Genomic DNA, 72,089 nt, shown 5'->3' on the forward strand with positions numbered 1-72,089 from the left:
AAATTAACTGAAGTATTCAAACCTCGGGTCGTCTCTCAAGGAATTGTAGTTTATTATTGGTTATGAGATTGTATCTTTTTGGGTTTTGAGTTTAACAAGAAAGGAATGTAAATAACAAGAAAATAAACCAACAACTAAGAAAAGTTCTAGCAAGGGTTGAGAATCGGAATTCCTATCCTCATTATCATTGTCAATTAAGATGGTAATTACAAATTGCTCTCACTTAGTTAACCTCTAACAATTGAAAGAAAGTCAAGTAAGTAAATCAACTTGAGTTCACAAGTCCTCATCAAAGACTAGAGTTAGTGAAGCTCAATCCAACTAGCAACTTTCAATCACCAACCAACAAGAGTCTTTAACAATTCTAGAGTCTCCAAATTACAGAATCTAAGCTAAGAATACAAAAATCTAATTTAAAATCCACCCAAACATTTTATCAAATACTTGGAAGGCATAAAATAAGAACATAGAAAATTAACAAGGAATATTAAATCCAAACAACCAATTGTAAGTATCAATGACTAACAATTAAAGAGAGTAATAATAAACATGGCAAACATAAATTGCATTAAAAGAAATCAAACATAACAAGAGCTCATAAACATAAAAATGGAAAAAAAGGAAAATTAACAAGAGAAGAAGATGAACTAAAGTGCTTAAACAAATAACAGTAAGAGAAAACTACATTAAAGGAAGATTGAACCTGAACCTAAGGAGAATTGAAAGAAGAAACCCTAAACCTAGAGAGAGGAGAGAGCCTCTCTCTCTAGAAACCTACATCTAAACCTCAAATTGTGTGAATGATTCCCCCCTTCCAGCTTCACTCTGCAGCCTTTAATCAGTATTTACAGGCCTGAAACTGGGTCAAAAGCAGCCTAGAAATCGCCCCCAATATTTTCTGTAATTGCAGCATATGATGCTCTATCACGCATACGCGTCGGCCATGCGTACGCGTCGCTTGAACTCGGCACTGGCCATGTGTAGGCATCGGCCACCCGTGCGCGTCATATCTCTACTGCACCAGTCCCGCGTACGCGTCGCTGCCAGCTTCTCAAAACTTCAATTTCTTGTTTCCTTCCACTCTGTCATGCTTTCTTTCCATCCTCTAAGCCATTCCTGTCCTAGAAACCTGGAATCACTTAACACACATATCACGGCATCGAATGGTAATAAGAGAGGATTAAAATTAGCAAATTTAAGGCCAAAGAAGCATGTTTTCAATCATAACACAAAATTCGGAAGAAAACTTAAAAACATGCAATTTACATGAATAAATGTGAGGATAGTTGACAAAATCCACTCAATTCAGAACAAAATAAACCATAAAAGAGTGGCTTATCACATGGCTGAAAGGATGAAACTTAAATATGACAAGTACTGGGATAACATAAAAATATCAACATGATGATTTGTATTATTGTGGTTCTTGATCTTAGATACAAGTTGAAGTTTGTGAACTTAGCTTTATGATAAAGAAGATGCTGATTTTTTGAGTGCAAAAGAGAAAGAGACCTTCTCTAACATGTTTGACTGCTATATAAATGTAAATAATGGGGGTAGATCTTTTGGTTCAGTAATAACGGATAGTGCGTTAGATGTGGGAGTGCTTGAAGGTGACATGGCTGGTGATTTGTTTAAGGAGGTGCATTTTCATTAGATCATTAACAAGAATGAAGTAGATTTGTATTTGATTGATGGTTTAGAGAAGTCTCATGATTAAAATATTTTTAACATCTTGATTTGGTGGAAAGTGAATTCCAACAAGTATCATATCTTATCCCAAATAGCTAGGGATGTCTTAGCAATGCTAGTCTGAACTGTTGCTTCAGAATCAACTTTAAACACTGGTCGAAGAGTGCTTAACAATTATAGGAGTTCTTTAACTCCAAAGACAATAGAGGTATTGATTTTCACACAAAATTGGCTCCGTATTTTTCTAATGACAACTGATTTTGAGAGCTTATTGAAGAATTTTAGAAACTGAAATTAGGTATGCACAAAAAATTGAAACTTCTTTCATAAATTATGCACATTGCTTTATAGTTTATAATTTATATTTATTTTTTTATTTTGTTTTGTAGAAATAGCACCAACTGAAAAAGATGCTAATGAATCTGGTGTAGATTCAGATTAATCATGGTGGCTGGCTTTGATTTTATTGATTTTTAAAGTGTGTTTGTTGGTTTGTAGTTTGGGTTTAAGATGGTATTTGTTAGACATTTCTAAGTGTGTTTGTTTTATGTTTAGTTATTGAGATGACTTGAAATTGTATTAAATTTAAATGTGATGTACTCTTATTTCAATTTATTAACTATTTTGAACTTTATTTTACTGTGTTTAGTGGCCTGTTTAATTATGTCATGATCCAAACCAAGCCATGACTGGCGCTCAAGGGACAAGTCCCTCAGCAAGCTAATCAACCAAGTCTTTAGAAAAATGGACAGAGTCTCCTCTATTCCTAGAACCTTACCAACATCAATATTATCTTTCTGCATCAATAATAAACATCCATTCCAGAGACAACCACAATAACACATTCCAATAGTGTTTGCAAACCGAACATATCAAAAAGCATATCATATATAGTAAGTTGATAACTAAAGTATATAGTTAAATCCATAAGTCTTACATAACTAAATCATAATTATTATCTAAACAGTTCGAGATTAAAAATAACATAACCCATACGTGGACCCTGCCTGTGACATATGGAGCATTGACATAATATAGATTTTGAGCAAATGTTCCATTACATAATTACTTAGTCATTGGAAAGAAGAAGAGCTCACCGAAATGACTAAGATCTACTGAGGGGTAGGTGGAATGGAACCTGGAATGACACCTGTATTTGAAAAACATGGGAATATAATAGGGTGAGTTTTGCAACTCAGTAAACAAACATTATATTTATAACCCACACAAGACAATATAAGTTTTACCATGAAAATTATATTTCTTTTCAAAGATGAGGAATTCATATTAATTAATTATGCAAATAAATAGATAAATAATTAAGCAGAATGAACTGAAACAGGAGTTCTCATTTCAGAAGTCAAATCAAATCGAATATTACACACTTAGAGCGGCTCCACCTCTAAGGGTAGCCCTTTCCTCTAGTGTGCCCATACGGTATAACAGATCCAACGTGTGGCCTACACGTTAGGCTAGCAACGCGCCTGTTAACTGAGGTCTGAGTCAGATGCATCTATGTTAACGTCATATGTAATACCCCAATTAGCCTAAACTTTACCTCGCGTCGTAAAGCAAAGGTTAATCAAGGATTACGACAGTTCTAAGCTCATACATATAATATGTAGAAGAAATGATATTATCTAGAAGCCTGATGGAAGGTATAACTCAAAAATAGGATTTAACGAGCGCATAACGTACTAGCGAATCTACTAACTTAAAACACAAGAAACAGATACCATATAACAAAAGATAATAGTATAATATCATGAAAATCTAGCCACGGCTCGCGGAATTTAATCCGGCTAGCCATATATACAGACAACCAGAAATCATAGTTTAAAAGGGCTTATTCAAGTTTTTCTCTCTCAATACAAGCCTCTATGCCAAAACAAAATACAAAAGTGAGAGATGTATAATCACTATAAACAAAATAAACAAAAGACTCAAAAAGGTATCATGATCCCCCGCTTCTGTCACCATCCAAGCAACTCACCGAGGTGGGTTACGACCTGCATCTGAAAAATACAACATAAATATGGTATGAGAACCGGAAGTTCTCAGTATGGTAACAGTGCCTAGTGATGTAGGATATAAGATCCCGGGACGCTAAAGGCAATCCTAGACTCCAAATCCATCACAAGAATTCAAACTTAAAGCATTCTAAAATGAATAAACATAATTATATAAAACCTTAACATAACTAAACAGGGTACTATATCTTAGGAGATTTTCTAATCTAATCAAACACCGCTGTCCCACAGCCTTCACCAACCGATCCTCCATGCGATCACATCGCCATCGCCTTCCGAACCTCCTCAATCCCAGTAGAAAGTACAAGTATATATAATGCAAGTAAAACACAAGTAAAATGCACATGATGAATGCGTGTCCTACTGGCTGTGATATCACATTGTCGGTTCAACTGCCCACCCGACACATCTTCCGGAGATGTTGCCTTTCGGAAATCAGAATGGGAACCACCGAGATATCGTGCTCGGATCACCGACCCGGATATAGTTCCGGCACACTATAGTGATTCTGAAAGGATGCGAGCAGGATACTATTGCCACGGACCTCACATCTCAACGCAAGCAGGACGAACCACAGCCCTTACGCCGCCACTGCTACCTCGACAGGCGGGATCCAACCGCCGTCCCTGCCGGGCGCATAACATCTTAAAATCTCAATATACAAATGATACATTAGTGATTTTCTGAAAACATGTTCAATATCACATGGATCCATCATCTCATTCAAAGTCATCGACTCATTTCAACCACTGTCAATTCAACATTTTCCTTCCTCCTTCCCACTCTATGGAACACATCCTCAGTACACCAGAAACCTAATCCGTTCGCTAATTTATCATAATAAACATCAACTAAAACCCTTAGCCCGTTTCCCATATTCCCATAATAAAAATTTAGCCCAAAAGCCTTAAAATGGTGTTATAGAAGCTTACAACCTTGTTGGGAAGGTAAAACAGTTGAAAACAAAGTTTAAATTTGTGAAACAGGGCGTGTGCGTAAGCACAGGGGTGTGCGCGCGCACGCCCAAGAAGATTTTTAAAAGTGTGCGTACGCATAGGGGTGTGCATATGCACATGTACCAGATTTTATAAGGTCTGTGCACTCGCACAAGGTGTGCTAGCACCCCCAACAGACTGGCCTTCCCAACATGTGCGTACGCATAGGACTGTGCGTATGCACAGGTTGCAATTCTTCGTTGGTGGTGCACGCACAAGCTGTGCTAACACTGCGAGCAGGGAGCCTTTCTCTACGTGTGTGTGCGCACAGGTTTGTGCGTCTGCACAGATTAAAATTTTCCAGGGTTGTGCGTGCGCACATACCAGAAATCATAAAATTCTGCAACCTTGCAGAATTTCATATTTTTGACACCAACTTTGAATGATCATAACTTCCTCTACAAATTTTCAAATTTTACAAACTTTATATCAAATTAAAGAATTTTAATAAGCTTTAATTTCCAACAAATCCCAATCAATTTTGAAAACCGAGGCAAAAGTTATGATTTAACAAAGTTCATCAAAATTCCTTTTTTACCCAAATTTCACCTATACTCAAATTTACCAATTTCTCAAGCCACATCCAACTAGATCAATACCAAACCCCCATTTATAACACAAATTACCTTCTAGGGTTACCAATCACCATTCGCAATCATCAAACCTCAAATATGTGACTCTAAAATTAGTCCTCCACCAATACATTCACCAATCATTTTCTCATCTCTATCGATTCACATCACCAACTTCATTCATGCTTTAAATCCATATCCGACAATTACAATCATTCAAAATCATCAAACATCATATCTCAACATCATTAATTCTCATTATAGCAATATTATTTCAACATACAACATCAACCAACCATCATCAACAACCACATAAATCCAACCCTATCCTATGGGTCACTAGCCCATAAATATTATATACTATATAGAAGAAACCGAAACCATACATTGGCCGATCCCCAATATGCACCAAAACCCCAAATTGAATGAAATTTGAACTTCCAACCACAATCTAAGTCACCAACGAACTCCAACAAGCCTCAACAATCACTCCAAAAGCTCCAAATCAAATGCCAACTATCACAATCTCAATCTATATACACATAATTTACAATAATTCAACCTAGGGTTTATCAAATTCACATAACCACAAGAGATTTTAGTTGCTCACCTTACCCAAAGATGATTGGGGCAAAACCCAATAGGAATCAAAATCTAGAACGTACCTAAACACCCAAAATCACAAAGATCACTTAAAACCCAAACCCAAAAAATTCGAATTTCTTAGAGAAGAAAACTGGGCAGAAATTTTCAAGATTCATACCTCTTTGGTTAGATGAAACTAACGGGCTTGGTGAAAGCTTCGCGTAACAATTAACAACACGTAAATCGGAGCTCCGTAGCTCAAGTTATAAGAGAAAGAAGATGAATGTGAATAGTGCTTCTTATAACCCTCACCTCTCTTCTCTCACTCAACGTTGTTGCTGCTTGTTGTGTATGAAAGTGGCTGAAATGACCACTTAATACACTTATATATTGTTGGGCTTGGGCCCCACTTGAACCCGGTCCAACCCGTTAGTGTTTTTAGTCCGTTTGACCCAACTTCGGGTCAAACCTTTAAAATTAACGCCCGATTTTCGACTTTAAATATTTTTCTAAGGTTTTCTATTATTTTTAATTTTTCTCGCGCAGTATCGGGCAGACTTGAACTGGTTCAATCGGTTCAACTATCGGTTCGCGATTTTCACGATTTTTCGCAGAAAACACATTTTCTGACTCAGAAAAACCTACTGAGTCCAAAAATCATATTTAAATCCTCAAATTATCACTCTAATTTTTCAGAACCTAATGTGGGCAATATTAATAACTTAATTAGGTGGTTAATTAGTTGCAGTTCTTACATTATAACCGTCAGTAACTACCGTTTTTTAGTCAGAGTCTCCCAAACCAATCCAAAATAAATCACATATAACAATTTCTAATACTTGTGACATATTACTAAATTTCATAAAAATAGGGTATATATAAGAATGCATATTAAAATTTTAATTAAAGTTTAACAAATACAAATAATAAAAACAAGTATACTTTATAAAATATATAAATATTGTCTCGCGTGTGTCTTTATAAAATTATGAGTTTTTCAGAAATTGATATCCATTCCAATTATTCTAAAAATTACAACAATCAAATATTTTTAAATGTTAAAAATAATGATTCAATTTAAATATTGATAATAGTATACTGAAAAAAATTATAAACATAATATCCACTCACAACTTGATTTTAAAGAACTTGAAGCAACTCTGAGTATGCCACCGAACTACCAAATAGTGTCCAATAACTCTACAACTCTAGAAATATGACCATAATAATATTTGTAAGCTAATAATGTTATCAATTAACAAAATCTTACTCAATTTGACAGAACCCCCAAATTTTCTAACCTAATAACCCTAATTTCGAATTTTGCTATATCCACAAGTATAAGGATGACAAAAATTAGAGATATAACTAATTATTGAGTCAAAGAATTACCTTAAAGCATCAATAATAACAGGAACTCAAAAGTTGAATGCTTCCTTTACTTATTAAGTTGAAATTCCATGATTTAGGGGTTTTGAGAAAATGAAATTTTTAAATAAATAGAGATAGAGTGAAAAAAGAAAAAGAAGTAAGATGATGAAGGTGAATTTGATAATAGTGTGTAATTGCAAGAAGAAGATATGAGAAGATGGAAGAGATGAATAAGAGAGAAAGAAAAAAAAAGAGAATTTAAATTTTGTGTTGAAAAAAATGAAAAATAAAAGACATAAGAAGAAATTGACGGAATCGAAAGAAGGGAGAAGATAAGAAGAAATTGACGGAATCGAAAGAAGGGAGAAGAGAGAAAAAAAAGATTTAAGTATGAGTATGTATTCCCACATGCTCTTTTTTTCTTTTTCTAAATTAGAATTTAAAAATTAAAAAATTCGACTAAACCAAATTATTTTTGGTTCGATTGGTGCGAAAACAACAAATTGATCAATTGCTATTGGAGAGAACCGATCATATCGATTTGGTTGGTTTTTTTGTCCAAAACTAAATCAAATATAACTGATAACATCCCTATTGTATGTTGAAGCACGTATTCTTCGTATTGGCTCAACACACTACCTGCATATTGGGATTATTCTTTCTACATCGTTCATTTATCTACGATTACACCTGATTAACCTATTTTCAACAAAAATACACCAAAAATTTTCATATTTGAAAATTGATGAGCTTGACAAAAGTGCCCATACAATATTTAAAGAATAATTCTTAAGAGAATCCGTAGAAGTGTTGCAGATGAGAAATAGGAATGTATAAAAGTTATAAACAACATTAGCCGTTACATATTCTTTGCTTTCTCTGTCATAAATATTATTCGCTAGTTTTACTAATATTATTTATATGATAATTCGGATATCGAGATTTGACTTATATGATTGGCCTTTAGCATATACTTTGTGTTTGTATACTTTATCATAATTAACTTGGTTGTCAATTTTTTTAGTTCTTTAATTTATTCCCAATATTATTCTCATAAGTCATAAGTCATAAATTGACATGAGATTAAATGGGACTTGTTTAAGCAATTGTCTACTCAAAAGACAGCCTAACTAATAGTACTTGATACCAATATATTTTGCTTAGTGGTTTCAGTTTAAGTTTTTGCTAACTAAAAAACACAACCTTCACTTGAGAAAAAAACAACCTAAAAGATTCCCTTTCATGTTAACAGCTATTTCCTTTGGTTTAGAATTTTTTATTTTACATCTTTTGAAAAAAATAATTAATATACTACTGTTCCTATCTGGATAATAAGCTCCTTTCAAAATATAACTCGTCTAGTGTGATATTGGAATGCACTTTCTTTCTTCCGAAGAAGATATAACTCAAATAATAAAGATCACAAAATATAGATATTTATATGTGTGTATTTTCTTTCTATGTGTGTATTTTCTTATTTCTTTCTTTAAATAAAACGTGTATATATATAATTTTGAAAGCTCTTTTATATATGAAAAGAATTCGTTATTCCTCTCTGCATAGTCGAAAATGAAATACACAGACCAAGAAAATTGAGAAGTCTTAGAAATGATGAAAAATTACGTGATTAAACAGAGCTTTTCTCGTATCAAATGACACGTTTGAATTAATATAATTAATATTACACTAGTTATCTTAAAAATTAAATCATCATTAAAAATAAATTTGGAAATTGGAAACATTAATTAATATTACTTAAATATTTTAAATAAGATAAATATTTTCAAACATTAAACCATACAAATAGAACTGATATTATGGAAACAAAATGGAGTATTAAGCTCAATTAATAGTGAATAAAACATTTATACGATGCTGATTAGTTATTAACTAAGGACATTTTAATAAATAAGTTTAGGATCAATTCTTTATATCAACCTTTTCTTTAAAAATTTATGTAGAAACAAACAACCAAAATGACAAATCTTATAAAGTGAATCAAATAAAATTTATCTAAATATTTTTTTTACTAATACAATTCATATCAAATACATAAAAAATGCTAAGCAGGAGCAACGTCAACATAGCTGGCTGGTGGGGTACAACAACCCCACAAGGAACAAGCAACAACTTTGAATCTCTCTCTCTCTGGCATACCCTATTCATATTCTTTCTTATTATTTTTTGCCCGCTCATCAAGTGCTCATCAATTTAACTAATATTCATCATATTTATGCAAATAAATACTTAATTAGATACACATATAATAACCACACTTTTATTTTTAATATTAGAGAAAAAAATGTGTTTTATTGTATCATAGAAACAAGGAGTGTAATATAAAATTGTAGAAGAGAAGTAAAAGAAATTAGAGAACTAAATTTAAAATAAAAAAATCTGAGAATCATATTTGTATTTAAATATTTTTTATTTTTTTAAATAATAAATTTGAGAATTGAATTTGTATTTATAATTTTTTTTAGATCATAAATCTGAATATTAGATTTGTATATTCGTAAATTTTCATTATAAAATCTAACCTTAAATTTTTTATTTTCGCATTAAAAAAAATACTCAATTTATTCACACCAATGAATAACACATTATATTTGTCTATTTCAAAAAAATTTAGTAACTTGAATTTGTCGAGTAGTCAGTTTTTTAGTAGTCAATTCACTCGTTTATTAGTAGTCAAATTCACACCAATAAATTTGAATTTCACTTTATATATACAACAATCTATTGACTAACGATAAATTTTTAAATAGAATTCAGATTCACAAAAAATTAATTTAGTTTCTCATACTAAAAGATACATTGAGATAAAAAAAAAAATACAAGCATATCGTCACATAACATAAGATATGTGTATGATATTTACTACCCATGCAATGTAGTAAATAATGGAGTAATGCATGTTATGTAGCTCGTACATTTGTACTAGAATACTGCCCCTCATAGACATAGGCACCATGCATAGCTCTCCTTTTCTCTCTGTTGGTTGTTGTCTTGGTACGAATCTATTACAGCCAAGATGCCCTGTACATTACACAAAATAAAATAAAATAAAAAACACTAACGAATTATGAACATTAACGCACCCTCCTATTTTCAACTTGCGTCTTGCGGTACCAGACAACAATTATGCTACTTTACAGCCCACAAAATAATATCAAAAAACATTATTATTTATAGGGTTTAATTATGTTATAAATGTTCAATTTCTTTTTTTCAATTTTACGTCCGACCCAAATTAGTTTCTACATTTCGGTTGAATCAGAGGTGTATCTAATAATCATATTAGACGTACACTAAATGTTAATTATTAAATGGGTATTATGTATAAAACATATATTAATTAAAATATGTACAAAATGTATATTAATAAATTATAAATATATATATTTATACAAAAATATATAATAATTAATTTTTAGTATGTACATATCATTATTTAATATTTGTTATAAATTTGAAATTGATTATTTAATACACGTTTATTAATTTAAAGACCAATTTAATTCTATTAAAATTTGAGAAGCTAAAGACAACAAAAATAAAAAAAAAAATCGAGAAGCTAATTTAAAATTTGAATTGTCAAATTGAATACAAAAATTACAGAAATGTTAGACAATTAATTTTTTTAATCAAATTTAATTAAGTCAAATTTATATATGTGTATTTTTTATATTTTCATTTTTTTCTTCTTTCTCCTTTTCCATCTTTATTATTATTATCACATTTCCTCCTTTTTTTTACCTTGTTTAATTTCTTTTTTTTGTCCTTTTCCTCCTTCTTTTTATTATTATTATTATTATTATTATTATTATTATTATTATTATTATTTTGTTTAATATCACACAATTAATTTAACGATAAAAAAAATGACACAGAAATTTTTTGTTAAAGACACAAATAATCTTTTGAAAATGGCATAATTTTTTTATAAATAACACAAGAAATATTTAGAAAAACAAATTTAAAATCTTAATTCACTCAACTAATAAACTATATTTAAATATGCTTTGTAACAAAAAAAATACATTAATTTATTATAAATAACACAAAAATAACTAAACCTCTTATATATGAGTTCAATACCATTCATTTAGTTCAATGATAAGAAGAATTGGTTAAAAAATTTTCTGTATCATTATTAAAAAATTTTGATGTCAAAATTATGAAACTTATTGTATGATTCAAAAATTTCAGTGCCATTTTTCTAATAAATTTTTTACAATTAAAACTCTCCTCATCATCATCACCATTATCATTACAATTTTTCTTATTTCACCCTCTTAACAAGATCTTATTTCACAGTTAAAAAATTTAGTGTCAAAATTAAAAAATTTATTGTGTCATAGGTTAAAAAGTTGGTGTTATTTTTCTAATAAATTCTACACAATTTAAAATTTTTCCTCCTTCTTCTCTTCTTCTTTATCATCATCATCTTCCTTTTTTTTATTCATCTTCTCCTTCTTGTTTCACCTTTTTATAATTTTTCTTGTTTCATCCTCTTAATAATAATAAAAAAATAAAAAACAAACATAAAAAAAGAAATGAAAAATACTGCAATAACCACCAATAGGAGGAGGAGAATAAATAAAATACAAAAATGCAGTAATAATAGCAGCAATGAAAGAACGATAATGAGGGATCGGATAAGCATTTAAAGATAAAGAAGAAACACAAAGAAGAAAAAATGTGTGATTCACGCACACGTTGTATGAATGATTTTTGTTAGTTTTGACTAATTTGGTTGGATTTGATTGATAAAAACACTTGAATGTGTAGTAAAACCGAAAGAATATTCAAAATATTAGTTTAAGAATTTGATTTTGATTCATTGTTAGGATAAAATAATTTTTTACTTGTACTCAATTGTATAATGTCATATTAGAACTACTCTTATATTAAAAGTATGAATAATCATTGATAAAACAATATAATTGGATGACTGTGTAGAATGTTTAACTTTTATTTTAATTTAAAGTAAATACCAATTCGGTACTCGAAAGATTCAAGCACTAACAAAATGGTACCTAAATCATGTTACCGACAAAATGGTCTTTGAAAAATTTTAAAAATTGACAAGTGTATTCCTAGACTCGCCGAAGCACATCTCCGATGAGAAAGATGCTGAGGTGACCACCATATTTTAATGATATGGCATATTGAGCTATCGAGTTGGCTTTTATAATATTATAACAATTAGAAGGGAGAAAAAACCTAATTCTCTTTTCCTGAACCCTAAAGATGAATGTTCATCTATCCTGAATCCTCTACCACGATCATATCCCCACCTTATTGATCATCATTGTTCTCCTCGTATGCGTCATCCTCTTTGTCCTCTTTTGTTACATCATCAACGTCAAGTTCTACTCTCTCAGAAGCATGTCAAAGATGATGCTCTGTTTATTTGAGTGAGTTTGAAGAAGACAACAACCTCAAATTTATGATACTCTCAAATAAGAAAGAAACTAAAAACAAAAATTGAAGAACAATAAAAATATTTTAGCAGCAACCCTAGGAATATAAATCTGTTTATCAGCATTCAACAATTCCATAAATAAAAATTCAGCACAAACTAGTTTTAATTTTGTCACATTCAAACAATGAAATGCGAAGAGACTAACGACGATGATGAAGAACGATCTTGCTCGAGGCGACGACGGAGACCAAACTGCAATAAAGACGATTCTGCCTCTGAAGATCTTGTTGGATGGTGACGAAGACGATTCTCCTCTGATGCGACGATTTTGCCTCTGGCGATTCTCTTCAGTATGAGTTAAGCACGCAATGATGACGTTCTCCTCGGATGGGTCAGACGCACGACGACGATGTTCTTCTTGGGCTGGGTCTCAGGCCTATGACCACAATTCTAGGGTGATCTTGAAAGTGAGAGAGGAAAGCAATAAGAGGAAAGGAGCTTGGTGGTGAAAACGGAGGAATGAAAAGAGAGGTAGAGGTATATTTTTCAATGAGAGTGAGAGGGAAAGTAGTGATGAAAGAAGAGCTTTGCAGTGAGAGGAGAGGACCTAGGACAATAGAATTAGGGATTTTTTCCTTATAATTGTTAAAAATTAATTATAAAAGGCAACTCAATAATTAGTTAAAGAAATATGTCATATCATTAAAATACAGTGACTACCTCAGCATTCTTTTCGTTAGAGACGTGCTCCTGTGAATTCAAGGATATGGTTGTCAATTTTTAAAGTTTTTTAAAAACTATTTTGTTGATAACACTATTCAAGTACCATTTTGTTAATACCAAAGTCTTTCGGATACCAAATTGATATTTACCTCTTTTAGTTATATGTTATTTAGAATTTGATTATATCATCTTTAAAATTTAATTATAAATAAAACTATGTGTTCATACCTCAATATATTTTGATATATATTTATATACAAATAATTAAACAATGACTAATTTAATTTTAAAATATGTTAGGTGAATAAATTATATTTATAATTAAATTTTTCTCTTCTCATACTTTTTCTTCTACTAAAATTTATTAATTATTAATTTAAATAAATTTAATTTTAAAATGATTTGGTCATCCAGTATTGTTTTCGTTTCTTAACACCGTTGAAAAACAAATTCAACACCAAAAACACAATTATGACCGGCACAAAAACATATTTATCTGTTTTGCTCTTTTTTTTTTTATCCTTAGTCCCTGCCCTCCCTTTCTCTCTCTCTCTCTCTCTCTCTCCAACTGCATATGGTCTTTAGATTGATTCACTCATTGAGTGTCGTTGTTGACTTGTTTTGCTAAAATTAGTTACCACCCTACCATACTATTGCTTGCATTGAATTCCCCTTCAGTAATGGAACCCAGCCATGGCTCAAACTAATATCAGAAAACAAAACCCTTAATAATAATTCTTCTTTTCGTGGGTTTGTTTGTTTCTTGTACATATCTCACAGCACAAATATAAATAACTGAATCATACCCCCACCCCCACCTCTTCCCTTTTATTTATTTATTTTTTTGTTTTGAATTGAAGAGAAATGGGCGTGTTTGGTAGAGAGGCATGGTAATAAAAACCTGATACTAATGTAATGTGTGTGTTGTGTTGTGTCTGATAGTGTGTTGTGTCTGTCGGCGCAAGGTCACTTTCTGTCGGCATTGTCTGTATCCACTATCCAACCATCATGATACTCATACAACACTTCTCATACAAATAGAATGCAAAAAAAGAAAAAAAAAAGAAGAAATTTGTGTGAGATTGTGTGTGTGTGTGTGTGTAATTCTTGATTACAGAGTGGCACTTTCTTTTCTCTTTTCTTTCTTTCCATGCCTTTGGTCTTGGACGACTTGGAAGAGTTCTGATCTAAAGGGTGGGTTTTTGGGGGTTGTGGTTGATTTTGATGCCACCCCAGAAGAACAAAAATACCCAAAACTTTCCAAATTTGCTTCCCTATGTTGCTGTCTCTCTTTTGTTGAAACATGATTTGGTTCTTGTGAGGCTGTGGCTGTGGTTCTGGTTGTGATTGTTCATATGAAGAAGGGAGAAGAGGAGGGATATTGGGTCAATCTTGATTTCCGTGAACTGGCATTGTTCTTGTTATACCCTTTCAAAGTTGTTTGGTGTCATTGGTAAATGAAGCTCTGGCTTTCTCAGAGATCCTGCCTCATTATTATTATTCTTCTTCTTATTATTATTATTATTTATTTATCTCGTGATATTGTCCTCTGTAGATTTTACAAAAAGTAAACCACTTTATTCTATTTTCTTCTTTTTATTTGAAACTATGTGAAAGAATTGATGCAATGTTAATTAATGTGCAAGATCCAATTCTATCACTCTGCATGACTTTCTGAAACTTACATACATTCATTCATTCCATACATGCATTCTTGCTGGGGATCCCAAACATTTGTTTTAGCATTTTGATGTTGCTGTGATTGTCTTTGAAGTACTTTAATTAATTTCTTCTTTCATTAGCACCCGCATTAATTATGTACTCTTCTTTTTGACCTAGTATATTATTATTATAATTATAATTATCATTGTTGTAGTATTCAATGTTATTTTGTTTCTTTCACATGCATGCCTTTTGCAAAGCCATCTCCTTTGCATTCTGTCTCAAAATTCCAAAATTCTCTTCATTATCATATAGCTACTATCTTAGCTTGCTTTTAATGCATAGAGGAAGAGTATTTTCCCTTGTTCTAAGGTACATTATGTTCATATTTGCATAGATTGTGATTCTTTTCTTATTTTGTTGCTTCTCTTTTGTGGTTCCAGGTTCAATGTATAATAATAGTTCACATAAATTTGTACAGAGAAAGTGAAGTGTGTTTTTTTCCAGATGTCAAGTTCTCTTGCAGCATTATTAGGAGGAGCTGCAGGAGCCGTGGCATTGGCAGGGATTGTTATAATACTCATATGGTTTTGTATTTTTCGCAAGAGAAGTGTTTCGAGAACTTCAGAGACAGGATCCTCTGATCCTTCCCAAGGTAAGATGTTCTTACTCGTGCCGAGAAAATAGAAAGATGGCTTAATAGGCACGGTTGTGCTGGTTAATTCGGTAGTTAGATACAAAAGATTTGTTTTTCGAGGTTTCTTGTAGTGATGTGAGGGAATTCAATTGCATGCAGTAGGACGACATGGCACGATTGAGTTGTCGATACGAGATACTAGGCGTTTTGAGATGGAGGAACTATCTGGGGCTACAAAGAGTTTCAGTGACAAGAATTTGATTGGAGAAGGGAAATTCGGGGAGGTTTATAAGGGTTTGCTTCAAGATGGTATGATTGTAGCAATCAAGAAGAGGCGTGGACTCGCGAGTCAGGAGTTTGTTGATGAGGTAATGCTCAGTTTCCTGCTCTATAAGTTTGGTTGAAGTAATGAAATACATTTTCCAAATTCCTTGTTCTGTTAGGAATTGCCAGTTAGTTTCAGGTGGTAGTTATGAAGAAAGTTTTTCTTTTCCCTATTTATTCACTTTACTTTACTACAACCTTTTATATTCATTGAAGTCTTTTTTGTTTTCTAAAATATATGCAAGCATAATTACTAATTAGTTCTATTGAAAAAAGAAAATGTAAGCATAATTAGTCTATGATATTTCCTTATAGCTCTTTCCAAGTGTCAGGATCAGCTATCTTAAAAATTCGAAGCCAGTATAAAACTATTGCATTTTTAGCACAAGTGGATAGCGATTAAACTCGTTTACTATCTAGTTTAGGATGAATGAAGGTATCTACTCGTATGATTCATTCTCTTGTTTTGATCTAACAGGACTGAGTTTTACTTCAGGTACGCTATCTCTCATCGATTCACCATCGGAATCTCGTAACTCTTTTAGGCTACTGCCAGGAAAACAACCTGCAGTTTCTTATATACGAATATGTGCCTAATGGAAGCGTCTCCAGTCACTTGTATGGTAAATTCTTATACAGTCTCTCCATTTGTTTCTCCGAAAGCTTTATTCATAGATTCTTCGTGTATCTTAGAAAACTGTTTGAGAGGTCTAGAATCGTATTTCCCTCCACGGGAGTTGATTCTGTCCATTTTAATCATGTTTAGTTTCTTTCAGAATCACTTTTCCCGAAACTGCCAAACATAAATATTCTACATCAAAATCAATTGCATATAAGATATCTTAATAAAATTGTTGTCTTGATTAAGCTAATTTGAGTACGAGTCCTTTCTTGTGATGTCGAATTTTCCTTTGTAGGCGCCAATCAACAATCGCGAGAGAAGCTAGAATTCAAGCATAGACTTTCAATAGCTCAAGGTGCAGCTAAAGGTGATCCTTTGCAAAATCAGTGAGCATTTGTGGCTTTCCTGGTATCAGTTTTCTTCTCTTTTAGATAAAATACACCCCAAGTATCTTAATGGATCCCACACATTCCTTTTGTAAGCCATCCTAAAACTTGGTATACTATAATACCTTCTATATGCGTATAAAATCTCCAAGGAACTTGTTTCTGATTTTCGAAGCCTCATTCATCTCCTATTCTTGTGCAGGTTTGGCTCATCTTCACTCCTTGAGCCCCCGTTTGGTGCACAAGGATTTCAAAACAGCGAATGTACTTGTCGACGAAAACTTCATTGCTAAGGTTGCCGATGCAGGACTTCGTAATTTTTTGGGGAGAGTTGAGATTGCAGGACCATCCTCTCTAGTAGCCGCAGATGAGATATTTCTTGCACCCGAGTATGGCTCATGTATTACTTGTCTACTCTGCTTATATTGGAATGGATCCTCTCACAACATGAAATGTTCCCGTGTGAATTTTCGCCATTGATATTCTCCTCTAAAATGTTTGTCTAGGCATTATTGGCATAATCAACGCTTAAATATCCCGCATAACTAGGTTTTGTAAAATTTTTTCGCACGAGGTGTTCCATTCCTCTGGTTGCAAGCTTTTCCTTTGTTCTTACTTTCTTGACAAATGCGCACCATTAACTGCAGGGTGAGAGAATTCAGACGATTTTCGGAAAAGAGCGATGTATACAGCTTTGGAGTATTTTTGCTGGAATTGTTGAGTGGGAAGGAAGCAACAGAATCAGCATCTCTGGACTCTAGCTACAATCTAGTTGAATGGGTATGTGAAATTACTTCAAACATCACATATGGCATGTAGGGTTGGGAAGTAAAGTAACATAAACGTGCAATGTGTCTTATCACATGGTTTCGCAAGATATGTTTTCTGTAATCACGATTTCTTGCACGCTAGGGTAACTCACCTCTATCCACCATTAGATGAGTCGTGTGGGATCCACTTGATTCGAGTCTCACACCCCATCTAATGGTGAAGAAGAGTAGAGAAATTGGGTTGATAATTGAGAACTGCTAGGTGATTTGACAAAATTGTCATCCAACTATTCTTAATTATCAACTTCAAACAAAGACAATTGCATACGAGTATCCACTGAGAAATTATTGTACATTTACAAAGTATTTAGTGGATTGTGCTTAGTTTATTGATAGAATGACATTTCATTTGCACTAAACCAAGAATAACATGGTGATAGATTTATGTTCCTTGTTAATCAATATTTGTTATAATAATAAAGGTGCAAAATAATGAAGACCATGGCATGATGTCTAACATAATTGATCAAAGATTGGGAAGCACTTTCACTGCTGAAGGAATGGAAGAATTCATAATGCTGATGACAAGGTGTTTAGAATCTTCAAGTGAGAGAAGACCAGGCATGAGTTATGTGGTGATGGAACTTGATAGAATACTTGAGAAAGAAGTGAACTTGACAACAATCATGGGTGAAGCCACCCCAACAGTTACCCTTGGAAGCCAATTATTCAGACCAACAACAACATAAAAATAAAAAATAAGAAAATAAAAGAAGGTATTTGTTGTCACAAAATTGCATTGTTATTATTATTACTATTATATTTTTGTGAATTATTACATATTTGCTTTCTCATTATTATGATTATTATTATTATTTTTCTCCCACGTGAATAGCTTCAGAAAATAGGACCAGCTGCTTCATAAGTGTATAAAGAACAGCTGTATTCCCTCTCCCCCGTTGTTTTTTTCCTGGGTAAATGAACAGTTGTATTCTTTGTTTTTTCTTTCTCCCCTTATTATTATTATTTTTTTTTTATCTTCATAAATGTATGAGATATCTTGTAAACCATTATTTGTTGTTAATATGACAGTGAAGATTGGGTTGTGTGGTTATTCTTATTTATTTATTTTGTCGTCGTGGATGTGGTTATCAAACTGTATCTTTTTTCTATGGACGAATAAACTCTCTTTAATTCGTTTTTGTTCGGGCCTAGGCCCAAAAGAAGAATTACATCTTCATGTTCTTTCGAGTTTGTGAGCACATGCAAAATCAAGACCAACAATGAAAAGAAAAAAAAAAGGAATTAGTTTTGATTTGATCTTTAAAGTTTGGAGTTTAGAATTGAGGGTTTAATAATTAATACTAAATGGGATGTTGAGGACCATTCCAAATAAAAAAAAAAGTTTGGAAGGATTTTGAACCCAAATCTCATAAACCAAAATAGTATTTATCAAAAAAAAATATGTTGGAGTCGATAATATTATTTTAAAAATAAAAAATCCATGTCCTTATCAGGACAGTTATATACATAAATATTCTGTTAATTAAACTAATGTCAAAATAATCAAGTTCATTTAAAATTATAAAACTCAATAATCAAACTAAAATGTTAAAAATTAAACTATCAAATTAATTATCTATCTAAAAATTCATGAAAAGTCAAGATACTTAGTCATAAGTAAAGACTCAAAAATTAAACTAAGTCTTCAGAGTGATTCTTTTGATTTGCATCACTATTTTAGTTTCATAAATCCAAAATTTATTATATTGGTCTCCAAGATTCAGTTATAATCACCGTATTAGTCTCGGGACTCTTTCTAGTAGTGAGTCATCGAACAAAGTGAGTTAACTGTGACTATTCAAAATTCCATTTGTTAATCTCACGGATAATTTCATTCCTCTCACGAACAATATTTCGACCGTCATTCTGAGCTTGTACACATGCTTCAAGAGCTACTCGATTAGCTACGACACCTGATGTATTTCTCCAAAGATGTCCTAAGGTTTCACTACTGAATCAGAGTACAGAATCATCTCTAAAGATCTTGGTCAGAGTAGGCATATGCCAAATGTGAATACTCCCGAAACAACGAAAAGAACACCTGGTAGAAAAATCCAGTCCTGAGTGAGTGAAATAAATACCACAACTTCGATCTTTTTCAATAAAATTATCATGTAATAAATCAACAAAACCTAAATTAATATCTCTTTTCCCTCCAAGTTTACTTACTATTGTATCGGAATGAATATGATTTTCACCAGACAAATGTAATACTTTAGCTAGTATACGAAAGTGCATACCATTTATTAAGATTGTTTCTTTATGAGCATTGTAATTGAAATAGTCTTATTACTAAGTAATAAAAAACTTATTTATACTTTTTCAAAAAGTAATCCAAGATTTTTCTTGTCCCTATATAATTTTTATGTATGTGAACACGAATTAATCTTTTTTTTTACGTAAAAAATATTCTTTTTTATGATAAAACTCTTTTAGCGTTCTTGTTGAGTGAATCTACTTCTATATAAAAATAGAACATTTTGAAGAAGTCTGTTTAAATATTTTTTGTCTATCCTATCATTCTTCAAGAATCTTTTCATTTATTATGTTAGATATAAACAAAAATCTACTGGTAATAAGTACTAAAAGATCTCGTACATTGAAATCCATAGTTATGGTTATATACCCGAGTTTATTAGCATGGAACATTTTTTTTAAGTAAAATTTTATGGTATATGAAAAAGTGCTTTTGTTATTATGGAATAAGCCTTCATATCTTAATGCACAGTTGTATACATTTAATTTATTCGGAGATATTAAAACAGGATCTATTTTTTGGAGAATACAAGTCGAAGCAAAAATAAGAATATTTCTAATGGAATATCTTTCACAATTCTTAGAGAGATAGTTCACTAAGGCTATGTTTGGAATAGAGACAGAGACTGTGAGATAGAGACTAAAGTAAGTCTCTGTATTGTGTTTGGTGTAAAGTATACAAGATTGAATTATGTCTTAGTATTCTGTTTGCTTTAAAATAAAAGTAGAGACTAAAATATTTAAAATTACTAAAATACCCCTACTATAAAACCCTAACCCCCTCCCAATAATGAGTCTGATCAACCTCCTTTCTCACTTCCCCTTTGCTCGAAGCCTCGATCTGTGCATGCCTCCCAGTCTCCCATTCTGTGCAACCTCCGTTCGACCCACCACTGGCTCTGGCAACATAACTTATGCCTACTAAAATAACCAACCATCATCTCTCTCTCTCTCTCTCTCTCTCTCTCTCTCTCTCTCTCTCTCTCTCTCTCTCTCTCTCTCTCTCTCTCTCTCTCTCTCTCTCTCTCTCTCTCTCTCTCTATGCCCTGCCATGCCGCAGTGTTCAGGTCTACTGTGCCACGCGTTCTCTCTATTGAGTTTCAGTTTCGTGCCGTTCTTGCCGTCGTCCCGTCCTCCCTTCTCTTTTTTTATTTTGATTTTGAATTTTTTTATGTGATGAGATTGTTGAATCAGATTTTGACATATGTTAATGAGATTGTTGTTTTTTTTGTATTATTGTTATTGGTGGTGGTAAAATTTGTTATGACAAGATGTGGTGGTGGGGTGAAAGATAGGAGTGGGTTGGAGTGAGAGGTGAGAGCTTGGTAATGGAGAGATTCGGAATGATAGATTTGGAATATAAAATTTTGAATGAGGACATTTGAGGAAAAAAGTTATTAAAATTTCAGTCTCCATCCCAAAAATTTAGTCTCTTTCTAGTTTTTGGAGGTATTGAAATTTGAAAGGACTGGAATTTTAGAGACGAAAACTGAAATTTTCGTTCCAGTCTTTGACCACCAAACACAATGCTGAATTTCAGCCTCCTAGTCTCAGTCTTAATACCCCTTACCAAATGCTACCTAATAGACCGAGGAATAAATAATTCAACTAATACACATCCAAATCATGAATGTTTAGAATCTAATTTTGATATAATTGACCGATATTTGCGGATATGCAGAAATCTTTTTTATTATTATAATGGATCCTTAACAAAATTTGTATCGAATAAATATATAATTCTACTTTTTGTATTAAAACTTTAGCTCATAAACTCAAGAAGACTTTACGTGCTTTTTTTTTTGAAAAGATTAGATTCAGAAGATTATTAAAAAAATTCTTTACAAAGAAAGAAGAGATTTTTTGTTTGATCTACTATCTTTACTTTGTGGATGTTATATAGAAGTTGAATTTTGTATTTAAATATTCTTTTTAGTAATGATCCAAGCAATATAAATTAATAAATCAAACTCATTCTTATGCTAAAATTTGGGATAAAAAATGTATTTCTTTTTTATTTTAAATAGTATTTTTCATAGGATTCTGAAATTCTCACGTTAGACACATGGTTAAAAGATGTCATTTTATTTTGATGCTTAAATAAGGAAAAAATGAAAAGACCAAGAAGAATTTATATGATATAGAAATCGTTTTATCTTCCCTCATTTTACAAAACGGCCTCATTTTTGTCTTGTTTAAGTGCCAAAACTAAATGACGTCATTTTACCTGTGTATAGCAAAGCAAGTTGGAACTAACTCTAGCATTCAATTTGTTAACTCCATGCCAAAAGAAATTCAAGACCAATAAATCTCGAAACCAATATAGTAAATTAAAAAAAAAATGTTATTCGTATACCAAAATCAATTACTAAAATTAGTTATCAATGTATTTATATATAAATATATGCATTGTTTAATTTATTTTCAATGTGTATTTATATTCTAACATGTATTTTATACTAATGACTAATTTTGGTGGGTGATTTTAGTGTACACGTAATATAGTCAAAATTTTAAATAAGGTAAACTACCAAAAATACACTCGAATAATTTTTTCGTTGACAAAAAATGTACTCAAACTTTTTTATAGACAAAAATATTTTCAAATTATTTAAAAATATGACAAAAATATTCAAAATTAAATATGTATTTTTCAAAAAATACTTTAGAACTTGAATTTTGATGCAATTTTTTGCAAATATGATTAAAAAATTGAGATATTTTTATTTAAAATTTAGTAATTTTTCACTAAATATATATTTTTTTATTTTTTAAAAATATTATTAATTATTAAAAAAAATTAAAAATATATTTAAAAATAAAATATCTCATTTTTTAATTATACTTTTAAAATATTGTATTAAAATTTAATCTTTAAAATATTTTTTAAAAATATATACTTAATATTAAATATTTTTATCGTATTTTTAAATTATTTAAAAATATTTTTTTCGATGGTAAAGTTCAATTGTATTTTTTATAATCTACCCCTTAAATACGAAGGGACTAAAATGGTAAAAGCACTTAGACCGCCTGATACTTCTGTCCTTCAGTGCGCCACATCCCGCGGCCAGAAACTCTTCGTTGACCCTGCGGCGGCAGTGTCGCACGAGAATGCTTCAATGGCTCTCCTCAAAATCTCTTCCGCCACACGCTTCTACTTCAGCTCCCACTCTCCCTCTGTCTCCTGCATCTGCTCCTCCCCATTCCCAAGGTAACAACTAACACCAATTACTACTCCAAAACTCACAAACCCTTGTCTCAAACTTTCTCTTTCTTACTCCCTTCAATTCCACTTCACAGGCAACTCCACCGAAAATTCAAGCACTGCTTCCTCGCCAGGCCCTAACATTGCTCGCGCATACGACGACGCCGTTCAGGCCAACTCCTACAACGAGATTCGTTCCGTGATCCAAGCTCCCCTGCAGGACCACCTACACCTGCACCAACAAATCCATGAGGTTGAGCTCATTGACGAAGAGGACAAAGAAGACTCGCATCACCGCCACGTGCTCGCCCACGCGCTCCGTCCCGATCGACAGAGCATCCGGGAGGCTCTCGCTAACGCCGAATCCCGCCGCGGCGCCGCCACACTCACTAGACTCGCCTCCGATTACTTCGACCATAGCGAGAAAACCTGCGGAATCTACCTCCTCCTTCACCGCAGCGTCCGCCGCGCACGCGACATATACAAGCCTCTCCACGAACTCATCGCCGTTCTCCCCGACGACGCTTCCGGTTCCTTCAACCGCCATCTCTGCGACCGCGCTTTCGATCTCTTCGTCCAATTCGACAGCCAGGAAAACCCGTTCGTCTTCCCGCACAACTTCTCCGACGTCCGTGACAGCTTATCCGGCCTCAAGCTCGAGATTGAACGCCGGCGCTTGCGGTGCTATGCGAGGATTCGCCTCCTCAAACGGTTCCACACGAGTTGTCTGGCCTGTTTAGTTGTAACCGCCGTGGGAGCAGTGATCTCGGCCGTGCTGGTCACTGCGCATGCGGTCGCAGGCTTTGCTGCGGTTGCTGCCTGCGGCGGCTCGTGTCTTCCAAAGAAGAAGGTAAAGAAGGAACTTACAAGGTTGAATCAGCTGAATGCTGCATCAAAGGGTACTCTTGTGATGAATGACATTGACACTGTGAATAGCCTTGTTGATCGGTTGCAAACTGCGGTGGAGGGAGACCGGGTGCTGATTCAGTTCGCGCTGAACCGGGGGAGGGAGAGGCATCCCATTCAGGAGGTTCTGAAGCAGCTCCGCAAGAACCAGCAGAGTTTTGAACCGCTGCTTTCCGAACTTGAGGTACAGATATATCTCTGCTTCAATGCTGTTAATAAGGCTAGAATGTTGCTGCTTCAAGAGATATGTCTTTATCCCAATTTGTAGTTAGTTTCTAACCATTTAGTCCTAACTTTGTTTACAAGTGCAACCTATTTAAGCAATGCACACCCGATCCACACTTGATGGATCTTCCTCAAAAACTTGATGATATGTTCAATCCCTAATGTAATAAGTAATTACCCATATTCAATTCATTAATATAAGAAACTTCACATATAGCAGCACTTTTTGCCAATATTCCAGAAAGAAACTGGCACCAATTTCTCTGACTGACAACTATTAGCATGTAACAATTTTTTATCCTTTATGGTGTGCTGAATAGTACTTAAGGTAAAGTGTACCTTTATCATTTATGGCTCAGTTTATGATGCTAACGATGGATTTACTCTGGTGCTTATATCTTTCAGTGTTATTTTCTTCTCAGTTTAGTCTGTTCAATTAATCTTTTTGGGAATATATTCTACTCAACACTCTATGGTTCTTTATTTAGTTTTCTAGTTTTCTCCTCATTGACATTGACTGCTACAGCCAGAAATAGGCCGCTGAAGAAAAAGGCCTTTGATAAGTTTGGACTTTGGAGTTAGTTAGTATATAAGTTGGAAGGTAGAAAGAGCTAGCCAGTTGATACTTGATAGGCCTCTCAAATACCCTCTCTTTTTGTAGTTTCGGGTCTTTTGCTCACACCAAGAACCATTGTTCACTAAACACTTCTATTTGACTCTCCATGTGGGTTCTCTTTATCGAGAACCAGTTCTAGATACTGGAGCTCCCAATCTCAGGATGATGAGGGGGGTTAGAACAGATCTTGGCAGCATGGAAGATGAATCACATCAGGAGTTTTGGTGCATGAAGTTGACAAATAATGGAGGACAAAAATCTAGTTGATTTGAAGGTTGGGTAAACCGTGAAGAAACATGAAGGGAAGCCATTTCTAAATCAGCATGGGAGTTTCAGAAAGATTGAACTTTTTGAAATCAATGGGCCAATTCCATCTCAGTGTAGAAAATTATGGAATGGAAAGGTTTGGATCATTGTTGAGGTACATGGTTAGGAACTGGATTTGGTTAGCATGTAAATTTGGAGAGAAAGGGATTTAGGCAATTGGACACTCAAGAAAAGAATAGGAGAGTTGAGAAGTCTCCCAATTATCTTGTGTATCTTGTAGTTTCAGATTCTTGAAGCACGCTGACCAAGAACCATCCATGAATAGCACTTCTCCATTTGTCAAGGAGTAGTGTGTGTGCTCGCGCACACGTTTTGTGTTTATTGCAACCCCATGCATTTTTTAAATCAACACCACAACATTTTCATTTGTTTTATGCAAGCCACGATAACTTTTGGATTCAAAGCTACGTGAGTCTTGAAACTATGTAACTTTAACTTCTAATATCACATCACAAATAAAGTGGATACTCTAAAGAATACTATATAATTGTTTTTGTTGTTTTTATGCGAAGATGGTTTTTTTTCCTATGACATAGTAGATTATAGGATTTGATTTTCATATATTATAAAAGTATTATTTTTATCTAAAGTATTAATACTTTTTTAAACTGTTATTTTTTTCATAAATCACGCTTTTAAAGTATGGGTAAATATATATATGTTTAAAAAATATTTTTGACATCTTTATTAAAATAAGTGCGTACAAATATTATATAGATAGCAAACTATTAGTTTCAATAATAATAAATTTGAATGCTAACACAATTTCTTATATGATATTGAAATTAATCTAATATTTATAATAGGTTTGAATATTGGCAAAATTAATCATATCATAGTAAAACTAATTTAATATGTACATTCATAACTTCTAATTAATGTTTATTTAGTTTTGAAAAATATATTTAATTTTGGGTTTACTTATTATGGGCCCTAAGAACATTCGTTAAAATTATAAATTGAAAAAGTTTTTATTGAAAATACAAAAAATTTAAAATTTCAATGCATTTGTTTTATATTTAATATTTATTAAATAAAAAAATTAAAACCTTCTACTAATAGTAAGTTTATGGGTTAAGTACGATTTTAGTTCTAACGTAGAGATCGAAAATTTATTTCGTTTCTAGTCTTTTTTCGCTACCAAATAGTCTCAAAGGTTTCACTTTGTTTTAAAATCGTCTTTCGGACGAAAATACCTTTCCCCATTCTTCTCCAAAATCAACCAAAAGCAAAATCTGAACCAGAAGTTGAAGCAGAACAAAAGCATAACAGAAGCAACACCAATGAAACAACAACACCCAGAAGCAAATAACAACAATGGAATCAAAAGAAAAACAACAACAACAACAATAAAAGTAGCTAGAAGCAGAAGAATAACAACAACAAAAGAACAACAAGAACCCAGAACTCAAACTCAGAAAAAACAATGGATAATGGAATCAGAAGAACAACAACAACAAAAGAACAAAAACCAGAAGAATTGATAATCAGAAGCAGAAACAGCAGAATTAGAAGAAACCAGAAACCCGCAAGGAACAGTGACGATCGGAGGCCGAGCGTGGAGGAGGAACAGAAACGGCGAGCGGTGCGCGACGTCTACCCTCGCGGATCTGCTGGCGGCGACATCGAGCCAAGAAGAGGAGCAGCGGCGAGATCTGATGGTGAGATCCAACGGAGACGACGAAGACCGAACGACGAGAAACAACGGCGACGGCAATGAAGAGCAGCGGTGGTGGCGACGAGGACCCTTCTCCTTCCCTTACCCCTCTTCTTCCCGAACCTCTCTCTTCTCCCTTCGCGTTTTCCCTTCCCCTTTTCCCTTTACACGTTTTCTTTCTTCTTTTTTTTTTTAAATTTTTTTATTAGGGGTAATTTAGTAATAAAAATTAAAAATTTAGTAAAAATGACGATTTTAAAATAAACTGAAACTTTTGGGACCATTTTGTAGCGTAAAAAGGCCAAAAACAAAATAAATTTTCAGCCTCTACATTAGAGACTAAAATCGTACTTAACCCTAAGTTTATCATGTGCCCTTAAGATACTTGTTAGCTAAACTCTTTAATTCTTTTGTAAATGAAAAGATCTTTTAAAATAAAGAGATGGATAAAGTGATAAAGTAAAGAATTAATTATAATCATCATTAAATTTATAATTTTCATCGTATGTGAGTTTTACTATTTTAGTTTAAGAACAACTAGCGACGGAAACAGTTATTTTTATGGTTTGAAATTTGATTTATATATATCTTTTTAATATCATTGAAATTTATATAGGTATATTCTATATAATTTGTACTTAATTTTTTAGTATTTTTTTTATAATATTTTCGTAATAGTATTTATTTTTTGGGTAAAGTATACTTTTTATCCTTAAAGTTTGACAAAAGTTTCAAAAATACTCCTAAATTTTATTTTATTTCAATTTTGTCCTAGAAGTTTTCGATTCGCATGAAATAGACCCCTCACAGCTAATTTTTTAAAAAATTTAAGATCAATTCAAAAATAATTTCATAAGAAAAACCCTCAATACAAGCAAATCAAGCATAATTTTCATGCATTATTGTTAGATTGGTCTTAAATTTTTTGAAAATTTAGCCATCGAGAGTATATTTAATGCAAATCGAAAACTTCTGAGACGAAATTGAAACAAAATAAAATTTAGGGATATTTTTAAAATTTTTACCAAATTTCAGGAACAAAAATATACTTTACCCTTATTTTTTTTATACACAGACACTTTGATTAAACTGCAAGAATCCTTGTAAGTAAATTTTAAGTAAAAATAGAAACTAATTTTCGATAAAAGATATTTGATAAAGTTAAAGATAAACATTAAAAGTTAATTCTTTAAATTTACAAAATGCATTTGAGATATTACATGAGATCATAGTATAGTTGGTAAGTTCCCATAGAAAGTATAATATATAAGACCCACAATTGCATAGTTTAATAATACAAATTAATGCAGAAAAAAATTTTCATTTTTGTTGAGTCTTGCTCCAAATCCTGTAATTATGTAATATAAAAGTTTTTAGCAAGAAGAATTATTATACCTGGCATATTGTTTTTTTAATTTTGATTTGTAAAATAATATAATAAATTTTAAAACAGCTTAAATAACTATAATTTAATTAGAAACAATAAATTTGAAAGAACTTTAGTTGAAAATACCAATATATTTAGTTTGTATAGGTGAATATTCCTGAATACCTTACGATAAACCACATTGTTTGTATCGATGCAGTTGTTTGAGTTATTATCATCACAGATAAAAATCTTGAGTCCATTGTTGTTATTAACTCGAAAAACTGCCACATAAAGTTGACCCTGAGTAAATATAGGTTGTTTGTGAAGCAATTCCACATGATTCTGTGATTGTCCCGGTTGTTGCAAGTGTGAGGAGTGTTGAAATTAGTCCCACATTAAAAAAAAATATAGAAGAGTGAGAAGTTTATAAGATGAGAGACTCATTAACTTGACAACTTAAGGTTTTGAATTGGATGTGGTGTTTTCTCATCTTATAATATTTGTTATTTTTAATCTAGTATGTGCAGTTTTATCAATGCTCTATTTTTTTATAGTTGGAAATGTAGTTTATTCGAAAGGTAATGTTTATTTAGTAAAATTGCCGGCTTTAGTTTTTCTTTGATAAAATATCAATTATGTTTCTTGTTCTATTGTTCAACTATATATTAAATTTAAGGCTAGTGGTTTACCCCTTAGCAAAACTCAAAGAGCTTGCTAGAACCAATGGTATTCTTTAGGAATTAGGCGAAAACTTCAAAACTTAAATAAAATTAGAAAAACGTGATATGTGGCTCATAAAACAAAATAAAAGCTTCTTTTGGGCAAAACAATCTAAAGTAAAAAAGGTCGAGTACCACGTCCTTATAAGGAATTAACAAATAACATTTCACTCACTACTTATATATTCTCTCATTTTGATTCAATACTTCACAAATACCAACAATATACACCTCAATAACTCTCTCGAGACTAAGTTGAGATATTATCATGAAGCCCAGAATCATTTTCTTCATGATTATTGTTTTAGTTTTATTCACTTTTGTCATCAACACCTATGGAGGTATATATATAGAGTTTTCGATTTTTTTTTTTTTTTTTTTAAATGTTGCAGTATCATTACTACTCTATTTCTTGTATGTCATGTACATAACAATCTCTTAAAATTCAAATATGCAAGGAATTTTTCTAACTAATGAAACTAGCATAATAATTTAACCATTTTGTTTCTTTTAAATAATATTACCACACAGAAGAGAAGCCCGGGTGTGAAGATAGATTTATAATGGATGGGCAATGTGGGAAGAATGGAGACATAGATTGCATTGTTGAATGTGTCAAAAGACTTGGACTAAGGCTTATTACAGCAGGAGATTGCTATTGTCGTGATCTTCCTGACAATAAACGCCGATGCATTTGCGCTTATGACTCATGTATGTTATCAAATCTAAATAAACAATTAAACAATAATTATATACATCATTTTACATGCATGTTAAAAAAAAAAAAAAAAACCAATATCTTCCTTTCTTAGAAATTAGGCAGATGCATGTATTAGTATACAGGATGCATTATTATTTAAATCAAAACCAAGAATTGTGAATAAGTAAAACAAATTAAAGTTCAATACATGCATGAGTATTTAATTTGTTATAAAACAAATTTTATAGATGTCTTTATGGAACAAGCTTTTTTTAAATAAAAAAGTTGGTAAAGTGATAAAATGATATTTTAATTATTCTTAAATCAAGATAGTAGTAAAGCTCACAAATGATAACAGTTATAAATTTAAAAATGATTATAGCATTATTTTATTATTTTACCAATTTTCTCATTTTAGCAGATTGAATTTTTTCTTATACCTTTAGAATATCTTTGGAATACAATAGAATTAAGGTTGATTGGATTTCAAAATCAATTTTTTTTTTCCTTTGGAAAGAATAAAAAATATTAATTAAATTGATTTTATAAATTCTATAAATTTACTTTAATACTTTTCTCAAATCTTTTCATTTTTTTAGTAGAGAGAATTGACTTACTGTATTTAAAATGACTATTTTATTAGTGTACCACCTTTTTTAAAATTTCAGTAGTACTAGAGGACCAGCACATTTTATTATTATCAATTAATTATCATTAATATTTTTAATAATGTGAAATTACATCTAATAGTATGGAATTATACATTTTTTTTATAATTAAATTCTGAGACTTTCTCTTAGAATTTATTATCAAAATGTCATCCTTTAAGTGAACTTACTTTTGTCTCAACACTCCAAAATCTGCTTCAAATTACATAACCGACTGAATGCATGTTCCCTAAAAATCCTATAATCTCCTTGGTGTAAATGAATTTGCTAGGAACAATCATGTATATTTTCAATTCTGAACTTATTTTTGCTCAATTCCATGCCAGGTTATTACAAAGGATTATTTGCTTCTCAAAGGCATAGCTAGTGGAGGGAGTATATGCTTTTGACAATTTAATTGTCCCTACACCTATGCATGCACCAAGAAATGTTGCTATCGTTTATGTTCAAATTCTTCTAATTCTGCTGTTACTCTTCTAACTTTGGCCATCCTACCTTAAATATTGTACTCTCTATTTTAAATAAATGCAATATCTCTATTTCTCGTAAATCTCATGATGTGTATATACGTGAATTTTTTGCTCCACGGGAAAATGTATCAATTACCATTTGTTGATCCTAAACTCAATTTTTAATGATCCTTTTGAATTTGTGTTTGTTGATATTTGGGAACATGATATTATGTGACAGGTATCAGCAACTTAGGTGTGGAGAAAATGTGCCTTGTGAGATCTGGAACTTGAAGCAGAGAAGAGGTAGAGAAAGAAAAAGAGTTCTGTTATTTTAATTGAAAGAGAAAAATAGTTGGTTCAATTACATTTAAGAAGCCGCAAGAGATACTTATAGAGAAGGTTTAACTACCTTCTAGAGATAGAAAAGGAAAAGCTAACTAATTGGCTATTCTAGAAAGTTCTTGTAACTAATTTGTAACTAACTATTGGAAGCTGACTAGGATCTTCTAATAGACTTTTACACTAGGCATCAATCACAACCACAATGCTAATACATCTATCATCTCTAGTTTTTTTTTTTTTTTTTCCAACACATAAAACCTGCTTCTATGATGCTGCTGCTGCTACCTCCGGCACCTATCATCATTCCTGGCTTTCTATTCTTCTGTCTTCCTCAACACAGGGAACCTGCTGCTGTGGTGCTGCTGCTACAGCTTCGGTAACCCTTAATTTGGCTCTGAAATGCAGAAATGTCTCGGAGGGAGTTGCCTTTCTGAGAATGTCTGCTATTTGCACCGAGTCTGGAGTATGACTGACTCTTATGTCTTTGCTATTAATATGATCACTTACAAAATGGAGGTCAATCTCAAAATGCTTAGATTTAGAATATAAAATTGGATTTGCGGCATGTAACACAGCACTCTAATTATCACAATACAACAAGGGAGACTCTTGTGGTGGAAATCCAAGCTCACACAGCATGTTCTTCACCTAAATCAGCTTAGCAACTAAATCTGCCATGTTTCTATATTCTGCTTCTGTACTAGATCTTGCTATTGCAGCTTGTTTTCTTGAAGCCCAAGACACCAAGTTTGATTTGAGAAAGACATAATAACCGTTTGGCATCTTTAGTGATTTTAATGTATCTTTTTAAATAATTTTCTTGTGTTTAATTTGAAATTTTTATATTTTTAATAAAATTTTCATAACTAATCATATGTTTGGAGTTGTTTTAGAATTATTATACATTCAAGATTAGATTTTAAAGCAATCTGGATAAAAAAACAAACAAAAAAAACATAGAGAATTCTCAGGAAAAGAAAAAGAAACCGGCGCCTGACTTCAAAGAGTTGAAGTTCAGTGCCAGCACTTTCAACAGCAAAGTCCAGCTCCCAAAATGAACCCCAGCACCTTCGACAAGAAAATGAAGTTTGGCACCCGACTTGGGATGGTGGCGCTTAGTGCCAAGTCATCCAATATGATGGGTGCCTAACTTTGAAGACCGTTCTACTTCCAAGTGGTCCAAAAATGCATTGAAGCCTGGCGTCAAAATCCAAAGTCTAGTGCCAAGCCCAAAATATCTCCCAAGACGTTTTTATTCGGTCCAAGTTCTCTAAAAGATTCAAGATTTGAATGATTAGTTATTGTTAGTTTTTCTAAAAAGATAAAATTTGTTATTAATTTAGATTTGAATTATTATTTTAGTTATCTTATTCTTCCAAAGACAAGATTAGATTTAGTTTTTGAATTTGAATTCTAGGATAGGATTTAGGATATAATTAAGCATCCAACATCTCATTCATTAGCTTTTATTTTTCTGTTTATCACGAATAACTAACTCTCTTTTATCACAGAAATAGTAGTTTGAAAGTTGTGCGACGTTAAATCGAGATTGTGCTTAACATTTTTCTCTTAATTAATTGATCAAGGATTTGGCGATTAGATAAGTTAAAGAGAAATTGAATTACCAATGAATTGGAATTTGATTTTATATGATTTGTCGTTAAAGTATTTTGCATGAATCAAACTAAATAAACATGAGGATTTCCTTTTCTGAATGTTAAATATCTCTGAAGCTTTAACATCTTCATTCACTATTTATTTCTCTATCTTCATAAGCATTCATTCACACCAAACACTCTCCTTTACTATTCTTTATTATTTCAAGACTCACATCCCTCCTCTGGCAAAGTTTTCGCTGATCTAATTAGAAGATTCGATTAGAAGTTGCTTGTTCAATCCTTTAATCCTCGTGGGAATAATGTCCTCTCACTGTGGTATTACTTGAAGCGATTTGGTGCTCTTGTCAAGATTAGCGCTATCAAATTTTTGGCGCATGAATAACCACTGGTGGATTTCCTATCATTAGGATCACAAGCCCAATCTAAGTCACTATAGGCACTTTTCTTTCTTCATATGCAAACCATAATTGGCCGTTCCACTCAAGTATCGAAGCACCCTTTTTACCATTTTCCAGTATCATAGATATATAAAGTTGAGGATCATAAAACTTATCTCCACCAAAGGCTGTTAACTTGACAAGGGAATGTAGCTGGAAGTGCACCCTACCATATTTGCCTTCATCAATTCTTTTTTGCATTTCTCCTGAGTGAGGATTAAATAGTGCAGATTTTCCAGATCTTTGAGAGCGAATCTGCTATCCAACTGCTTAATTACTTGTTTGATTGTATCTTTATATTTACCAGTGAATATTGTATCATCAACATATTCCAACACAAAGATTTTTACCCCATTAATGCTGCTTCGAAACACTAACACACGAGATTTGATGGGTTCAAAACTAATATCTCTCAATCTAGTAGCTAATTTATGGTACCATTCTCTTGGTGCTTGTTTTAGACCATAGAGAGCCTTTGTCAATTTACAAATTAGTGACGAATCTCCCTTTTCATACCTTAAGGCTGCTTCATTCAGTCAAGTCACCATGTACAAAGGTATTGTTCACAACTAGTTGCCATATCTATCACCCATGATTTTGCTAATGCAATGGACAAAATTAATCGAATGGATGTTGGCTTCACTGCAAGACTATATGTTTCTGTAAACATAAAGCCTGGTATTCGTGCATGGCTCTGAGCTACCAACCTTGCCTTGTACTTTTGTAGAGAACCATCTGCATTATACTTTGCTTGAAAAATCCATATGTTGCCTATAGCTTCTCTGTTCAAGGGCAACTATACTAATTTCCATGAATTATTCTTAATCAAAGCATCATATTTTAGAGCCATCGCTACTTTCCATTCTGGCATGTTGAGGACGTATTTCACACTTCTTGGTTCTAAGCTTGCTTGCAAAGCTCTTGGTTTTACTATCTCTGCTTTGTTTCTAGTGACCATATGATGGATGTTTGTAGCTGCCAATGTCTGAGAGGATTCAGAGATTGAAAGCACTATCTCTATACCATTAATGGGTATTGGGATTGGTATAGATGATGTTGCTACTGGTCTTTGAGAATTACTTGTTGGTGGTGTAAGAAGTGTTATACCTTGTTGTATACTCAAGTGCTGAATGTTGTCTCTTGGCAGTTGAGGTAGAATTTTTGCTGAAGGTGAGATTGTTGGAGATGAGAAAAGTAGAATTTGTGGTGTAAGTCTGGTGCTTTGAGAAAGTTGATGAGATGGTGTTTCTTGCTATGTAGCCACTGCTGGTGTTAAGGCTGCTAGTCTTGGAGTCGTTGGCATTGTTGGTGCTGATTGATCAACTGATATTGCTAGAGACTAAATATGCTCTTTTGAATCTTTGAAAGGAAAACTATCTTTAACAAATACTATATCTCAAGTGATGATGACTCTACCATCTTGAGTAAGACATTTGTACCCCTTGTGAGCTGTGCCATATCCAATGAATGTACAAGGTGAAGATTTGAAGTCCATCTTGTGCTTGTTATAAGGTCTCTGATGAGGGAAACAAAGACAACCAAAAACTCTTAGACTCTGATAGGGTGGTTTCTTACCAAACAACTTCTCTATAGGAGACACTCCTTCTAAGACTGGTATTGGTAGTACATTAATCAATTTCACAGCTGTACTGAATACGTCACCCCAAAACTTAGTTGGCATAGAAGAACCATTTTGTTGATGGATGTGAGGACAAGAGAACCTGTGTTGCACACCTTTTTCTTGTAAAATCTTTGACAAGCTAACATACTCAGTAGCATTATCAGTTTGTAACATCTTCATTTAGTATTTAATTGCAATTCAACTATTTGTTGAAAATGATTAAATATTGATTTTAGTTGAGCTCTAGATTTAATAAGGTAAAGCCAAATAAACTTTGAAAAAGCATCAATAAAGTTTACAAAATACTAGTTTTCACTATTATCTGACATAGGTGTTTTTCCCCAAATATCTGAATATACAACATCTAATGGTAATGTATTCACTGTTTGTGAGGGTGAAAAGGTCCATTGATGAGATTTTCCAAGCAACAAGCTCCATAAATTTCTTTATTAAGTGAAATAAAAAGATTACAAGACCTAAGTACTATCGACAAAATATTGTAATTTGCATGACCTAATCTTGTATGCAAATCAGAAAGTTATTCTTATAAGCTAGTGAAGAAACAAAAGCATAGGGTATATGAGCAGTAGTGAGATTTCCAAACTTATACAAGCCTCTATCAACACTTTCTCGAAGCAAAAGTTTTTTTGTTTTTTGTGATTTAATGCAGCACTTATTAGTATAGAACTCAAAGAAGACTCTATTATCACAACATAATTAATACACACTCATCAAATTCTCTGTGATTTTAGGCACTTGAAGCAATTTTCTCAAAATGAGTAATCTAGAGCTCAAATAAGTTTTAAAGCACATTTTACCAACATGTATGCTTCCATCTTTGCAAGATTTTGTGCATCATGAGCATGGTTCAGAAAATCGGATTAGACCGGCCGATCGGCCCGGTTCAACTACAAACTGGATAGTAATACAGTTCGGTTTAGAGTTAGAAACCGGTAAATTCAAAATCACTTGCAAATTGTTGCACCAGTCAGTCAGACCGAACCAGAACTCGGCCGGTTCAACAATGGTCATTTGATGTTAGGAAAAAAAGAGAGCATTTTTCCTCGATCCAGGTTCTTCTACTGTCAACCAATGTTCTAAAAACCAAGTTCTTTTACTCTCAACCAACGTTCTTCCTCAGCTCCGGCCGCCATCCTCGTATTGTTCTCCAGCCGCCGATGTCGCTAGCCTCCATCTATGCTCGTTGTACTCACGTCCTCTCCGTGCTCGCATTGGTCACGTTGCTCACCATGCTCCCGTCGTTCGCCGTTGTCACGTGAAAGAGTGAATAAGAGGAGAACCATTGTCACTGTGTTGGTCATCATTTTATAAACTTTCTCTATTTCAGGTATGGATTAAATGCAATGTGGATGCAGCATTCGATAAAGCACACTCTGTAAGAGCAACTACAACGGTATTCAGAGACCATAACGGGACCCTTCTCTCAGGAATTAACTCCACAATAGTTGCCACTTTGCCATTAACTGCGGAGGCATTAACGGTTAGGGCAGCCTTAATTATGTCACGAAACTTCCAAATGCAGAAAGTTATCATAGAATTAGATAATTAGATGCTTATTCAGGCACTAAAATCACATGCATCAATTGCAAAAATTCAAGTTATACTAGAAGACATATTACATTTAGTAAGAGGCATTCCAAACTGTGGTTTTACCTGGGTGCCTAGAGAAACAAACTCATTAGCGTATGTAGTGGCGAAGCTCACAGGTCAGGGTACTCTCCACCAGAATTGGATCATGTATAAGCCACTATCCATCAAGAACATTCTTTGAAAGGATCATCTTGCCGTCTCAAGATTGGTAAACAGTTCTTAACTGCTGGCAGAAGCTATTTGGGAGCTGAGGAGTACTAATTAGGTTGCTGTGGAGGACAACTCAACGTTCCAGGATACTGCGCAGATACCAAAAGCAGAGCTTGGAAATGAGGCTGAAGGGGCCATGTGGGTTGCTGCATTGATGGAGGAGTCTGCAAAGGTGGCCCATTGACGTTGATCTAGGGTTTTTGGACTGTGATATTGGTAGATTGGCAAGGTTGTCTCTGATGCATGTGCGGTCAGCTACACCAATTGGAACGATCGCAACTGGAAGGATGTGATGAGGCATTGTAGACAAACTGCCAATGCGATTATAGAAATGCTCAGCCAACAAAATGCGGACTACCGTTGCTGGAAGTTGGGGGTTGTCGACTGATGCGGTATTTTATAACCCAGAAACTAACCGGCAAGTGCACCGGGTCATACCAAGTAATACCTTACGTGAGTAAGGGTCGATCCCATGAGAATTGATGGACTAAGCAATAATAGTGTTTGATAGGATTAGTTAGACAAATAGAAAATAGTGTTGGAGGTTCAAAAGCCTTAACAATAAATAAAGACAGGCAGATAAATAAGTTGGGAATAAAGTATAGAGAAAACAGTTAAGGTTTCAGAGTTATCTATTTTTCCGAATTAACTTTTCTTACTAACTAATTTAATCATGCAAGATTTAATTCATGGCAAACTATATGTGACTAGACCATAATTTCTTAGATCTTCCTAGTCTCCTCTAAAATTCATTAACTCTCAATTCCTTGGTCAATTAATTCCAATTAGAGGATGATGATCAATTTCTAGTTTATATGCCAAAAGAATCCTAATTATCCACAAATAAAGGGATTATATGTCACGTATCCCGTTAAATACAAACAATTAGAAATTCAGTATAATATGTTTTCAAGCTGTTGTTCAAATAAAGAGCTTTTCTAAGTTTTACAAGAACTCAATTAGAACATGGGTCATACTTCCGTTCCACCAATATTCATAAAATAAAAAGTGAAAACAATTATTGAAATATAAATCTAAACATGGATTAAATTAGAAAGATCAAATGAATAAATCCATACAAATAGACAGAGCTCCTAACATTAACAATGGAGGTTTAGTTGCTCATGATTGAGAGGGAAAATAAGGATTCAGGTAAAAAAAATGTCCTGTGTCTAAATGTACAGATTTTTTATTTATAACTAATCCTAATAAATTTAAAATCTAATTATCTAAAATAAAAAATAATATCTTTTCCTAAAAGATAAGATTTTAAATTTAAATTCGAATTAATTAACAAGTCTTCAGCTGATGGGTGGGGACCACTTGATTTGTCCATTCTGCTGCTTCTAATATGTGTTTTCTGGGCCTGAAACTGGGTCAAAACGCGGCCCAAAATCTATGCCAGTGATTTCTGTAAATTCTGCAGATCATGCACGTCACGCGTATGCGTCAGTCACGTGTATGCGTCGCTGGTCTTCTTCGCAAGTCACGCGGACGCGTCAGTCACGCGGACGTGTCGCTGAGCAAATCTTCAAATCACGTGTACGCGTCAGTCACGCGTACGCGTCAACATGTATACTTCCAGATCATTCGAACGCATCAGGCACGCGTGCGCATCGCTCCTCGCAGCTATTTCCTTTGATTCTTGTGCTGCAGAAACTCCGTCAAATTCCGCCGAATACTACTTGAAATAGATAAAATTGCTCAAGACTCAAAATAGCACCCATAGTGGATAAAATATAATTAATTCTTAATTAAACTCAGCAATTTAAGTGCAAATTCACTAGGAAAAAATAGACAAGATGCTCACGCATCACAACACCAAACTTAAACTGTTGCTTGTCCTCAAGCAACCAAAGCTAATGTAAGCTAAGGATGTGAATTTGCATGAGAATGAGAGTTCGATTAAGCTGGTGTCTCGTCTTATAGTGGGGTTTACAACTGCAATCCTGAATAGGGTTGGCATCTCACTCTCCTTTGAATCAGAAGAATGTTAATGTCATTCGGAATTAGAATTCGGATAATATTATGAATTCTCTGATCTTTTATATTTCAGTTTAATCCTTGAACACAACAAAATTTACTTTAATTTATTTTTCTTTAGTGCTTTGTACCTTGAGCCTAGCCGTGACTTTAAATTTTTTGTCTCAAGAGTTACTTGACACAGAAACACCACAAGCACTTAACTGGAGAACTCTTTTTGAGTTCTGATTTTTCTTTCAGTTATTCCCAGACAGTGGTGCTCAAAGCCTTTGGCATACTCTGTTAAATGCACTTGGTCTCGACTCTAAGTGTTCTGTCTCAAGAATTACTTGACACAATCACACCACAAGCATGTGACTAGGAAAACAACTCTTTGAGCTTTTAATCAAGATGCTCAGAGCCTTGGACCTTGCTTTTATTATTATTTTTTTATTTGAAATATATATATATATATATATATATATATATATATATATATATATATGCTGTTTCTTTTGCTTCAAGGATTAACTTTTTGTTTATTTCAGAGAAGTCATAATAATTCTCTAAATTCCTGTTCCTTATACGTCAACATCCCTTAATTCAAATTCAAATATGCACTGTTCATATCATGCATTCAAAAATCACAGAAAATACCACCACATTTAAGTAAATAAGACTATTCTTAAAATTAACTCAATTTCTCATGCAATACATCACTTCTTTTTCTTTTCTTTTTAGATTCAAGCTCAGTGAGTGGTACATGAAACATCTTTTCAGCGTTAAAGCAATTAAAAGAAAACTAAACTAGTCCTAGAATTCTAACTAATAAAGGATCATGCAGCAAACAAAGCCAAAATAGCAGAAAGGCGGAACATAACATGGAAAAAGAGGGGGAAATGAAAGGAACTCAACCACCTTAGTTATCCTCGCGGTCGCTTTATTCTTTAGGTTATGCTCCTCAATGAAGATGATTCACCTCCCTTTTGTGCAAAAAAAAACCAATAAGCCCAGCGTCAACACCAAACTTAAAGGTTTGCTTGTCCTCAAGCAAAGAAGAACTGAAAATAGAAGAAACAAATATTATGAGGAGAGAAAAAGAAGAGGATAAAAGAATAAGAGAGAATAAGGATTGGGGGAGAGAGAGAAAGAAAACTGGGCGGTGCAAGCGACGCGTGCGCGTATGGCACGCGATCGCGTACGTCGCGCATTCTTCATAATGACGCGTTAGTGTCAGGCACGCATCCGCGTGCCCTGGATTTTGTGCGATTCGCACGAAGCCAGCCGCGCGCCCGCGTGACTTTCTGTTCGCATGGCTTGGGAGCCAATTTTTCATACGACGCGTTTGCGTCATGCACGCGCTCGCGTGGATGGCCATATGTGCAACTGACGCGAACGCGTCAGTCGCGTGTTCACGTGCCCAAATTTGTGATTTTAGCACACTTCCTGCCCTAAGCCAGCACAACTTTCTGCCCAAACACTCTTTTACGTTGAATTTTCAGGTCACGCATTCGCGTCGGTGACGCACCCGCGTGAATGGTGAAAATCACAAACGACGCGAACGCATGGGGTATGCGGACGCGTGGGATCGTTTCTGCGAAAGGCTCCATTCTGGCACCACTCCTACGCAACTCTCTGTCCAATTTATTTTTCACACACATCCATCTGACGCATACGCGTCGGTGACGCTTGCGCGTCGTGTGCTCTTTTTTTTTTTAGCTTGAGGTGTTCGGTTCCTGGAGTAACATAGCTGCATGATCAGAAAATTAGTAAGAACTAAAATAAAAATAAATAAGAAAACTGTAACTATGAAAAATAAAAATAGCTAAGGACACGAAATTATCGGGTTGCCTCCCGACAAGCGCTTCTTTATCGTCACTAGCTTGACAGTCAGCTCCTCTAAGGAGGAGTATCATAGGGGCTCAGCTCTTCACCCCTTACTTTGAACTTCTTACATGTGTCTCCATAACGTAGCTCAATATGCTCCAGAGAGAGGATTTTGATTACTGTATAAACCCATGCTGGATTGCTGGTCAACACCACCTTCATTTATGGGGAGAAACCTTTAGTGGGGATCTTTTTGTTTCTCCATCCTTTGGGTACTTTCTTCTTTTTGGAACCTCCTCCTTGGTAGATGATGCATTCCCAACACCAAACTTAGGTTTGATGTCAGGAGGAATTTTATTGATTATTGCCAATGGAGGTTTAAGTTGCAGATTCTACTGTGTATCATCAGGGGTTTTTGAAGGGTTGAATCAATAAGCTCAGCCTGCATGCACCTCTCTTCTTCATCTGTTGGATGTATATCTTTAAAGACATGAAAGACCAGTTGCTCATTATGTACTCTAAGCACTAGTTCACCCACTTCTACATCAATCAGAGCTCTTCCAGTGGCTAGAAATGGTCTTCCTAGAATTATAGAGGCATTCTCATCCTCCCCTGTGTCAAGAATCACAAAGTCTACTGGGAGAAAGAACTTACCCATTTTGACCAAGATATTCTCCACTAAGCCGTATGCAAGCTTCATAGATTTGTCTGCCATCTGTAATGCTATCTTTGTGGGTTGTGCCTCTTGGATTTGCAGCTTCTTCATCACAGATAAGGGCATTAAATTTATGCTTGCCCCCAGATCACATAGGGCTTTCTCAAAAGTTGTGCTCCCAATGGTGCATGGAATTTAAAAGCTCCCTGGATCTCACATCTTCCTTGGCAAGTCATTCTGAATGACAGCACTACATTCCTTAGTTAGAACTACTATCTCATCTCCCTTTAAACACTTTTTCTTTGACAACAGCTCATTCATGAACTTGACATAGATAGGCATTTGCTCCAAAACCTCAGCAAAAGGAATATTGATTTGTAACTTTCTGAAGATTTCCAAGAACTTTGAAAACTGCTTGTCCTTGGTCTCCTTTTGAAGTCTCTGAGGATACGGCATCTTAGGCTTGTACTCAGGAGTCTTTGGCAGTGTAGAATAAGTGTCAAGAGAGTCTGGGAATTAGTTGTCTGCACGCTTTGGAGGGGCGTGCTCTACTTCTTCCTTCTTCTCTTTTGGAGCTTCTTTTTCAACTAACTCTTCATTGACCTTGGTCTCAGAGCCAGCTACTTTACCACTTCTCAATTGGATAACCTTGCAATCTTCTCCTGGGTTCACCACTATATCACCTTGAAATGTACTTGCAGACCTTTCAAGTATTTGCTTGCTCAGTTGGCCCACTAGCTCTTCTAAATTTCTAATGGAGGCTCTGGTTTCCTGCATAACTTGTGCATCCGTACTTGCCACTTGTCCACTTATTACGGAGATAGCCTTGCATTCCTCTCTTGGATTTGAAATTGTGTTACTAGGAAGGCTATTAGTGGTCCTCTGATCAATTTCATTAACTCTGGTGGCTATTTGACCCATTTGAATCTCCAGGTTCTTAATGGATGCTTTGGTTTCCTGTCTAAAACCTATCAATATTGCTTCCTGGTGGACGAAATTGTGATCCATATTCTTTTGTACTTGTATGAAATCATTATTATGGCACCAGTTGTATTCACAACTCCGTTCAACTAACCAGCAAGTGTACTGGGTCGTCCAAGTAATAAACCTTACGTGAGTAAGGGTCGATCCCACAGAGATTGTTGGTATGAAGCAAGCTATGGTTACCTTGTAAATCTCAGTTAGGCAGATTAAATTAGTTTATCGGTTTTCGAAAATTAATAATAATTGGAAAATAAAAAGGGATAGAAGTACTTATGTAAATCAATAGTGAGGATTTCAGATAGGTGTATGGAGATGCTGTGCTCCTCTTTGAGACTCTACTTCACTACTCACTCTTCCTTCAATCCTTCTTACTCCTTTCCATGGCAAGCTGTATGTAGGGCATCACCATCATCGGTGGCTACTTTCAATCCTCTCGGGAAAATGATCCTATGCGCTGTCACTGCACGGCTAATCGTCTGGAGGCATCACCCTTGGTTGATGGCTACATCCCGTCCTCTCAGTGAAAACGTTCCTATGCTCTGTCACAGCACGGCTAATCATCTGTCGGTTCTCAATCAGGTTGGAATAGAATCCATTGATTCTTTTGCGTTTGTCACTAATGCCCAGCCTTCAGGAGTTTGAAGCTCGTCACAGTCATTCAATACCGGAATCCTACTCGGAATACCACAGACAAGGTTAGACTTTCCGGATTCCCAGGATCCTACTCGGAATACCACAGACAAGGTTAGACTTTCCGGATCCTCATGAATGCCGCCATCTATCTAGCTTATACCACGAAGATTCTGTTGGGGAATCTAAGAGATATGCGCCCGGCCTAAGGTAGAACGGAAGTGGTTGTCAGTCACGTACGTTCATAGGTGAGAATGATGATGAGTGTCACGGATCATCACATTCATCAAGTTAAGTATAACGCATATCTTGGAATAAGAATAAAAGAGAATTGAATAAAAAGTAATAGTGATTGTATTGAAACTTGAGGTACAGCAGAGCTCCACACCCTTAATCTATGGTGTGCAGAAACTCCACTGTTGAAAATACATAAGTAAAAGGTTCAGGCATGGCCGAATGGCCAGCCCCCTTGAGTGATCAAGAGACCGAATAATCAAAGGCTAAACAGTCAAGAGATTAAACTGTCAAAAGATGTCTAATACAATAGTAAATTATCCTATTTATACTAGACTAGCTACTAGGGTTTACATGAATAAGTATTTGATGCATAAATCCACTTCCGGGGCCCACTTGGTGTATGCTTGGGCTGAGCTTGATCTATCCACGAGCTGAGGCTTTTCTTGGAGTTGAACTCCAAGTTATAACGTGTTTTGGGCGTTCAACTCCGGATCATGACGTTTTTCTAGCGTTTAACTCCAGACAGCAGCATGTACTTGGCGTTCAACGCCAAGTTACGTCGTCAATTTCCGAATAAAGTATGGACTATTATATATTGATGGAAAGCTCTAGATGTCTACTTTCCAACGCCGTTGAGAGCGCGCCATTTGGAGTTTTGTAGCTCCAGAAAATCCATTTTTAGTGCAGGGAGGTCAGATTCCAACAGCATCAGCAGTCCTTTTGTCAGCCTTTTTCAGAGTTTTGCTCAAGTCCCTCAATTTCAGCCAGAAATTACCTGAAATCACAGAAAAACACACAAACTCATAGTAAAGTCCAAAAATGTGAATTTAACATAAAAACTAATGAAAACATCCCTAAAAGTAGCTCAAACTTACTAAAAACTATCTAAAAACAATGCCAAAAAGCGTATAAATTATCCGCTCATCACAACACCAAACTTAAATTGTTGCTTATCCCCAAGCAACTGAAAATCAAATAGGATAAAAAGAAGAGAATATACTATAAATTCCATAATATCAATGAATATTAATTATAATTAGATGAGCGGGACTTGTAGCTTTTTGCTTCTGAACAGTTTTGGCATCTCACTTTTTCCTTTGAAGTTCAGAGTGATTGGCGTCTCTGAGAACTTAGAATTTTTGATAGTGTTATTGACTTTCCTAATTAAGCATGTTGATTCTTGAACACAGCTACTTATGAGTCTTGGCCGTGGCCCTAAGCACTTTGTTTTCCAGTATTACCACCGGATACATAAATGCCACAGACACATAACTGGGTGAACCTTTTCAGATTATGACTCAGCTTTGCTAGAGTCCCCAGTTAGTGGTGTCCAGAGCTCTTAAGCACACTCTTTTTGCTTAGGATCACGACTTTAACCACTCAGTCTCAAGCTTTTTACTTGGACCTTCATGACACAAGCATATGGTTAGGGACAACTTGATTTAGCCGCTTAGGCCTGGATTTTGTTTCCTTGGCCCCTCCTATCCATTGATGCTCAAAGCCTTGGATCCTTTTTACCCTTGCCTTTTGGTTTTAAGGGCTATTGGCTTTTTCTGCTTGCTTTTTCTTTTTCTTTCTATTTTTTTTCGCAAGCTTTCTTTTTCACTGCTTTTTCTTGCTTCAAGAATCAATTCCATGATTTTTTCGGATCCTCAATAACATTTCTCTTTGTTCATCATTCTTTCAAGAGCCAACAATTTTAACACTCATAAACAACAATATCAAAAGACATATGCACTGTTCAATCATTCATTCAGAAAACAAAAAGTATTGTCACCACATCAATATAATTAAATTAAGTTCAAGGATAAATTTGAAATTCATGTACTTCTTGTTCTTTTGAATTAAAACATTTTTCATTTAAGAGAGGTGAAGGATTAATGGATTTTATTCATAGCTTTAAGGCATGGTTACATACTAATGATCATGAAGTAGAGACACAAAACATAGATAAACACAACATTAAAAACCGAAAACAGAAAGAAATAAAGAACAAGGAATGAATCCACCTTTAGTGGCGTCTTCTTCTTGAAGGACCAACAATGTCCTTAAGCTCTTCTATGTCCCTTCCTTGCCTTTGTTGCTCCTCCCTCATTGCTCTTTGGTCTTCTCTTATTTCTTGGAGAATGATGGAGTGCTCATGATGTTCCACCCTTAATTGTTCCACATTGTGGCTCAAATCTTCTAAGGAGGTGTTGAGTTGCTCCCAATAGTTGTTGGGAGGAAAGTGCATCCCTTGAGGCATCTCAGGGATTTCTTGATGATGAGCTTCCTCATGCACCTCTTGAGGACCGTGAATGGTCTCTCTTGCTTGCTCCATCCTCTTCTTGGTGATGGGCTTATCCTCTTCAATGGGGATATCTCCTTCTATGATAACTCCAGCTGAGTAACACAGATGGCAAATAAGGTGAGGAAAAGCTAGCCTTGCCATGGTGGAGGACTTGTCGGCTATTTTGTAGAGTTCATTGGAGATGACCTCATGAACTTCTACTTCCTCTTCAATCATGATGCTATGAATCATGATGGCCCGATCCACAGTAACTTCAGATCGGTTGCTAGTAGGAATGATGGAGCGTTGAATGAACTCCAACCATCCTCTAGCCACAGGCTTGAGGTCCAGTCTTCTTAGTTGAACCGGCTTGCCTTTGGAGTCTATTCTCCATTGAGCTCCTTCCACACATATGTCCATTAGGACTTGGTCCAACCTTTGATTAAAGTTGACCCTTCTAGTGTAGGGGCATTCATCTCCTTGCATCATGGGCAAATGAAACGCCAACTTCACATTTTCCGGACTAAAATCTAAGTATTTCCCCCGAACCATTGTGAGATAATTCTTTGGATTCGGGTTCATACTTTGATCATGGTTCCTAGTGATCCATGCATTGGCATAGAACTCTTGAACCATTAAAATTCTGACTTGTTGCATGGGGTTGGTTAGGACTTCCCAACCTCTTCTTCGGATTTCATGTCGGATCTCCGGATACTCATTCTTTTTGAGCTTGAAAGGGACCTCAGGGATCACCTTCTTCTTTGCCACAACATCATAGAAGTGGTCTTGATGGCTCTTGGAGATGAATCTTTCCATCTCCCATGACTCGGAGGTGGAAGCTTTTGTCTTCTCTTTTCCTTTTCTAGAGGATACTCCGGCCTTAGGTGCCATTGATGGTAATGGAAAAATAAAAAGCTTATGCTTTTACCACACCAAACTTAAAATATTGCTCGTCCTCGAGCAAGAGAAGAAAGAAGAGAAGAAGAAGAAGAAGAAAATATGGTAGAGAGGGAGAGATGTAAGTTCGGCTAAGTGGGAGAAGAGGGGTTTGTGTTGTGTGAAAATGAAGGAGAATGGAAGGGTATTTATAGGGAGAGGGGAGGGTGTATGTTCGGCCATTTTGGGTGGGAATGGGTGGGAAATTGATTTTGAATTTTTGAAGGTAGGTGGGGTTTATGGGGAAGAGTGGATGGATGTGAGTGGTGAAGGTGTTGATTGGGAAGAGGAATTGAGGTGATTGGTGAAGGGTGTTGGGAAGTGTGACATGGGGAATAGGAGAGTGTGATTAGGATTAGGAGGTAAGGTGGGGGTATATTAGGTGGGGATCCTGTGGGGTCCACAGATCCTGAGGTGATCCTGTGGGGTCCACAGATCCTGAGGTGTCAAAGAATTCTATCCCTGCACCAAATAGGCATGTAAAATGCCTTTGCACACCATTCTGGCATTTAAACGCCCATTGGTGCACGTTCTGGGCGTTCAACGCCCATGTAAAGCATGTTTCTGGCGTTGAACGCCAGTTTCATGCTTGTTACTGGCGTTCAGCGCCAGTTTTTCTTCTCTGGGCACATTTCTGGCGTTCAGCGCCAGAATGTTGCTTGTTTCTGGAGTTCAGAGCCAGAATGATGCTCTGTTCTGGCGTTGAACGCCAGCCAGATGCATCTTACTGGCGTTGAACGCCAGTCTGTGCGTCCTCTAGGGTGTGAATTTTTTTCTTCTGCTGTTTTTGATTCTATTTTTAATTTTTATGATTTTTTCGTGACTCCTCATGATCATGTACCTAATAAAACATAAATAACAATAAAATAAAAATTAGATAAATAAAATTGGGTTGCCTCCCAACAAGCGCTTCTTTAATGTCAATAGCTTGACAGTGGCTCTCATGGAGCCACAAGGTGATCAGGTCAATATTGTATAGTTGCCAACACCAAACTTAGAGTTTGGATATGGGGTCTTAACACCAAATTTAGAGTTTGGTTGTGGCCTCCCAACACCAAACTTAGAGTTTGACTGTGGGGGCTCTTCTTGACTCTGAACTAAGAGAAGCTCTTTATGCTTACTCTCTTTTGTCACAGAGGGATGGCCATGTGCCTTAAACACAAGGTAGTCCCCATTCAATTGAAGGACTAATTCACCTCTGTTGACATCTATCACAGCTTCTGCTGTGGCTAGGAAAGGTCTTCCAAGGATGATGCAATCATCCTCTTCCTTCCTAGTGTCTAAGATTATGAAATCAGTAGGGATGTAAAGGCCTTCAACCTTTACTAGCACGTCCTCTACTAATCCATAAGCTTGTCTCAATGACTTGTCTGCCAATTGTAATGAGAACAAGGCAAGTTGTACCTCAATGATCCCCAGCTTCTCCATTACAGAGAGTGGCATAAGATTTATCCCTGACCCTAGATCACATAGAGCCTGTTCAAAGGTCATGGTGCCTATGGTACAAGGTATTAGGAACCTGCCAGGATCTTGTTTCTTTTGAGGTAGAGTTTTCTGAATCCAAGTATCTAGTTCACTAATGAGCAAGGGGGGTTCACTTTCCCAAGTCTCATTACCAAACAACTTGGCATTCAGCTTCATGATAGCTCCTAAGTATTGAGCAATTTGCTCTCCAGTCACATCTTCATCCTCTTCAGAGGATGAATAGTCTGCAGAGCTCATGAATGGCAGAAGGAGATTTAATGGAATCTCTATGGTCTCCATATGAGCCTCAGATTCCTTTGGATCCTTAATAGGAAACTCCTTCTTGCTTGAGGGACGTCCCAGGAGGTCTTCCTCACTAGGATTTTCGTCCTCTTCCTCCCTTGTGCATTCGGCCACATTGATCACATCAATGGCCTTGCATTCTCCTTTTGGATTCTCTTCTGTATTACTTGGGAGAATACTGGGAGGAGTTTCAATGACTTTCTTACTCAGCTGGCCCACTTGTGCCTCCAAATTTCTAATGGAGGATCTTGTTTCATTCATGAAACTGAAAGTGGCCTTTGACAGATCAGAGACTATATTGGCTAAATTAGAAGTGTTTTGTTCAGAATTTTCTGTCTGTTGCTGAGAAGATGATGGATATGGCTTGCTATTGCTCAGCCTATTGCGTCCACCATTGTTAAAGCCTTGTTGAGGCTTTTGTTGATCCTTCCATGAGAAATTTGGGTGATTTCTCTATGATGAGTTATAGGTGTTTCCATAAGGTCCACCCATGTAATTAACCTCTGCCATGGCAGGGTTCTCAAGATCATAAGCTTCTTCAGAAGCTGCCTCTTTAGTACTGTTGGATGCATGTTGCCATCCATTCAGACTTTGAGAGATCATGTTGACCTGCTGAGTCAACACTTTGTTCTGAGTCAATATGGCATTCAGAGCATCAATTTCAAGAACTCCTTTCTTTTGAGGTATCCCATTATTCACGGAATTCCTCTCATAAGTGTACATGAATTGGTTGTTTGCAACCATGTCAATGAGTTCTTGAGCCTCTTCAGGCGTTTTCTTTAGGTGAATAGATCCACCTGCAGAATGATCCAATGACATTTTCAAAAATTCAGAGAGACCATAATAGAATATATCTAATATGGTCCATTCTGAAAACATGTCAGATGGACATCTTTTGGTCAGCTGCTTGTATCTTTCCCAAGCTTCATAGAGGGATTCACCATCTTTTTGTTTGAAGATTTGAACATCCACTCTCAGCTTGCTCAGCTTTTGAGGAGGAAAGAATTTATCCAAGAAGGCTGTGACCAGCTTATCCCAGGAGTCCAGGCTATCCTTAGGTTGCGAATCCAACCATATTCTAGCTCTGTCTCTTACAGCAAAAGGGAAAAGCATGAGTCTGTAGACTTCAGGATCAACTCCATTCGTCTTTACAGTCTCACAGATCTGCAAGAACTCAGTTAAAAACTGATAAGGATCTTCAGATGGAAGTCCATAAAACTTGCAGTTTTGTTGCATTAAGGCAACTAGCTGAGGTTTCAGCTCAAAATTATTGGCTCCAATGGCAGGAATGGAGATGCTTCTTCCATCAAACTTGGACGTTGGCTTTGTGAATCACCAAGCATTCTCCTTGCATTATTATTATTTTCGGCTGCTATCTCCTTCTCTTGTTCTAAAATTTCTGAAAGGTTACCTTTAGAATAATTTAATTTAGCTTCTCTTAATTTCCTCTTCAGCGTCCTTTCAGATTCTGGATCAATTTCAACAAGAGTGCCTTTTTCCCTGTTCCTGCTCATATGAAAGAGAAGAAAACAAGAAAAGGAAGAGGAATTCTCTATGTCACAGTATAGAGATTCCTTTATGTTAGTAGAAAAAGAAGGGGGTAGAAGAATGAAGAATGATGGATTCGGATTTTTGGATGAAGAGAGGTGAAGAGAAGTGTTAGTAAATAAATAATTAAATAGAAGAAGAAAAGAGAGGGGAATTTCGAAAATAATTTGAAAAAAGGGTTAGTATTTTTGAAGATTAAAAGGTATTAAAATTAAAACATGAAACACTTAATTAATTAAAAAGAATTTTTGAAAAGGAGAGAGGTATTTTCGAAAATTAGAGAGGGAAAAGTAGTTAGGTGGTTTTGAAAAAGATAAGAAACAAACAAAAAGTTAGTTAGTTGATTGAAAAAGATATTAAAATCAAAATTTGAAAAAGATAAGAAGATAAGAAGTTAGATAAGATATTTTGAAATCAAATTTTGAAAAAGATAAAATTTTTGAAAAAGATAAGATAAAAGATAAAAATATTTTTAAGAAAAAGATATTTTGAAAAAGATTTAATTTTTAAAATTACTTAACTAACAAGAAACTAAAAGATAAGATTCTAGAACTTAAAGATTGAACCTTTCTTAACAAGAAAGTAACAACTTTAAATTTTTGAACCAATCACATTAATTGTTAGCTAATTTTCGAAAATTAGATGTAAAGATAGGAAAAGGATTTTGAAAATATTTTGAAAAAGATTTTTGGAATTTTCGAAAAATAGAAAAAAAAAATGAAAAAGATATAATTTTTGAAAAAGGATTTTGAAAAGATAAGATTTTTAAAATTGAAAATTTGATTTGACTTGTAAGAAACAACTAATTTTAAATTTTTTTTGACCAAGTCAACCCAAAATTTCGAAAATTTGGAGGGAAATGAGGAAAAGATATTTTTTTGATTTTTGAATTTTAATTATGAGAAAGAAAAACACAATTATGACCCAAAACTTAAAAATTTTGGATCAAAACACATGATGCATGCAAGAACACAATGAATGTCAAGATGAACACCAAGAACACTTTGAAGATCATGATGAACATCAAGAACATATTTTTGAAAAATTTTTAATGCAAAGGAAACATGCTAGACACCAAACTTAGAAATCTTTAATGCATGGACTCTAACAAACGAAAAATGCACATGAAAAACAACAAACAACACAAAACAAGAAATCATCAAGATCAAACAAGAAAACTTACCAAGAACATCTTGAAGATCATGAAGAACACCATGAATGCATGAATTTTTGAAAAATGTCAGAAAATTTTTTAAAGCATGCAATTGACACCAAACTTAAAAATTAACACAAGACTCAAACAAGAAACACAAAATATTTTTTATTTTTATGATTTTCTAATTTTTTTTGTATTTTTATTTTAATTTTTTTCGAAAAACATGGTTAGAAAAACGAAAAAGAAAAGAAAAATTTTGAAAAAGATTTTTGAAAAGAAAATTACCTAATCTGAGCAACAAGATGAACCGTCAGTAGTCCATACTCGAACAATCCCCGGCAACGGCGCCAAAAACTTGGTGGACGAAATTGTGATCCATATTCTTTTGTACTTGTATGAAATCATTATTATGGCACCAGTTGTATTCACAACTCCGTTCAACTAACCAGCAAGTGTACTGGGTCGTCCAAGTAATAAACCTTACGTGAGTAAGGGTCGATCCCACAGAGATTGTTGGTATGAAGCAAGCTATGGTTACCTTGTAAATCTCAGTTAGGCAGATTAAATTGGTTTATGGGTTTTCGAAAATTAATAATAATTGGAAAATAAAAAGGGATAGAAGTACTTATGTAAATCAATAGTGAGGATTTCAGATAGGTGTATGGAGATGTTGTGCTCCTCTTTTGAGACTCTACTTCACTACTCACTCTTCCTTCAATCCTTCTTACTCCTTTCCATGGCAAGCTGTATGTAGGGCATCACCATCATCGGTGGCTACTTTCAATCCTCTCGGGAAAATGATCCTATGCGCTGTCACTGCACGGCTAATCGTCTGGAGGCATCACCCTTGGTTGATGGCTACATCTCGTCCTCTCAGTGAAAACGTTCCTATGCTCTGTCACAGCACGGCTAATCATCTGTCGGTTCTCAATCAGGTTGGAATAGAATCCATTGATTCTTTTGCGTTTGTCACTAACGCCCAGCCTTCAGGAGTTTGAAGCTCGTCACAGTCATTCAATACCGGAATCCTACTCGGAATACCACAGACAAGGTTAGACTTTCCGGATTCCCAGGATCCTACTCGGAATACCACAGACAAGGTTAGACTTTCCGGATCCTCATGAATGTCGCCATCTATCTAGCTTATACCACGAAGATTCTGTTGGGGAATCTAAGAGATATGCGCCCGGCCTAAGGTAGAACGGAAGTGGTTTGTCAGTCACGTACGTTCATAGGTGAGAATGATGATGAGTGTCACGGATCATCACATTCATCAAGTTAAGTATAACGTATATCTTGGAATAAGAATAAAAGAGAATTGAATAAAAAGTAATAGTGATTGTATTGAAACTTGAGGTACAGCAGAGCTCCACACCCTTAATCTATGGTGTGCAGAAACTCCACTGTTGAAAATACATAAGTAAAAGGTTCAGGCATGGCCGAATGGCCAGCCCCCTTGAGTGATCAAGAGACCGAATAATCAAAGGCTAAATAGTCAAGAGATTAAACTGTCAAAAGATGTCTAATACAATAGTAAATTATCCTATTTATACTAGACTAGCTACTAGGGTTTACATGAATAAGTATTTGATGCATAAATCCACTTCCGGGGCCCACTTGGTGTATACTTGGGCTGAGCTTGATCTATCCACGAGCTGAGGCTTTTCTTGGAGTTGAACTCCAAGTTATAACATGTTTTGGGCGTTCAACTCCGGATCATGACGTTTTTCTGGCGTTTAACTCCAGACAACAGCATGTACTTGGCGTTCAACGCCAAGTTACATCGTCAATTTCCGAATAAAGTATGGACTATTATATATTGCTGGAAAGCTCTGGATGTCTACTTTCCAACGCCATTGAGAGCGCGCCATTTGAAGTTCTGTAGCTCCAGAAAATCCATTTCGAGTGCAGGGAGGTCAGATTCCAACAGCATCAGCAGTCCTTTTGTCAGCCTTTTTCAGAGTTTTGCTCAAGTCCCTCAATTTCAGCCAGAAATTACCTGAAATCACAAAAAAACACACAAACTCATAGTAAAGTCCAGAAATGTGAATTTAACATAAAAACTAATGAAAACATCCCTAAAAGTAGCTCAAACTTACTAAAAACTATCTAAAAATAATGCCAAAAAGCGTATAAATTATCCGCTCATCACTTCCAAATTATTGTTCTGTTGGAAACCACCTTGAGAATTATTGTTGAAGTTCTGAGGTCTCTGAGGTTGATCCCTCCATCCAAAATTTGGGTGATTTCTCCATCCCTGGTTGTATGTCTTAGAATATGGGTTGTTGTTGGGATTCCTAGGACCACTCCCCATGTAATTCACCTATTCAAAAGAAGGTTGAGCATAATCATAATTATCATTTTGCACAAAATTACCTGCCATGTCATAGGAGACTTCCTGTGATGGGTTTTGGGTGTTGATAGCTAAGACTTGCATGCCACCCATCTGTTGAGTAAGTAGATTTATTTGCTGAGACATCAGCTTGTTCTGAGCAAGAAGAGCATTAACAGCATCTACTTCTAACACGCCTCTCTTCTAAGGGGTTTCAGAATTCACAGGAGTTCTGTTAGAGGAGTATAAATATTGGTTGCTTGCAACCAATTCAATAAGTCAATAGTCTCATCTGGTTTCTTCTTCTTGTGCAATGAACCTCCTGCAGAATTGTCTAAGCACATCTTGGACATTTCACCCAAGCCTTCATAAAAGATGTCTAGTTGTGTCCATTTGAAGAACATGTCTGGAGGGCATTACCTAATCAGTAGCTTGTATCTCTCCCAAGCTTCATACAGAGTCTCACCATCTTTCTGCCTGAAGGTCTGAACCTCCACCCTAAGCTTAGTCAGCCTCTTTGGTGGAAAAAATTTAGTGAGAAACTCAGTAACCACCTTATTCCAAGTGTCCAAACTTTCCTTGGGTTGGGAATCTAGCCATAGCTTTACTCCATCTCTCAGAGCAAATGGGAAGAGCATGAGTTTGTACACATCTGGGTTCACTCTATTTGTCTTCACAGTATCACAGATTTGTAGGAAGCTAGAAATAAACTAATTTGGGTCTTCGTGGGAAAGACCATAATACTGACAATTTTGATGCACCAGAGTGATCAGTTGAGGCTTCAACTCAAAGTTGTTCGCAGCAATAGGAGGTACCACAATGCTCTTTCCATACAGATCTACTGTAGGAGTGGAGAAAGAACCAAGTACTCTCCTTTGTTATTCATTCCCATTCGGGTTTGCCACATTGGCATTATCAGTATTATTCGGATCCATAGTGGATTCTGCAGGCTTGTAAAGTCTTGCTTCTTGTAAACGCTGCCTGAAAGTCCTTTCAGGTTCAGGATCAAAGTCTAAGAGATGTTCTTCGTCTCTGTTTGTGCACATAAACAACCAGAAAATAAAAAAGAATGAGAATCTCTACGTCAGAGTGCAGAGAATTCCCAGTGAGGTAACCTGTGTAAAGAAATAAAAAAATATACTAAATAAAATAAATAAATAAATAGACAACACCAAACTTAATTTCAGAAATTAAGAAAAATATTGGTGCTATTTATTTATTTAAAAAAATTATTTTTTAAATTTTATTTATTTTTTATTTATTTTTTATTTTTTTAATATAATAAAAGAAAAAAAGAAAAAAATTAAAGAAAACGAAACAGGGGAGAGGGGTGCTAACGCGAAACAAGGAAATTTTTTTTCGAAAAATAATAAAACAATATTTAAATAAAAATTAAAACTAAAACGCATAATCTAAGCAATTAAACAACTAATAGTTGTTAATCACTATCAATCCCCGGCAACGGCGCCAAAAATTTGATGTGGTATTTTATAACCCACAAACTAACTGGCAAGTGCACCGGGTCGTACCAAGTAATACCTTACGTGAGTAAGGATTGATCCCACGAGGATTGATGGACTAAGCAACAATAGTGTTTGATAGGATTAGTTAGACAAATAGAAAATAGTGTCGGAGGTTCAAAAGCATTAACAGTAAATAAAGACAGGCAGATAGATAAGTTGGGAATAAAGTATAGAGAAAACAGTTAAGGTTTTAGAGTTATCTATTTTTTCGGATTAACTTTTTTTACTAACTAATTTAATCATGCAAGATTTAATTCATGGCAAACTATATGTGACTAGACCCTAATTCCTTAGACCTTCCTAATCTCCTCTAAAATTCATTAGCTCCCAATTCCTTGGTCAATTAATTCCAATTAGAGGATGATGATCAATTTCTAATTTATATGCCAAAAGAATCCTAATTATCCACAAATAAAGGGATTATATGTCACATATCCCGTTAAATACAAACAATTAGAAATTCAGTATAATATGTTTTCAAGTTATTGTTCAAGTAAAGAGCTTTTCTAAGTTTTACAAAAACTCAATTAGAACATGGGTCATACTTCCGTTCCACCAATATTCATAAAATAAAAAGCGAAAACAATTATTGAAATATAAATCTAAACATGGATTAAATTAGAAAGATCAAACGAATAAATCCATACAAATAGACAAAGTTCTTAACCTTAACAATGGAGGTTTAGTTGCTCATGGTTGAGAGGGAAAATAAGGATTCAGGTAAAAAAAATGTCCTGTGTCAAAATGTACAGATTTCCTATTTATAACTAATCTTAATAAATTTAAAATCTAATTATCTAAAATAAAAAAAATATCTTTTTCTAAAAGATAAGATTTGAATTTAAATTTGAATTAATTAACAAGTCTTCAGCTGATGGGTGGGGATCACTTGATTTGTCCATTCTGCAGCTTTCAATCTGTGTTTTCTGAGCCAGAAACTGGGTCAAAATGCGGCCCAAAATCCACGCCAGTGATTTCTGTAAATCCTGCAGATCGCGCACGTCATGCGTACGCGTCAGTCACGCGTACGCGTCGCTGGTCTTCTTCGCAAGTCACGCGGATGCGTCGCTGAGCAAATCTTCAAATCACGCGTACGCGTCGCCATGTATACTTCCAGATCACGCACACGCGTCAGGCACGTGTGTGCGTCGCTCCTCGCAACTATCTCCTTTGATTCTTGTGCTGTAGAAACTTCGTCAAATTCCACCGAATGCTACCTGAAATAAATAAAATTGTCCAAGACTCAAAATAGCACTCATAGTGGCTAAAATATAATTAATTCTTAATTAAACTTAGCAATTTAAGTGCAAATTCACTAGGAAAAAATGGACAAGATGCTCACGCATCATCGACAGCGGTAGTGAACATGCACTCTAGCTCGTGCTAAGAGGACGTGATGGCTGCGGGGTTAGACCAGAGTCAAACGACATTCGACGGTGTGCTTCAAGTTTCGCTCATTGCATTTTGATGCAGCAACTACCAACATTTCTCTATCGCGTAAAGGGGGTAGGGAGTCTCGTGGGTTGGGGAGAGTGGGTGGGTTTCGGGTCTGTTGGGGGTTGGAAATGAGATGTGATAGCGTAATTCTTAAGGAAACAAAAGAAAGGGACTGGGTTGGGATATGGGAATGATGTTTGGGTTTGGTCCTACTTTGGGTTGCCTTTTTTGGATCCGGGCTTGGCTGTTGGCCCGGATCCCTGTCTAAGGAAAAAAAAGAGGAAGATGAAGTTTAAATTATTAGGGTTAACCGGTTAAGTGGTTAACATTTGACATTGGGCTAAGTCTCTATTAAGCCCAACAAATAATTTTTTTCTTTTTATATACAATTAATTTAAACAAATATAATACATTTTTTATGTAATGAATTATATTTATTTTAAAATACTAATATAATACATTGAATTTACCAACGAGTTTTAGCTCAAATGATATAATCTCTTCGTACTCATCTAGAAGTTGCGGGTTCGAATCTCCCTATCTTTAGAAAAAAATATAATACATTTAATTTAAACTAAATATTTTTAAAAATGAAAGGATATTAAATATACTTGTTTTTAAATAAAAAATTGGGAATTAATATATAATTAAACTAATAAATACTTTGTATAACAAAATTTTGTATATATATATATATATATATATATATATATATATATATATATATATATATATATATAACATTTTTATAACATATATAATTTATAATATCATAAATTTTTTACATATATAAATTTTGATATTTGTTTATTTCTTTCCACTTTAATTATTGTATTATACTTACATAAGATTATAAAATTTTAGTTGATGTTATATTTTTAATGTGTATTTTATTTTTAAACTTTATATTAAAATATATTTATGTTCTGTGAATTTATTTATAATTTTATATACTATTTATTATAATTCGATTATTTTGGTTGAATCACAGTTAAATCGGTTGAACCTCTAAACCAATAAATCATTAACTAAAACGGTTCGATAACCGGTTCGATTTCAAAACCTTGCTAATGAATGATAAATTATGAAATCAAAGGTTATATTAGATTATTTTTTGTTAATATAGTACTTTATATTTGGAAGATATTCTAAAATTTATATTAGACTATAATTATGTTTTAGAGTATTTATTTATAATTATTATTTTATTATAAAACAATTTTTTCGGTTAGACCACGGTTGAACTGGTTGGACGAGTAAGCCAGTTATTAGAGCGGTTCGATATCGGTCTGATTTTCAGAACCTTAATCATGAGTCATGTGATGTGTAGCTCTAGAATCAGGATATCAATTCGGGTCCTAAACAGTTGAAGGTGTTGCCAAAACACTACTATAGTTTGCCTTTGGTTGAGTGACCTGATTGCTATTGTCATAGTTGTCTTCGTGCTGCTCTTTGCATACCTGTACCAACAAGACTTTGCTATATGTTCCACTCTATCACAGACTTGACATTGTGGCCTTCTATTTGAGTAGCTTCTTTGATCTCCTTACATTACTCTTCCCTTACCATACTGACATCTTCTATATCCTCCATAACTACCTTGGTCTTGCATTATTCTCCCTGAATCTTGACTCATTCTTCCTCCATCGTATGCATTTCTGCCTCCCTTAAACATTCTGCCTCTTCTTTTACAAAAATTGCCTCTAAACTTCCCTCTAGCTGCTGAATAAAATTAACTGTGCTGACTTTATAGATACTGATATTGAGGATGAGATTGATATTGATTCTGCGAGTGTTGACTTACATTAGCTTGTACAAAAGCTTCAGGTCTTTGAAATCTTGCTAACATACTCACATGAGCTAACAACATTGCCTCTAATTCTCCCACTGTTATACTGTGTGATCTTGGTAGGACTGAGGTAATTACATGGCGATACTCTTCAGTCAAACTGTGTAAAATTGCATTAACATGATCACTCTCTTTCATTGACTCACCTACAGAGGCTAATGCATCTATAGTACTTTTTATTGACAGTACATACTTAGTAAATGACGCACCTATCTGAATGTTATACAACTTATTCTTTAACTACATTACTTTAGCTTTGATTTGAGAAGAGAAATGATCTTCTAACATTTTTCAGAACTGATGTGTGAGTGTGCAACCAACCATTCTCATATTGAAGGGATTGGACATCGAAGCTAGCAACCATGACTTTAGAAGAGCATCTTGTCACTTCCACTTTTGGTATTCTAAATTCACTGCTCCAATAGGAAGATAAGTGACGAACGGATTTTTGACGGTTTAGAATTTCTCAAATAAAATCTCGTCGAAGTATAGTTTCTAAACCAAGCAATAATCCTTTCATACAAAAAGTTGTTTGTCACTAAAACAAACCCCTAAATTTATAAACCGAAGTATTCAAACCTCGGGTCGTTCTCCCTAGGAATTGTAATGAAGTGTCTTGTTATTGGTTGTGAATTATATTTGGGGTTTTTAAGCTTTTGGACAAGAAGTATAAATGGCAAAGAAAATAAACTAACAACTAACAAAGCTCTTGGCAAGATATGAGAACTATAAGTCCTATCCTAGTTATCCTCCTCAATTGTGATGACAAATTGTCCATTGCTCCCACTTAGTTAACCTCTAACCATGGAGGAAAGTCAAGTGGATGAATCAATTTGATTCCTCAAATCCTAATCAACTCCTAAAGGAAAGACTAGCTTTAGAGGCATTCAAATCAATTAGCAATCTCTCCAATTATCAATCAACAAAGGAATTAGATAACTCAAGAGTTACTAATTACTCTACCTAGGCCAAGAGGAACAAAATCTACACTAAAACTAAAAGAGACATTTCAACAAACACATAGAGTGCAATAGAAGTAAACATTATTAAATGCAAGAATTAAAGGAATCTATAACTACAAAAATAAGAGATCAACAATGGAAGAGCAAAGAAGACACATTTATTATGAATTACCTCTTATTGAATTGGAAGAATGTAGAAAGAACAATACTAGATCTACAACAAAATGTAAGAACAACATAAAGGAAATTACAACAAAAGAATAGAGGAAGATGAATGTAGCAACAAAGAATTGAAAGGTAGAAGTAGAAGAAAGCAAAGATTAAAACCTAGATCTAAGAACTAATCCTAATCCTAATCCTAATTCTAGAGAGAAGTGAGAGCTTCTCTCTCTAGAAACTACTTCTAAAACTAAACTATGACTAATGGTAACTAACATGTGTTTCCCCCTTCAATCCTTGGCTTAAATAGCATTAGAAATGAGTTGGATTGGGCCCACAAGGCTTGTAAATTCGCTAGCCACGAGTTTGCATGAAGTGATCACGTGCACCAACGGCGCGTGCGCGTACAGGGCGCGTACGCGTTCTTATATGTATAGAAACTATGGCAAATCTTATATCGTTTCGAAGCCCCGGATGTTAGCTTTCCAACCCAACTAGAACCGCATCATTTGGACCTCTGTAGCTCAAGTTATGGTCGTTTAAGTGCGAAGAGGTTGGCTTGACAGCTTTCCGGTTCTTTCATTTCTTCATGAGTTCTCCAACTTTTCATGCTTCTTTCTTCATTCCCTTGATCCAATCTTTGCCTCCTAAACCTTAAATCACTTAACAAACATATCAAGGCATCTAATGGAATCAAGGTGAATTAGATTTATCTATTTTAAGGCCTAAAAAGCATGTTTTCACTCTTAAGCACAATTAAAGGAGAATATACAAAACCATGCTATTTCATTGAATAAATGTGGGTAAAAGGTTATAAAATCCCCTAAAATCAATACAAGATAAACCGTTAAATTGGGTTTTGTCAACCTCCCCACACTTAAACCAAGCATGTCCTCATGCTTAAACCAAGAGAAAGCAAAGGGATCAACATTTATTCAATGAAAACTAACTAAATGCAATCTACCTATATGCAACTATCTACATGAATACAATTGCTTGGTTAAAATAAATTAATTCCCAAGAAGCATATATAAGCACAAGGGCAAAAGGTATTAACAACCATGCCAAACCACAATTGAATTGAGCTATTAAATATTTTTACAAACTTGCATGAAAGGAGATGATCATTGGTGGAAACATGTAATTGAGCATCAAACCCTCACCGGTAGTGTTTGCACTCTATTCGCTCAAGTGTTTAGGGTCGATTCTCTCAATTCTCTCCTAATCATGCTTTCTAAGATTTGTTTTTCTTCTAACAATCAACAAATATTTTATGCATGCATACATATATCATGAGGTCTTTTCTTTGGTTGTAATGGGGCTAGGGTCAAGGTAGGATGCATATTTGGTCAAGTGAGCTTGAAATTTGAATCTTTGATAAGCTTAAACTTCCCACCTAACCTATGACATCCTATACAATTAAGTTCTAATCTAACTATCCATTTTTCACTTTTTCACATACTCATGTATCCCTTTTCGTTTCACAACACTCATGCATTGATTTTATTGAGCTACACTTTGCTTTGGGGCATTTTGTCCCCTTTTTTTATTTCTTTCTTTTTCTTATTTTTTTCTTTCCTTTTCTATATTTTTTTTCTTTTCCATATTGTTTTTTTTTCTTTTTCTTTTCTTTTTCTCATTTTTTTTTACAAGAGCATCAATGCATAAGGTTTTACATTTGATCAATACATGAGTATGTACCCAATTCCCAATTTTTTCACTAATAATACAAAACTACCCTTTTATTCACCCAATGTCCCAAGGTTCCCACACTTGAATGATACTCACACACACTAGCCTAAGCCAATCAAAGATCCAAATTAAGGACATTTATTGTTTTTCGCTTTAAGCCTTGTAATGTGCTAAATTAAAAACAAAGGGTTAAGTGTAGGCTCAAATTGGCTAACAATGGATGATAAAAGGTAAGGCTTTTTGGGTAAGTAAGCTAAATGAAATGATGGCCTCAATCATATAAATACATGAATACACAAAATAATGGACATAAAGAATCAAACAAATCAAAGATTACAACCATAGGAAGAGAATAATGTACACAAGAAGGAAGATAAGTGGTTATAAGATGTAACCACGCAATTAGGCTCAAAACTCACATGCTTGTGTGTTCTTAGCTCAAAAACCATGTTCCAAAATACATTCTTTCGAGCAAGTTCAACAAAAATTTTTCAAATTGGTAGGTTGCCCTAAAATAGTTTCTTGGAAAGGAAATTATCATCTTAACCAAGTAGTCTTAATAAGAAAGAAGTGGTAAAAATATGTACAAATTCTAACTAACATGCAACCTATCATGCCATGCAATAACTAACTAACATTGGTGTTGAAAAAGAAAATTGTTACCCATGGAGATCGGTCGACGACCTCCCCACACTTGAAGATTGCACCGTCCTCGGTGCATGCAAAGAAGAGCAATGTGGACGGGTTGCTACAATTGATGAGCTCCTCAAATGGTGATGCGGATGACTTGTTTGTTGCCCCATTTAGAAACTTTCCTTTTTTCCTTCTTGGTGGCCAACCTAAAAGGAAAGAAAAAGAAAGAAAGTGAAGCCTATAACAAAGATATCAAAGCAAATAGAACATAGGCGGGGGCTAATGCCAAATAAAGGTATGGTTCTCTACTACATGGTAGCTAAGCATGTGAGTGAGAAAACAATGTAAGCTAAGGCATGTCATTAAGCTCGATGCAAGAGTAAAGTTAAAGCATGAAGAGTGTATTGAGCATCAAGTTCCAATGAGAAGAAGTGGGTCATGAAAGACAATATGAGGTCATATCAATGCACAAAGACACAAGCGTCATACAAGATGAAGCATTGATTTAGAAGTTTCATCACCCAGCAATATCAAACAAGTCAAGAAGCACCAAAATAGTGTAAGAAAGTCTCAACAATTGAGTAGGAAAGTTCAACACCATTATTAAAATGGAAAACTGAGAAAATAAAATGAGAACAAGGTAGAAAAAAAACAAAATTAAAATGCAATGAATGAAAATAAGCAAATGCAATAAAAGAAAATGGATGAAAAGAGAAAAAGAAATTTTTTTTGTTTTTTTTTTAGTATTTTATTTATTTATTTATTTATTATTATTATATTATTATTATTACTATTATTATTATTTTTTTTTTAAATTTTCATTTATATTAAAAGAGAAAAGAAAAAATTTCTAAGAGAGGAAGAAGAGAAAAAAAAATTAGAAAGAAAGAAGAGGAGAAGAGGAAAGAAGGAGAAAGGAGGAGAGAGAAAAGCAGGGTGCAAATCCGCGCGCGCGCGCACAGCGCACTTACGCGTGGATGAGGTTGGGACAATCCGCGCGCGCGCGCACAGCGCGCTCACGCGTGGATGCAGCAGGGACGATCCGCGCGCCCGCGCACAGCGCGCTTACGCGTGGATGAGCTTGTGCTCCCAGCACAATGCTGGCACAACGCGCGCACAACTCTCTGGTTTTTGTACCAGAAGTTGCAGAAGTGCCATGTGCGCGCGCGCGCACAGCGTGCTTACGCGCCGATGGCCTTTTTTTTTTTTTGCCCAGAAAGCAGAAAAAAATGCCCAAGAGCTCCCTATAATGTCCAAAACTCTTCTTTATTCAATCACATATCAAACAATTCACATAAATGCAATTTGATTTTAGGATTTATTCATCTACTACTAATGAATACAACATACTAACAACCAATCTTTACCAACAAATCAATATGAAATGAAAATCTACCTACAATGGCAACTCAAATCACTTATTAAACAAAACTAAAAGAGGATGGAAAGAGTTTACCATGGTGGGGTGTCTCCCACCTAGCACTTTTAGTTTAAGTCCTTAAGTTGGACTTATGGGGAGCTCTTCTCAAGGTGGCTTGTGCTTGTACTCATCTTGGAACTTCCACCAATGCTTGAATCTCCAATAAGCTCCGTTCTTCAATTTCAATATCTTCAAGCTTTGATGGAGTTCTCCACAAACCATGAGCTCCCAAATTTGATTTTCATTGTGCGATCTGGGATCCCACACTTTGTTTTGACACCCGTCCTTAAGTTGATCATCATTATTCCATCCGGGTGGGTAGCCTTGGAATTCTCAAAGAGGCTTCCAAATAACTTCCTAGACCCATGCCATTTGGTTCCACACCAACCATTGCTCTTGAATTTTGAGCTTACAACCGTCATGAACTTAGAATGATGTTTCCAACCACTACACAACTCTCTTATACTTTTGACTCCACAAAGAGCTCTAAGTTGACCATCATTTTCAATTAAACCATATTCAAGTGAGAAAGTAAAGCTTATGGATAAGAATTTTACCCACTTGAATGTTGTTTTGGATGGTGACTTGGGAAGGGAGACCTCCCCACACTTAGACAATGCAAGGTCTACTTCTTTAGGCTCTTCTTTAGTTATTTCCACCTCTTCACAAGCTTCTTCAATTTCAACCTCATCCCCTTTGTTACGTGGCTTGGTGTTGTCTTCAAGAGCTTCATCTTGTTTAATGGGAGGTGATTCAACTTTGGATAGGAATTCATTGATGAATGAGTTCATCTCTTGATCAACCTCTTCATATTCTTCAATTTCAATATATACCATGCCATTTTCGTTATCCTTGGGAGGTTGTGCACACTCTTTTATAGTTTCAACTTTGTGTCCAATGGGAGAGGATTCCATGTGTCCAATGGGAGAGGATTCCATTGTAGAGAGGAATTCCTCCATGATTGAATCCATCTCTTGATAAGCTTCTTCCAAGTCTTCAACTATGACATGCCTTGGAGGTTGCGCACCCTCCTCAACATCAATATCAAGCTTCTTGGAAGAGTTCTCCATGATGCTACATTCCCATGGACTTTCAATATCTCCTAAATCTTCAATCACTTCTTCCTTTTCTTCAATGATCATAGGCTCCTCCAATTGTTCTAGCACAAAATTCGACTCCTCCTTCTTCATCGGATATTCCAATTTCTCCTTCATGCTTTGCTCTCCTTTTGACTTTTCACATGTGGTCATGGAAGTACCTTGAGTATTTAAACATTGGTGGGCTAAAGTGTGCACCACCTTGGTCAAATTGGTCACAAACTCAAGTGTATCCCACTTCATGGCTTCTTGTCCTTGGAGTAACAAAGTGAGAGGATCGTCTATTGGGGCTTGGGGTGAATAAGAAGGTTCATTATTTTGGAGAGAGGGTTCATGGTAGGAAGGTGGTTCTTCTTGGTGAAATTGTGGAGGTGGTGTGCATTGAGGTGGTTCTTGGTAGTAATCTTGATAGGATTGTAGTGGTTCTAAGGGTTCTTGCTCATAATGGTTATAGGAGTATGGTATGGGTGTTTGGTCATATGATGGATATGGATCATAGGGCGGTGTTTGGTAATGAAAGGCTTGTGAGAATGATTGAGGTTCATGTTGAGGATGAGATTCATAGGCATATGATGGTGGTTGTTGAGTGTCATAAAAAGAGACATCATAGCCGTTAAATTGGCATGCATTAGGATAGAAATTATACCTATAAGTATCCGGAGGTTGTTGCCAATAGGAGTGATCAATTCCTTGAGGCTCCTCCCATCTTTGTTGGTTCCATCCATAATGAGTGTCATCATTGAGGTGCACATTTCCTACAACCAAATTAGAACCAAACTCATAGCCATAGGGAGAATTCATTATGAAAAGTCAAAATAAAACTAACAAAATCTAGTAAACAAACAAGAGACAAGCTATTTACAATATTCACATATGTACAATAACCAATAACATAACACCATTGCAAATCCCCGGCAACGGCGCCATTTTGACGAACGGATTTTTGACGGTTTAGAATTTCTCAAATAAAATCTCGTCGAAGTATAGTTTCTAAACCAAGCAATAATCCTTTCATACAAAAAGTTGTTTGTCACTAAAACAAACCCCTAAATTTATAAACCGAAGTATTCAAACCTCGGGTCGTTCTCCCTAGGAATTGTAATGAAGTGTCTTGTTATTGGTTGTGAATTATATTTGGGGTTTTTAAGCTTTTGGACAAGAAGTATAAATGGCAAAGAAAATAAACTAACAACTAACAAAGCTCTTGGCAAGATATGAGAACTATAAGTCCTATCCTAGTTATCCTCCTCAATTGTGATGACAAATTGTCCATTGCTCCCACTTAGTTAACCTCTAACCATGGAGGAAAGTCAAGTGGATGAATCAATTTGATTCCTCAAATCCTAATCAACTCCTAAAGGAAAGACTAGCTTTAGAGGCATTCAAATCAATTAGCAATCTCTCCAATTATCAATCAACAAAGGAATTAGATAACTCAAGAGTTACTAATTACTCTACCTAGGCCAAGAGGAACAAAATCTACACTAAAACTAAAAGAGACATTTCAACAAACACATAGAGTGCAATAGAAGTAAACATTATTAAATGCAAGAATTAAAGGAATCTATAACTACAAAAACAAGAGATCAACAATAGAAGAGCAAAGAAGACACATTTATTATGAATTACCTCTTATTGAATTGGAAGAATGTAGAAAGAACAATACTAGATCTACAACAAAATGTAAGAACAACATAAAGGAAATTACAACAAAAGAATAGAGGAAGATGAATGTAGCAACAAAGAATTGAAAGGTAGAAGTAGAAGAAAGCAAAGATTAAAACCTAGATCTAAGAACTAATCCTAATCCTAATCCTAATTCTAGAGAGAAGTGAGAGCTTCTCTCTCTAGAAACTACTTCTAAAACTAAACTATGACTAATGGTAACTAACATGTGTTTCCCCCTTCAATCCTTGGCTTAAATAGCATTAGAAATGAGTTGGATTGGGCCCACAAGGCTTGTAAATTTGCTAGCCACGAGTTTGCATGAAGTGATCACGTGCACCAACGGCGCGTGCGCGTACGCGTCCTTATATGTATAGAAACTATGGCAAATCTTATATCGTTTCGAAGCCCCGGATGTTAGCTTTCCAACCCAACTGGAACCGCATCATTTGGACCTCTGTAGCTCAAGTTATGGTCGTTTAAGTGCGAAGAGGTCGGCTTGACAGCTTTCCGGTTCTTTCATTTCTTCATGAGTTCTCCAACTTTTCATGCTTCTTTCTTCATTCCCTTGATCCAATCTTTGCCTCCTAAACCTTAAATCACTTAACAAACATATCAAGGCATCTAATGGAATCAAGGTGAATTAGATTTATCTATTTTAAGGCCTAAAAAGCATGTTTTCACTCTTAAGCACAATTAAAGGAGAATATACAAAACCATGCTATTTCATTGAATAAATGTGGGTAAAAGGTTATAAAATCCCCTAAAATCAATACAAGATAAACCGTTAAATTGGGGTTTGTCAATAAGTTTGAGAAATTTCATCTTCAATAACATGATCTAGCATGTCGTTACCTTCAACTGTTAATTTAGCTTGATCTCACCATTGAAAATAGTTGTTTTCATCCAATTTCATGAATATAGGAGTTGCAACAAAATTTTATGTCATTATTTTTTAGCTGTCTTCAACTTTGTCCTTGGAAAAATTTGTTGATTCTACTATTCACGGAAGCTGTGGCACCATAAGCTCTGATACCATGACAGGTATTAACAACTTATGTGTGAAGAAAATGTGCCTTGTGAGATCTGAAACTTGAAGTAGAGAAGAAATAGAGAAAGAAAGAGAGTTTTGTTATTTTGATTGCAAGAGAAAAATGACTGGTTCAATTACGTGTAAGGAGCAACAAGAGATACTTATAAAAAAGGTTTAACTACCCTTTAACAACAGAAAAGAGAAAGCTAACTAACTAGCTATTCTTGAAAGTTCTTCTAACAACTTGTAACTAGTTTGTAACTAACTATTGGAAACTGACTCAGACCTTCTAACAGACCTTCACACTAGGCATCAATCACAACCACAATGCTAATACATCTATCATTATGCATGCACTAGATATTATGTTGCCACCAGATATTCATATTTCTTTATACTTAGCTTGCTAACAAGTCAAATGTATTCACTGCTCTTAAACAATTTAACGCTCTCCTTGAAACCCAAACTAGTTTCAAATTAAAATCTCTCACAAATATATCACAATATTTTTGGTGACTGAAAAAAAAAATCAAACAAAACAGGCCACAAAAACAAGCCTAAAACTAAATAGGCAAGTCATTATAGATAACATTAGCAAGAATATCCCATGGCTCTATCCATTCAACATATTCTCTTCTGTTCCTAGCTGCATACCTTGCCATAAAATCTACGGCTTTATTTGCAGAGTGTTAAATTAATCCGACCTCAGCCTTCCATTTCCACCACTAACAATCATGAATCTTCTTGATCAAATCATTATCCTCAGCTTGATTAACATTGGTCTGGTTTTGAACCAAAAGGAATGCTTCATAGCTGTCAGTTTCGTAAATCACATCGCGACAACCTTTCTCCTAAGCAAGAACAAGTCCACACCAGATAGCAAACAATTCTCCACACATAACATTGTTGAACAGTAGAGAACCTGTGTAGTCCCTTAGCCAAATTCCTTTTTTGTCTCTTATGATACATCCAAAGCCAGCTGCATCAATGCTATCCATAATACTAGCATCACAATTAATTTTTACTTGCTCACCATAGGGAGGAATCCAGTCACAACTAGCTTGGTAAGGATCCAGAGAAATTTGTAGACTATTTACTCTTTCTAATTCTCTACAGGAGAACCAGCACAATGATTTAAATTTCTCAATATCCTAGGGATCTTCAGAATTAAAAATGGCGTTGTTCCTATCGCGCCAGATCCACCACAATCTAGTGCAAAAAAGTAAATTTCGATACCTAATGTACTTGAGAAACCAGCTCCAAATATCTAGATATTGAACATTGTCTATGAAGAAAGTATCTAAACGGTCCAAACATAAGTAGACGTAGGACAGTCTTTAATACAGTAAAGAACTGTTTCTGCTGAAAGATTACACCTTGGACAGACATCAGTTGTGAAAAGATTTCTCTTGAAGCAAAACAAGATGGTAGGCAAAGCATCATGAAGGCATAACCACATAAAACATTTAATCTTTTTTGGGATCTTTAAACACCATAACCACAACAAATTTTTATCCACTTGCCAGTTAATCTTTCTTTCAACCAGCCACATGTATCCTTGTCTTGAAGAATACACCTTTAAAGAATGTGGTTCACATCTCCACCTTACTTCTTCACTTGAAAGACATATAGGATTGAACATCTACAACATTTCTTTCATCACTTCTGTACATGGAGAGAAAAGAATACCAAAATTCCAACTATCATTATTCCAAACATCCTCAATAGTGAGATATAAGTTTGAAATATGGACATAAGATACCTTTTCACAAAGCTTTCCAGTGGGCAACCACTGATCAAACCAAAAGGACTTCTTAGTGTCTCCCACACATCACACGAAATCATCCTTCAATTACATCAAAGCTTGTTGGATGCTTCTCCTTGTATGAGATGGCTGCTTATAATTAACATGAACAAGATACTGTATATTAGGCTTGTATTTTGCAACTAATAAATCCACCCAAAGCTTGGCAGATCTGTTGAGCAGCTGCTAAATGAGTTTTTCCAACAGAAAGATGTTAACTTTGTGTGTATCTCTCACACCAAGACCTCCAAATTTTTTGGGAGTAATAACCTTATCCCATCTCACAAGATTGGTCTCATGCCCTTCAGTTTTGCCATTCCAAAGAAACTACCTCTGGATTGCATCAATCTTATTGCAAATTGATTTAGGAAACATAGAAACTTACATATTGTATATAGGTATAGATAAAGTAACAGATTTTATAAGATACAATATGCCCGCTCTATTCATCATTCTACCTTTTTCCCTAGCCAGCTTGTTTCTGATTCTATCCAACACTCCTTGAAAGGATCTTCTACTAACTCTAGCATGGTTTAAATTAACTCCAAGATATTTTTCAAGATTCTGAGTGAAGCGAATACTAGAGATTCCCGTAAATATGTCTTTCCTAATGTTGGACACATTCATGGAACAGAGGGCATTTGATTTAGTCAAATTAACCTTCAATCCCGATGCTTGACAAAACAAATTCAGTACTCCCATCACCATCATAACTTGGAATTTTTTTTGCTTTACAAAAAAGTAGGAGATCATCGGCAAATATGAGGTGCGAGATTCTACGTCCCCTTCTAGAAATAGAAATCGGCTCCCATAATCCCTTCTCCACTTGAGAAGATATTAAACAACTTAGACGTTCCATACACAGCACAAACAAATATGGCAACATAGGGTTACCCTGCCTAATCCCTCTTCTCGGAACAAAACTTTCTAATCTATTCCCATTTCAGAGGATAGAAAGGGAGGAAGAATGAACACAACTCATTATTAGATTCCTAGAAACTATCTGTCCTATAATTTGCTAGTATTCCTTGAAAAAAAATGCTTGGAAACCATCTGGACCAGGAGATTTGAGAGAATTCATTCCTTTGATAACAGCTTCCACTTCTGCCAAAGTGATATGCACAGTTAGCCTACTGCACGCATCAGAACTCAGCTTTGGAACAGGGGTGTCATTCATACACTCAAAATTGATGTCTTGCCGTTGAACAAAATAAAACTTGGTAAAAGGACCTAGCATCCTTTTGGAGTCCCTCTAGGTCAGTCTCCCAAGAGCCACCATTGAGAAATAGCCTATGAATTTTGTTGCTTTTCCTCTCGATGATGGTCTGTAGATGAAAAAATTGGTATTTCTATCTCCAAATTTAACCTAGTTCTCCTTTGACTTCTGATACCACAACAACTCTTCTTAGAGAAGAACTCTATTATAATCGTCAACTAAAGCTTGTTCTTTTTTTTTTCAGAAATTGGCAACCAGAAACCTCAATCTCTCTTTGAATGTGATCAATGTTCTAGTCAAGATTCCTATTATTTATGAAAATATTTCAAAAACTTTGGAGTTAAACTCGATTGACCCTCTCTGAATCTCCCGAATGCTATTCAGGATATTTGGAGCTCCTTTAGCCCAATCTTGACGAACAATATCAGGATAACTTGGGTGGGACGCCCAAGCTTCTAAAAATCTAAAGGGGTGATTACCCTTAGTCTTTTGCCACCCAAAAAATCTAATTAGAAGGGGACAGTGGTCCGAATAGGGTTTAGGCAAAATTTAAGTGTATGTTTTCGGAAACTTCAGCCGCCAATTGATGCGTGAGCATCTTTTCTACCTTTTCCTAGTGAATTTGCATTTAAATTGTTGAGTTTAATCAAGAATTAATTATCTTTTAGCCACTATGGATGCCACTTTGAGTCTCGTGCAATTTTGTTTATTTTTTGTAGCATTTGGCTGGATTTGATGGAGAAGAAGCTTGCACAAATGAAAGGAGTACAAGAATTAAAAGAGATGATCAGCGAGGAGTGACGCGTACGCATACCTGACGCGTGCGCGTGATTTGGAGATTTGTGCAGCGACGCGTGCGCGTACCTAACGCATACGCGTGACACACGAAGAAGATCATTGATGCGTACGCGTGACTGACGCGTACGCGTGACATGCAGAAAATGCTAGGGGCAATTTCTGGGCCCCATTTTGGCACTCAAGTAAGGCGCAGCTCTCTGCCAAGTTAGGCACGGATCCAGTGAAGCCAAGTGGTCCCCACGTTACAACGCGCGGATTATTTACTTGATTCTGATTTAAATTTAAATTTTAAAAATAGAAAAAGATATTATTTTAATTTTAGAAAGTATATTTTAAATTAATTAGGATTAGATATAAAAGATAATAGGATTCTATTCCAATTAACATTCGGGACTTTACCGTTTACCTGAATCCTTATTTTCTCTCTGAACCAGGAGCAACTAAACCTCTACTGTTAAGGTTAGGAGCTCTGTCCATTGTATGGATTGATACTATTATTTTTCTATTTTAATTCATGTTTTGATTTATATTTAAGAATTATTTTCGTTCTTTATCTTATGAATTTGGATGGAACGGAAGTATGACCCTCTTTCTAATTGAGTTCTTGTATAACTTGAAAAAGCTCTTTACTTGAACAACAGCTTGAAAACAGTTTCTCTTAAATTCTAATTATCTGGACTTAACGAGATACGTGAAATATAATCCTCTTATATTTGGATAATTAGAATTTTTGTACCATAATAACTAGAATTAAACTTCACCCCCTAATTGGAATTAATTAACCAAGGAATTGGCAATTGATGAGAGTTAGAGGAGACTAGAAAGGTCTAAGGAATTAGGGTCTAGTCACATATAGTTTGCCATGAATTAAATCTTGCATGATTAAAATAAATTAATAAGAAAAGTCACTCCAGAAAATAGATAACTCTGAAACCTTAACTGCCTTCTTCATATTGTTCTTCCCAACTTATTTTATTACCTGTCTTTTGATATTCTAAATTACTGTTTAATGCTTTTGAACACTCAAACACTATTTTCTGTTTGTCTGACTAAGCCAATCACTCAATCATTGTTGCTTGATCTATCAATCCTTGTGGGATCAACCCTCACTCACCTGAGGTATTACTTGGTACAACCCGGTGCACTTGCCGGTTAGTTTGTGGGTTATAAATTTCGCACCACCATTGATGAGGCATCTATCAAGCTTTTTGGCGATAGCTCTCTTGCTCTGAACTCTTCTGTACCAAGTAAACTTTCTCCCGACAACTCCCCATATCAATTAAACTACATTTTTCAATACACATAAAAAAGTATTATGCTCTATTATAAGAGAAATTCTCCCCTTTAACTTCATTAATGGCTAGAACTTCATTAAAATCACTGATCACCATCCAGGGTGCAGTAACTACAGATGATACATGAATGAGGTGATCCCAGAGATTTACTATTTTGATATATTGAAGAGTTGCATAAACAGCACTACAAACTCAATTGAAGAAATTCCATCTAAAATCTAAAGTTATGCATTGCTCCATAGACTCTATGACATTGCACTACATGTTTTCTTCAGAACAAAGCACCAAAACCCCGCCTTTACGACCAGTTGCCTTAGCAATACTAATAGGCCGATAACCCAAATCATCCTAGAAGCTTTTCATATTATTAAAGGGAATGTGAGTTTCGACAATAATA

General features: G+C 35.0%; 2 protein-coding genes, 2 long non-coding RNA genes and 1 other non-coding gene across 9 annotated transcripts in view; 4 read left to right on the forward strand and 1 right to left on the reverse strand.

Moving 5' to 3' along the window:
• Positions 1-13,917: 13,917 nt before the first annotated feature.
• LOC112697084 (receptor-like protein kinase HERK 1) lies at positions 13,918-18,914 on the forward strand. 4 transcript variants are annotated; one of them, XM_025750084.3, is made up of 8 exons: positions 13,918-14,852; positions 15,569-15,716; positions 15,858-16,066; positions 16,519-16,645; positions 16,940-17,011; positions 17,233-17,419; positions 17,678-17,810; positions 18,283-18,914. In XM_025750084.3, exons 2-8 carry the CDS (start codon positions 15,569-15,571, stop codon positions 18,547-18,549), a joined length of 1,143 nt encoding a protein of 380 aa, XP_025605869.1. In that variant the 5' UTR covers positions 13,918-14,852; the 3' UTR covers positions 18,550-18,914. The 4 variants fall into 4 exon arrangements, with proteins under 4 accessions (XP_025605869.1, XP_072053471.1, XP_025605870.1 ...); XM_072197370.1 differs by having other exon boundaries at positions 15,861-16,066; XM_025750085.3 differs by having other exon boundaries at positions 13,926-14,852; positions 15,505-15,716; positions 15,861-16,066.
• Positions 18,915-23,128: 4,214 nt separating this feature from the next.
• LOC112697085 (UPF0496 protein At3g19330) lies at positions 23,129-25,888 on the forward strand. Of its 2 annotated transcripts, none has more exons than XM_025750086.3 (3): positions 23,129-23,333; positions 23,423-24,417; positions 25,120-25,888. In XM_025750086.3, the coding sequence occupies exons 1-3, from the start codon at positions 23,234-23,236 to the stop codon at positions 25,339-25,341; spliced, it is 1,317 nt and encodes a 438-aa protein (XP_025605871.2). In that variant the 5' UTR covers positions 23,129-23,233; the 3' UTR covers positions 25,342-25,888. The 2 variants fall into 2 exon arrangements, with proteins under 2 accessions (XP_025605871.2, XP_025605872.1); XM_025750087.3 differs by having other exon boundaries at positions 23,130-23,333; positions 25,208-25,888.
• A 3,436-nt stretch (positions 25,889-29,324) lies between these two features.
• On the forward strand, positions 29,325-31,064 carry LOC112698245 (uncharacterized). Its single transcript, XR_003151460.2, has 3 exons — positions 29,325-29,487; positions 29,678-29,857; positions 30,841-31,064. It is a non-coding gene; the product is annotated as an uncharacterized lncRNA (long non-coding RNA).
• Positions 31,065-48,950: 17,886 nt separating this feature from the next.
• LOC112700432 (small nucleolar RNA R71) lies at positions 48,951-49,054 on the forward strand. The gene has a single exon (XR_003153342.1). It is a non-coding gene; the product is annotated as a small nucleolar RNA R71 (small nucleolar RNA).
• Positions 49,055-65,495: 16,441 nt separating this feature from the next.
• LOC140173495 (uncharacterized) overlaps positions 65,496-72,089 on the reverse strand; it is a 7,028-nt gene continuing 434 nt past the window's right edge. Inside the window, exon 2 of the long non-coding RNA XR_011862524.1 lies at positions 65,496-66,638. This is a non-coding gene — a long non-coding RNA (uncharacterized lncRNA). The remainder of the gene's footprint in view (positions 66,639-72,089) is intronic.

The sequence above is a fragment of the Arachis hypogaea genome, chromosome 6 (genome assembly GCF_003086295.3).
Source record: "Arachis hypogaea cultivar Tifrunner chromosome 6, arahy.Tifrunner.gnm2.J5K5, whole genome shotgun sequence".
Classification (NCBI taxonomy): domain Eukaryota; kingdom Viridiplantae; phylum Streptophyta; class Magnoliopsida; order Fabales; family Fabaceae; genus Arachis; species Arachis hypogaea.

Coding starts and splice junctions, on each gene's coding strand:
- LOC112697085 (XM_025750086.3), top strand. CDS start 23,234: ATGCTTCAATGGCTCTCCTCAAAATCTCTTCCGCCACACGCTTCTACT. Junction 23,334..23,422: donor TGCTCCTCCCCATTCCCAAG/GTAACAACTAAC, acceptor TCCACTTCACAG/GCAACTCCACCGAAAATTCA. Junction 24,418..25,119: donor CGCTGCTTTCCGAACTTGAG/GTACAGATATAT, acceptor CTCTTTTTGTAG/TTTCGGGTCTTTTGCTCACA.
- LOC112697084 (XM_025750084.3), top strand. CDS start 15,569: ATGTCAAGTTCTCTTGCAGCATTATTAGGAGGAGCTGCAGGAGCCGTG. Junction 16,067..16,518: donor GTCAGGAGTTTGTTGATGAG/GTAATGCTCAGT, acceptor GTTTTACTTCAG/GTACGCTATCTCTCATCGAT. Junction 17,811..18,282: donor GCTACAATCTAGTTGAATGG/GTATGTGAAATT, acceptor ATAATAATAAAG/GTGCAAAATAATGAAGACCA.